We start from the raw sequence: 72,089 nt of genomic DNA on the forward strand, positions 1-72,089 counted from the left end.
CACCATCAGATTTGCTTCAGGAAATTCTTCTCGAAATGGTGGATGAGTGATGGATAGGGGAATTCTACTCAAGTGATCTACTACCAGATTTTCGCATCCCTTTTTATCTTTGATTTTCAAGTTAAATTCCTATAGAAGCATGATCTATCGGATAAGCCTCAATTTTGCCTCATTTTTTCTCGTCAAATATCTTAAATCTGCATGATTAGAAAAAATAGTAATTTTAGTGCCAATCAAATAAGATCTAAAATTTTCTAAAGCAAACAATTATAGCAAACAATTATTTTTCTGTTGTGGAATAATTTTTCTGAGCCGAATCCAAGGTTCGAGATGCATAGGCTATGACATGTGCCTCTTTGTCGATTTTCTGACCGAGAATGACTTCAATGCTTGTATCTGGTGTGTCGCACATCAAATGACTTCTTAATATGGTGGCTGAATAATTGGGCCTGATATAAGCTTCTCCTTAATGAATCAAATGACTCCTTTCATTTTGAATTAAAATGAAACTCTAGATCCTTCTAAAGTAGATTGCATAAAGGTTGTTCTATCTTCAAAAAAAATTTAATAAACATGCGGTAAAATCCTACATGTCCAATAAAAAAACAAACTTCTCTAACAGTTTTGGGGTAAGGAAGTGAGCGTATAACATCCATTTTTGATTTATCAACTGCAATCCCTTTTGAAGAAACAATATGAGCTAGAATTAACCCCTTATTAACCATAAAAGGATATTTTTTTCGTAATTTAAAACAAGCTTAAATTCTAGGCATCGTTTAAGAACATTTGTTAAATTTAATAGACATTCATTAAACGAATTACCGTAAACAGTGAAGTCATCCATGAAGACTTCAATATCTATCTCGATATAGTCAGAGAAAATACTAATCATACACCTCTGGAATATGACAGGTGCATTGCAAAGTCTACAAGGCATATGTCAGTAGGTAAATGTGCCGAAGGGACATGTGAATATCATCTTTTCCTAACCTTCTGGTGCCACTAGAATCTGGAAAAAAAAGTCCTAAAAAGCCATGAAGACAACAATAATGAGATTTACCAGCTAACCTTTCTCTTATTTGGTTTATAAATGGAAGAGGAAGATGGTCTTTTCGGGTTAATGAATTCAACTTCCTATAATTGATACAGACTATCCATCCGTTCTGAACTCTTATCAGAACTAGCTCACCTTTCGAATTTTCAATTATCGTAACTCTGGTTTTCTTTGGGACCACATGGATTGGACTTACCCAATTACTTTATGAGATTGTGTAAATTACATCTGCATCAAGAAGTTTCTAGATCTCATTTTTCACAACTTCCATCTTAAGTGGATTTAATCGGCGCTATCATTCCCTTGATGGTTTTGTTCCTTCTTCAATCTTGATTTTGTGCATGCAAGTTGAGGGGCTATGTCCCTTAATATCGGCAATAGTCCAATAGATTACCTTTTTATGCGCTCGTAACACTGTTACCAGGTCATCATCATCTTCTTTCGATACATTACTTGAGATAATAACCAACAAAGTTTCTTTTTCTCCTAAAAATGCATACTCTAAGTGCTCCAGTATTTTTTTCAAATCTATTTGAGGTGCCTGTAAAATAGAAGATAACAACTTAGGATTTGAAAGAATAAAACATGAATCAGAACTAACCGAAAAAATTTCTTCAAACTCTCTGGTTTCAGAGTCAAGTTCTTCCAATTTCCTGCACATATTATCAACAAAGTTAGATTCTATAAATTTTTCAATGGCAGTCTCAATAACATCAACAAAGTTTATATTAGCAACATTATCAGGATAACACATTGCTTTCTATACATCAAGTTTTATGATCTCGTCGTCAAATTCCATTGTAAGAATTTCACTCCTTAAATCAATTTTTGTATATGTTATGATAAGGAAAGGACAACCCAGAAGTATCTAGGAATAAGTTTTTTTCGGACATTTTCCATGTCAATTACATAGAAATCTACCGGAAAAATAAGCTCATTTACCTAAACTAAGACATCTTCCATGAGTCATTCGGGATATATTATCGATCGATACACCAGCTATATTGTCACTCTTGTATCCTTCAAGGGCTTATTAAAAAAAACTTTGTACATAAATAAAGGAAAAATATTTATAGAAGCTCCTACATCGCACATTTCACGTTTAATTCTAACTTTACTGATTTTGCATGGTATAACAAGCATACCTTGATCTTTTAACTTTAGTGGAAGCTTTCGTTGGAAGATAGTTGAAACATGCTCTCCCAAGTTCACCTTTTCTGTTCCGATAAGCCTTCTTTTTGTGTACAGAGGTCTTTAAGAATCTAGCATACCTTGGTATTTTTCAGATTACATCAAGGAGATGTATGTTGATTTTATCCTTTCGAAATACTTCCAAGATTTTTTTCTCTTTAGCTTGTTTGTCTCTTTTTACCAATCTGGAAGGAAAAGGTGGTGGAGTTTCATAGGGAGATGGTGTCAGATCAAGCTTTGAAACTTTTTTTTTTCTTTCTTTGGGGATTTATTTGAATCTCCTTTTTTCTTAGGGGGTTTGTGCCAACTACTTATTCTATTTGGGATTTTGGATCTTCTTCATTCATTTGTGGGCTTGTGCCTACTACTTTTAGGATTGGTTGTTCCATTATCATACCACTTCGAAGAGTGATGACGTTTCATTCTTTCTCGGATTTGACTCCGTTTGAGAATGTAACTTCCCCTGTGACTCTAACATTTCCACTGTTTGAGCCATTGGCTAATCTACTTGTCCAATTCTTAAAAATATGTCTCATTCCGATTTTGGAATTTTTCCTAGGATAAGGCCAAACATTTAACAATGGATTCCATAGAGGACTTTTACAGTTGATACGTTTGTGGAGGCCTTTGATGATAGGTTTGATTCTACCTTGGGTTTTTTCCATAGCTCGGATTTGGATGGTCTCTTCATCCCGAATTATAAGTATTGGAGTATGGGCTAAATGGTCTCTAGGGAGGTCCCAAAATGTTCCTTACAACATTTGCTTATGCACTAACTTCCTCCTGTAGCATTGGACAACAGTCTGCCAGATGATCTGGCATTGTGCATATTCCACATACTCTTGATAATCCAATTTTCCCTACAACCAAAGAATTAACTACATCATTTAACTTATCGATTTTATTTTCTAAGGAAACGATATTTATCTTGTGAACCCGTCGGCTGGGTTCACTTGAAGTGACAAACTGATGAGAGTTGGAAACCATTATCGAAATTAATTCCCTTGCTACAACTGGTGTTTTGTTCACAAGAGCTCCTCCACTAGCAACATCTATAGTTGTCATCTCCATTTGAAGCATCCCTTTATATAAATTCTGGATGAGTGTTTTCTCGGATAATCGATGTTAAGGACAACTTGCACAAAGTTTCTTAAATTGCTCCCAATAATCGTAAAATGATTCTCTATCTTTTTGTCTTATTCCCATAATAATTCTCCTTAATTCACTTATTTCTGTTGTTGGGAAAAACCAATAAGGAAAAGTTTGAGTGTAATCAGCCCAAGTATTTATAGAATTGTGAGGTAAATAAAATAGTCATTATTTAGCTAAACCAGATAAAGAAAAGGTAAAACTTGTAGTTTTATTTAGTCTTCAGATACTTTCTGAGGTTTCATCCTTGAACAGACCATATGAAACTCTGTGAGATGTTTGTTTCGAATCTCACTGGGAAGCCCATGGAATATAGGAAGAAGATGAATAAGTCCCGTTTTCAGAGTAAACAGAGTTTCGCCTTGAGGAAAAGTGATGTAGAGAGGTTGTTCTATAATATGTGCCACAGCTAACTGGTGAATCGTTTGATCTACCATTGGTTCTGGAGTGTTTTCCGTACCTAGTGTATATTTGGTTATTGGTTATTCGTTTGTATTAAAGGAAGATGATCCTTATAGATTTAATTCTGGATCTGATTGCTCAAATTGTTCCTATTGATGTTTTCTTCTTTTTTCTTGAAGCATTTTTACATGAATTTGTTTGGCTCGAGCTTCGATTTCTAGATCAAATTCTACCAAATCATATGGATTACTTATGGTCATAAATAAAAAAGAAACAACTTTATCAGTTATTTTAGCCAAAGTCCACGGTAATGACACCAATTTGACAAGCGTCGTATTACTGTCAAATAATTCCTTCTTATGAATAAATAAATAAAGAAAAGTGTGACAAAAAGAAGTTGGGTCAGTCCAAAGGGACTTTAGAGTTTCTATGGTTGTGGACTTTTTGATTTAGATTTGGATAAGTATGAGAAAATATAGGGATTCAGATAAATGTGAGAAAATATAGGGATAAGATAAAATTGGGGTTTTAAATTTTTTAAAAATAATAATTTGAGATAAAGATAAGATAAATAAATAAATTGAAAAATAAACTGAGATGAAGAAAATTTATAGTGAAAAATAATCTCAGACTTCAGCTTTTGCCTCAATTTAAATTGATCCTTGGAATAGATTTTCATTTCTGATATCTGTCAATTGCAGTCTACAGGGCCCAACCCCTGTACATTGTTTTTCTCTCTTGTAAACTGAAAATCAAAAAGCTATATTTGAATTTCAGCCCTTATGTGGACTAACTACAACTATCATCGTCAACCCCAACTCAATTTTAAAAGCTTTGGAAAAACCCAACTCGGACAATGTTGTCTCAATGAGAATTGAGCCCGAACTCAATTTACCTTAGCGGACTGCCGCTAAGTGTGTTCACAGAAAGTTGAACTTGCTACCAACCGATTCTTTCTTCTAACTTTAAACCATTACAACATCCAAACCAACATCGTCTTTTTAATTTAAAAGCATTTTGATTTTAAAGAATAGGTCGATTACCTATCCTATTTCTCCAGAAAATTAAGAAAATAACCTGAAGGTATTTTAATTATTTTTTAATCCTCACAATAGGAATTGATTCATCGATTTAACCCTTGGCTTATGGAGAAATTAGTTAAGTATGACAATCATACTTAGCATCTATAAAAATAAAAATAAAAATAAAAGCAAAGAAAACTTTGAAAAAGAAAAGAAACCTTTTATAAAACCCAAAGAAAAGAGATAATTCTTGAAAATATCCAAACTAAAATCCTAAAAACATAAGATAATCTTGAATTCGAATTTCAAAAACGCAAAAGACTCATTCATTCTTCTAGAAGTGTTGACTGTACCTTCTAGAAGGTGTTGACTAAACGCCTCGTCAAATGTGTCATGTCCAGAGTCATGCCCACTATTCCAACCTTGATTCTGAAAATAAAAATACAAAAATTATATCCTTTAAGTGCAAATTCCATAATCTAGTGTCTTGTACATAAGATGAATAAACACAAACAATTCAGCCACAAAAACTAACAATTAAAGAGCAATTTAAAGGAAAAATAATATCTAAACAAACCACCTATCATTCACCAACCTTGGTAAATGGGTATGTTCGTATGGATATTTTTAGAAACCTTCTTTTAAAAAATAAGCTTCGATGCAACTATACCAAGCCCTCGGAGCTTGTTTCAATCCGTACAACATTTTTTTAATTTATACACCTTGTTCTCATTTTCAAGTTTAACATATCCAAGAGGTTGATAATTAAACACTTGTTCTTTCAAATCACCATGTAGAAACACTGATTTCACATCTAATTGGAAAATAGGCCATGATTTTTGGGCAACAAGAGAAATCACCAACCTGATTGTATCATGTCGAGCAATAGGAGCAAAAAAAATTTTGTAGTCAATGCCAAACTTTTGCTTGCAGCCTTTAGCAACTAAATGTGCTTTGTACTTGTCAACCTCATCATTCTCTTCCAGCTTTGTCTTGTACACCCACTTCACACCAATGGTTTTTGTCCTTGTGGAAGACATGTTAATTCCCAGTTGTTTTTTCTTACAATAGAAATGATTTCGTCATCCATGGCCTTCCGTCATTTTGAGTCTTTGACAACATCTTCAAAGACCATAGGATCATAGTCTATAAATAAAGAAAATGAGTGAGAATATTTTCACTTTGATAAAATCCTTGTACATTATAGTCATCCATCCATGCATATCACCTTTTAACTTCTTGAGGTCGATCATCTCCTGTGACAGAGGATGTAAATCATTGAGTGTCTGCTGATTGTTGCACATTTTCTAAAGGTTGTGCATTTTCCAAGGGATGCTTCTCTTGTTCTCCATTTTCACCATTAAAATATGTTAGGATTTGACCTTGCTTATTTGTTTCATTGCCAAACCAAAATTTTTCTTTATTAAAAATCACATCACGACTAATGACAATTTTCTTGGTGATAGGATTGTACAATTTGTACGCTTTTGATTGTTTATTAACACCAAGAAAAACACACTTTTCAGCTTGGTCATCAAGTTTAGTCCTCTTTTGATCTGGAATGTACGTATATGAAACACAACCGAAGATTCTAAAATGCCCAATAGTCGGTTGTTTTCCACTCCATGCTTCTTCAAGCATCATATTTTGAACAGTTATAGTAGGATTTCTGTTCAACACATGAATACTCTAATTGATATCTTCGGTCCAAAAACTTTTTGGAATACTGTTTCTTGTTAAAATGGTTTGTACCATGTTTAAAAATGTACAGTTATTCCTCTATAAACACCATTTTACTGTTGAGTGTACACTGTTGTAAGTTGCTTTTGAATTCAATGCTTCTCATAAAAACTAAAAAATTCTTGTAAGTTGTATTCTCCACCATGATCATTATGGAGAACCTTAATAGGCATTCCTAATTCCTTTTCAACAAGCATCTTAAAGCTTTTTGAAAGCTAAAAAAGCTTCAAACTTGTATTGCAAAAAGTAAACCCAAGTTTTCTGACTATAAACATCAGTAAATGTTATAAAATAACGTTTACCACTATTTGATATCGGATTGATAGGCCCACATATATCAGAATGAACCAACTGCAATACCTTTTTCACTCTCATTGACTTTCCTTTTGGAAAGTGGTCTCGATGATGTTTGCCAATAATACGTTCTTTACAAACTTGAGAATGACTTTCAATTTTAAGAAGACCATTTACCATATTTTTCTGCTGTAGCATTTTTAAACCACCAAAATTTTGTTCATGCTTTGTCTTTAATTCTTATTGAAAACCATAATTGACTGGCATTGTTGAGATATAATGGGAACATCTGGTTTGTTTTCATGTTTTCTTGAACAATTAAGCCCAAATTTTCAGCTTGAATGTGACAAATTCCATATTTGATAAAAATTTCATATCCCTTCTCTTGAAGTTGGCCAACACTAAGCAGATTAGTTTTCCAATTAGGAACAAAGAAAACATTGGAAATAACCTGAGTAGTATTCTCCTTGGTGTGAATCGTCATAGCACTTTTACCCAAGATAGAAGCTTTAGAATTGTCTACAAATGAAACAGTACTTCAGAATATTTCATCTAATTCAGAAAACATCATCTTATCTCCACACATATGATTGTTGCAACTTGTGTCTAAATACCACATATTCTGTTGAATTTCTTCCTTCACATGACATGCCATCAAGAGAGAAATTTCTTTTCCTTTTCTTTTTCTATAAAATTTGATTTCGCACCCCAATTTTTGTTAAGATTAGTTCTACACTCTGATTTGTAATGACCATACCTGTTACATCTGTAACATTTAATATTTGACTTGTCTACGAACTTTTACTTGTAACCATTTGAATAGTTATTGTCATGGCCTTATGTTTTTCCTCTGGAATTAGTAGAATAATTCTCATATGCATTGCAGTGCTTCTTCTTATGCTTCCATCTTGGTTTCCCACATTTAAGACCTTTTGGATTGGCTGCTACTTTAAACGCTTGTTCCTCTTTATCTTGTTGGACAATTTTTTTGTTCATAAACCAACAAAGAACTTTGTAATTCATCAAGTGTAAGAGAATCAATATCTCTTGATTCTTTTATAGAACAGACAACAAAACTAAAATTTTGGTGTCATTAATCTAAGGATCTTCTTAATAATGACTATATCCTCCATTTGTTCTCCATGAATTCTCATCTTGTTGGTGATCACCATCGTTCTTGATAAGAAATCAGTAACCGTCTCATTGGGTTTTATTCTTAAATTTTCGAATTCAATTCAAAGGCCTTATAGCTGCACACACCTTGCCTTGGCATTCCCTTGATGTTTTTTTTCATTGAATCCCAGATTTGTTTGGAGTTATATTTGAAAAGAATAATCTCCAAAGTTGCTCGATCATTGGCTTGAAAGAGGTAGTTTTTGGCTTTAAGATCCTTCAATTTCTATGCTTCCAATTCTGCCTTCTGTGTAAGTGTCGTTGTAACTCCTTCCTCTGGTTCTTCTACTCCAGATTAAACAACATGTCAATACTCCTTAGACCTCAAGAAGTTTTCCATTAGCATACTCCAATAGTTATAGTAACCATCAAAACGAGGAATTGCAGGTTGGACAAACTTTTTTGTTGATATTAACCTGGATTTGATACCATTGATACAAGAATAAATAGAATGTATAAACACTTTTATAACAGAACACAATGAAGAAAAATATTTATTTATTTATTCATCATGTTCATCCATTTATAGGAAAACTTTGAGACTAAAAATATCTCAAACAATTAGAAAAATATGAACTAAATAATTTCCTAAATCTGAACTAACAAATATTACATAATCTTCTAAAACAAAAAAAAAACACGAATAACAAAAAATAAAAGTTCAGTTGATAACTTGGAGAGCTATATGGATGACCATATGTGGCAAGTGGAGATAAAGTTGTGTGGCAACACAACATGAAAACTTAATCACGTCATCAATACAAAGATGCTTAATAATTAAAAGAGTGAAATGGTAGAAACTAAGCTTAAACTGTATATGTAAACAACATTTGGCAACTAAAGAATTTTTTCATTATTAAGAAGAATTAAGTGGCAACAGATTAAAAGATACTTAATTGTTAAGAGAAACAAAAGCTGCAAAATGGTAAATGATATAGCCATAACCGCATAGAATAATTACATTAAGAAAAGTAATATGGGTTGGTTAATTACTTCTATGTAAGAGTGTTTTTAGCTTAGTTTGTGAAATGTAATGTGAGCGAGCTAGAAAATAAGAGAGATAGAAAAAGAGCTTAGAAAAGCTTTGTTAGTGTTGCTTGTAAAACTAGTCACATCTAGTGTTTTGTTCATGTTGTATCATAATTATATTTTGGTTCGTATCAATAATATCGTGTGAGTTATAAATCATCGAGTGCCCATTAACGCTTCTAATAAGTGGTATCTAGAGTTTGGTTCCAATTTACGTAACGGAGAAAATAACCAACATGATTCAACCAAAAATCCTGAGGTTGACAAAGTCAAATTATGGCAATTGGAGTATCCAAATGAAAGTGTTACTTGGTTCCCAATATTGTTGATATATTATTAAAGAAGGTTATGTCTAACCCAGAAATGCAACAACAAAAACAACTTTGACCAATGAAGGGAAAATGACACTGAAGGAATCCCGCAAAAAAGACAAGAAGGTGTTGTTCTTTATTTTTCAAGGTGTAGATGAATCTACCTTTGAAAAAATCTCAGATGCGAAGACCGCAAAAAAACGTGGTCGTGGCAATCGAATAAGTTTGAAATGTTGAAAATGAAAAATACAGAAAGTGTCGATGATTATGTTAGTTGTGTTAAAACAATGGTAAACGAAATGAAAAGAAATGGTGAATCACTCGATAATGTTAGAGTGATTGAAAATATTTTGTGATCGTTGACACAAAAAATTAATTATGTGGTCGTGGTAATCGAATAATCAAAAGATTTATCTCAAATATCGATCGATGAACTTGTTGGTTCATTCCAAGCCCATGAGCAAAATATGAAACAAAATGAAGATTTTAAAACTTTAGAGCAAGCGTTGCAAAGAAAAATGAACATCCCCGAAGGAGAAGCTAGAAGCATCAATACACGAGGTCGAGAAAATAGTGGTAGTTATTATGGAAGATATAGAGGTGGATGAGGAGCACGAGGACATGGTAGTCGATCATATGACACCACTTAAATGAGTGAACCTACCAAACATCATGTTGTCGACGAGGATTTAGATGTCGAGATAGAGGTAGATATCAACAAAGAAATAAATCTCAGCTATAATGTTATAATTGCAACAAGTGTGATCACTTTAGATGAAATAATCCATGGCCGAGTAACTTTCAGAGACGACTTGCACGCAGAATTCAAAGACAAATGAGAAATTATGATCACTTAAAAGAATGGTGAAAAGAAGTACATCTCAGATGTTTATTATATACCAACTTTGGAAAGGGTCGACTCTTGGAAAATGGATATGAAGTGTAGATGAAAAATCTCTCGCTTGCCATTAAAAATAAAGATAGAGAATTGATTTCCCAAGTTGATATGACACGAAATCATCTTTTTTACCTTTGACATTGAGTTGGGAGAAGTAAGGTGCATGAAGACTATAATCAATGATGATTCGTGGCCTTGACACCTAAGATATGACATATTTGAAGCTGTTATCGAAGGAAAATATGGTGAATGGATTGTCAGATATCAACCTCCAAACCAATTATGTGATGCTTGCATTAAGGAAAGCAACACATACAAAGCTCCAAAATTATCTGATCCTGGAAAAGAGATATGGAGATTGCGCACACCGACATAGGTGGCCCTTTTGGCATCCCATCACTTGGAGATAATAGGTACTACCTAACTTTTATTGATAATTTTAGCAGAAAAATTGAGTTTATATCTTGAAAGTAAAATCAGAAGCACTAGAGAAATTGAAAGAATTTAAAGCAATGGGAGAAAAGCAAAGCGACTAATATTTAAATATACTTAGATCAAACAGTGGAGGTAAGTACACATTAAATTTATTTGAAGACTTTTGTAGAAAGAATGAAATTTTTTATCAACTAACAGTCATATACGCCTTAACAAAATGGAGTTGTAGAAATAAAAAATTGCACAATCCTTGAAATGGCAAAAAAACATGAAAAAAGGAAAGCTCATACCAAGAAATTTATGAGCTGAAGATGTTCATTGTGCAATTTACCTTTAAAATTGATTTCCAACCAAAAGTGTGAAGTATATGACGCCAAATGAAGCATGGAATGGTAAGAAATTGAGAGTTAGACACCTTAAGATTTTTTAGTGCATCACATATGACCATGTTCCTAAGCAGAGAAGAAAGAAGCTTGATGACAGAGGAGAAAAATGTATTTTCATTGGCTATGATGAAAAGAGTGAAGTCTACAGGCTATATAATCCTCTTAACAAGATGATAATCATTTCAAGAGATGCCGAGTTCGATAAAGCATAATAATAGAGATGAAGCATAAAAGAAAAGAAAGTTGAAGGACTATTTTTTATGAAGATAAAGATGACGACAATCTTTTCGATCAAGATGAACAAGATGATGATCAAGGTCCTCAACAAAATCTTATTGAATCACCCTCACCAAGGAACAACAATAGTAGTAGCAACAGAACATAAAGTTCTGACGTACCTCGAGCTTGTTCGACAAGGGAGAGAATAATACTAGAAAGGTACAATGATTATGAATTATAAAATGTCTCACTTTTCTGTCTACTTGTAAAGGATGATCTCATAACATATGAAGTAGTCGAAAATGATAATCATAAAAAGATTATAATGGAAAAACAAGTTTGAAGGGGAGTGTTAGAATATTAAGCTTGCTTTTCCATTAATGTCAGCAAAGCTTGGATTACAATGGTGGACTTGGAAATATTCACTTCGAGAGCTATATGGATAACCATAAGTGGCTAGTGGAGATGAAGTTGTGTGGCATCACAACATGAAAACTTAATCACATTATTAAGACAAAGATGCTTAACAATTAAGAGAATGAAGTGGTAGCAATTAAACTTAAATGGCAGCCGTAAACAACATTTGGCAACCAATTTTTTTTTCATTATTAAGAAGAATTAAGTGGCAGTAAATTAAAAGATCTTAATTGTTAAGAGAAGCAAAAGCTGCAAAATAGTAAATGATATGGGTATTTACGGTCAGTTTGGATCAGTTTTTGGCTAAAAATTCATCTGATCTGAAAGTATAAATGTTTGCGTTTGGATTGGTTTGGATGTTTCTAAAAAAAATTCAATCTGGTCCAATCCAATTAAGTGCGGCTTGATTCGGTTTGGATATGTGCAGTTTTTGGATTCTAATTTTTCAAAATAATTCTTGATTTTTTTTCATAAAAAACAACATATGTAAAACAAAAGCAAATAGAATATATATTTTAACAAATGTAAGCTTGTGAAGCTTACAAAGAGAATATATATTTTAACAAATGCAAGCTTGTGAAGTTTGCTCACATTAATAGTTCAACAACAGTTTGTAGATGGAACCAAGATTTTTCATCTTTGGGCATAGATGAGTCCATTTCTTTCCCTTTTGTAAATTCAATATTGCCAAGATGCAAAATTGCAACAACCACTCGAAATATTGCTTCCTGGACAGTGGTGGGGAACAAAATATCAAAGCATTGAAGCACAATATGCCTTCCATTTGATCTGTCAATATGTCATTCTTTGTCAACCAAATACACAAAAGACACATGCCATTTGTTTAAAATAATAATAATAATAATAATAATAATAATCTACATATTACCATCAAATAGTGGACGAGGATAGGTATCATAGAGTCATTTATCCCCGTTCAATCTATTTATCCATTTATAATATACTAGCTAAAATGTTAAATATTGACAACCTTGAACTGTCTCCAATGCTTTTATGACCAAAAAACACACGCCACTCTTCTGTTCTCATACTCCAGCATCAGTTTTGTGTATAAAACAAACTATTATAATCATGTATCTATTATTATAAGTGGGCAGTATCTACAAGAAGAGAGAGAAAAGTGGACTAGAAACAGTAAAATATTAATTTCTGAGCATTTAAATCTACAGTACGGGAATATCAATTGATTTTGCAAACAACATCGATTCACTTCCGGTGGCCCCTAAAATACATATCCAAACCCCTCAAAAGTTAAAACTAAAGACTCTAATATCACTATATTACTCGAGCTATAGATCTATGCAAAATCAATAGGCACAAACACGGAACATAATAGAGGAATCCTGATTGCATAAAATTCATTGAAGCTTCGAGCACAAAAACAACAAATCCACCAATTTAAAGTTTCAACGAAACATAAAAACTAAATTTTCAGTATCAAGAGCAAGTAATCATCAAAGTACTCATCACGGTTAACGAAGATAATGGCATAGAGAGCATAAATGATGCCAGGAATATAACCTATAATAGTGAGGACCAAGTATATGAAGAACTCAACCTGCATAAACGAAACCACAATCTCAGATCTCGCATCGTAGAGAAATTATTAATACATAAAGTCCAAAGAGAGAGAAGAAAGAGTGACATACACTGCAACAACCATGGTGAAATCAGACTCCGAGTGGAGGGAGCAAAATCGTGATGGAGTGAGGGGTGCAAAATCGCGACTGGGCTGTGAGCCAAGGATGATGCGGAGGCAGAGTCATTTGGGTTGTGAGTGAGGGGTTGTGCTCGAGGAGGATGAGAAGAGGCAGAGTAAATTGGGAATGAACGAAAGTGGGCTAGGGTTTCAATTTTTGGCCAGTGAGTGAGCACAAGCCAAGAAAAGGGTTTCATTTTTTATTGAACTTGAAATGGTGTCGTTTTGCGCAGGGAGATAGCCATTCATTGTAAGAGACTATTGGTTCGGTTCGGTTTGGATCGATTCCGGATTTCCAAACCGAAACAGAACCGAACCGATTGGTTTTTTAAAAAAACCCAAACACACTAAATCAGTTTCAATTTTTTCGGTTATCGGTTTTTTGGATCGGTTTTCGGTTTTTTTTTTATCAGATTGAATCTAAACACCCCTAGTAAAGGATAAGGCCATAATCGCATGGAAGAATTACATTACGAAAAGAAATTTGGGTCAATTAATTACTTTTATATAAGAGTGTTTGTAGCTTAGTTTGTGAAATGTAAAAAGAGTGAGCTAAAAAATAAGAGAGATAGAAAGAGAACTTAGAAAAACTTTGTTAGTGGTGCTTGTAAAACTATCTGCAATCAGTATTGTGATCGTGTTGTATCGTATTTATATTTTGGTTTGTATCAATAATATTGTATGAGTTAAAAGTTATCGAGTGCCAATTACATCTTCGAATATGCCACTCACGGTCCATAAATTCCATTGAATACGTATAAACCTTCAATAAACTTGGAGTTGCTTGACTTTTCTGAATGAGATTATTATAGTACTTGTTTTCTGTGTAATCAATATTAACCTTTTATATTCTCTTTCTTGGACTTTCCTAGAAAGAACAGATAAGAATAAGATAAATCAGAAGATGAAAACCTTATTAGAAACTGGTACCTAATTCAAGCAAGGTATGAAAATTCTTCGTCTCTGTTTTATTATTATTATTATTATTATTATTATTATTATTATTATTATTATTATTATTATTATTATTATTATTATTATTATTATTATTATTATTATTATTATTATTGTTATTACAGACAAGTTTATTAAATCTCTGCAAACACAGGTAATCCTCCCTTCATTTTATTTTTTATATATAATTATAAACCTTAATTATAATTCTAAATATTTTTCCTTTTTAATAAAATTAATGAATTCTATATATTCTTAAAATTCATTCAAAATATCTAGCTATTTCTATTATTTTTTTCTATCCTAGTTTTTTCTTATTGATAAGCCGTTCATCCTTTTTTCTTTTTATCTTTGTGGATCAATGACGACACTAACTTTAATGTTGATAGTCAACAGTCAGTATTCTTTATCGACATTATATTTTCTTATATTACATCTTTATTTTCTTTTGTCTTTTTATTTTTAGAAAGTCTGCTTGTGTAGTATGTTTTTATCTACCTTTATGTCACATTTTCTTCTACCTTTTGACACGTTTTTCGATCGTTTGACCGTCTTTTTCATTTATCTTTTTCTAAGGCTTAACATCGTCATGACTGATCAAGATGGTGCTTATGTGTTATATTGTTGATCTTCCATTCTTTGAACCCTTGGATTGGATTTGGATACTCGTTATGCGTTTGTGGATAGCTTTTCACGTCGCTCGAGTCTGATTTGCGGTTTATCGGTAGTCTTTCAGTAGCTTGATTTCCTTTTGTGGTTCATTTGCCAATGCGATCAGATCTATTTATATATATATATATATATATATATTCGAGTTTTCTTTGTTAGATTTTAATCTTTCTATATGCGATCTTAAGTTGCTAGTTTTATTTCAATAATTATAAGAAACTTTCATGTGCTTCATTTATGATTATGATTATAAATCTTTATTGTATTTTATGATATTTTATATTTTGATTAAAATTGGTGATTTTTATTAAAAAAATAATTCAAAATACGTATAATGCCGCGTGCAATGTGCACTGCATAGAAGGCTAAAAATTTATAATTTGGAACGTGACACGTGACGGATGCTCATTAAATTTCCAATTTAACAAATTACAGTTATTCTTATTCCACATCAAACGGGCAACGTCTATCTTTGAATTCTACGTTCATTGCTCTGAGCTATCTGACTTTTTCCGGCACTGGCGAAGATAGGAAAAAAGAAATGGACCAAACGCCAAGGTCTCGTCGGACCCGTAAACCTCAAGCCACAGTGGTTTACAAAGAAGTTAACGAAGAAGGTGAAGATGTCTCTTCCATCCATCATCCCTTCAAATGTGTGTCGAAACGCTTTGCCGTTGGTCCTTCCGACGATGACGACGGAGATGGAGATTTTGGAACCATGATCGTTAAGACGGATCGTGATCGTATCTCTCTCGGTGAAAAGCCGTCTTCGTTTAGGACACCGCAGACAGGAGCAGGAGATGGAATGGACGTTGATGATGAGGAGGAGGAGAAGGAGGATGAAGACTGTAATGGGGAAAGTTTTGGGACGTTCGTTGTGAGATCAACGGTGAGGAGCGAGATGGAAGGGAGTGGAACGGTGGTGGTGAACAAAGCAGTGGCGAGTATGGGAGAGTTAGGTTTTGCTAAACAAAAGAAATCTACTAGTACTTCAACAATGTCTCTTCAAGGGGAAGATAATAGGTTCTTGCAAAATAATAAGGTTCCGGTGAGTTCAGTTACCGACTACGTTATTAGAGAAGATCCATCCACAAAATATGAGTTACTCAATGAACTCGGTGAGTTTTAATTGCAGTGATGATCATCATTATTTTCTGGTGGTAGATTTAAGTTCCTTTAAAACCAAAAGAAAGTTTTTAACTAATATTGGATTGCTACAGGAAAAGGATCTTATGGGGCAGTTTATAAGGCTAGAGATATAAGAACTTCAAAGCTTGTTGCCGTTAAGGTTATATCTTTAACAGAAGGGGTGCGCATGATTTTCTTGTTTGTATTTGATATAATTGATGACATTGGCTGGATCAATCACTAGGCATGATCTACTAAATTTCTTTGTTTTTTTAGGAAGAAGAGTATGAAGAAATTCGTGGTGAAATTGAAATGTTGCAGCAATGTAGTCATTCAAATGTTGTTCGATACTTTGGGAGCTATCCCGGGGAAGAATATCTTTGGGTTGATTCTATAAGCACTTTTCTCCTTCAAAATTTTGTTTCATGATACTTTGACTTAATTTCAGTTTCTATGTAACACTGGTTTGTAAGTTCTGTTGTGTTTGGAGCATTTGCCTTTCCCTGATATTTGGTTTCTGGGGTAACTTATTTCCATGTTTGGGCAGATAGTAATGGAATACTGTGGAGGTGGAAGTGTAGCTGATTTGATGAATGATACACAGGAGCCTTTAGAGGAGAATCAGATAGCATATATCTGTCGTGAAGCTTTAAAGGTATTACTCATTCCATTTAGTTTGGAAGTATCAAAACAGGTTAGAGGTAACCTTTATAGTATGTAGATAACCTAAGTGACATTCATCCTTGTAATCATTGTCATATTTAATCTACAATGGTAGTGGAATATTTATGTTCTTAATTTCTTCTTATGTAGGGTCTTTCTTATTTGCACTCAATTTTTAAAGTCCACAGAGATATTAAGGGTGGTAATATCTTGTTAACAGAACAAGGAGAGGTGAAGTTGGGTGAGTACAATTTTTCTGATAAGACTAAAATAACATTTTTCTGATCATTTTGCCTCACTTTAGTTGCATTCTCTAAAACTACAAAACCAGATAAGACTAAAACATGTGTTTTTTTTTTCACAATTAATGCTTATATTTGTTTGTTATTTTTATTATTGGACAGGTGATTTTGGAGTAGCAGCACAACTTACAAGGACCATGTCAAAGCGCAACACAGTATGTAGTATTCCAACTACTTCGCTATTTTTGGAACCGATTCGCTTCTTTCAAGCATAAGATATAGATACTTCGATTAATCTCAAGTCATTCCACAAATCTAAGCTAGAATACCTCAAGATGAATTTTGAATGACTTAATAGAAATCAATATTATCCTACACTTTTTTACCAATGTCGAAGTGATGAGTTGAAAATTATATACAAGTTCAATGGTTTAGATATCATTGAACATAATCAAACATGGAAACTCTGCATCTAGTTTACTCATCGGCTAATATTTCAAGTGCAATAAGTTATACATAACAACCATGCACAAATCCACCCTTTTCTTTTGTTTTAGAATTGTGAGTACCCATTTGCAACCAATAATCTTTTTACTTAAGTGTAAATCCACCAAGTGCCAAATGATTCTCATCTTATGCTTGTATTTTCTCCATCATTCCATCACATCAACTAAGAGCAAGTTGAAGGAGACAGATGTTATAAGAAACAAAATTAGAGAAATGATAGGTACTTTGATGTTTACCTTTGCTTAGGACAATGGAAAGGTCAAGATCAGTTGGGGTTAAATACGATGAAGAAGATTGTTATTGTTAGGAATATGTAAAAGGAAAATTAATAGATGCGAGATCAACATGAAGAAAAGTAATAAATATATAGGTTTTGTGTGGAAAACTCTTTTGAGAAAACTACAAACAAAGAAGAGAAAATTCTCTATCGGCGATAAAATACAAGAGAAATTACAAGAGGTTTACAACAAAAACCTAAACATGCCACAATACCACACAAAACACACCCATATAAACCTATAAATCATAGGTAGATTTTTTATAGTTGTACTAACATAAAACTCTAGATAATAAGCTTGTGTCGGCTACACCACAAATTCTCATTTTTTTGTCTGATTTATTTCTATACCAACTTGGTCACACTGTGAAAATTTTGGGTCAGACGTAAAATAAAATTCGAATAACAATCACTAACAGTCTTCACCTGTATACAAATTTTGGAAGCACAAGGTAAGATGAAAAGATTTCAATCTTGACAAGAAATAAATTCTTCATATCTTCCACAAAACCTTTAAAAGTTTTCTTCAACAATGAACACCAGCCAAGTTCAAGTAAAGCTTGACCTTGAACTTAGTCGATATATCAACAACATTCTTATCTCCAGCCACAAATAAGATGTAAAAAATCAAATTGACCTCACTAAACCTTAATAGAGATCAAATATCTAAACACTTAGCATTATGAATTTATACGATAAATTTAACTATCTTTTACTTTCAAAAACTGTACTCCGATTTATTAGTTCCTTGTTTAACATGAAGTCCTCTTTTAATCATTATGTTTTCATTAATATGTACGAGACGCATATGTCAAAATTTAGTAATGTTTTCATATGACACGAAAGAGGTAACATCATTTGTATCAACAAAAATTATTAAACACTACAGAATAGAAAACTTGACAGCCTTTTTTTTCTTTCATCACCACGAGTAAATTTCTATTGATTTTCACAATTTCACCTTAATCAATGAACTTGTAACATTTGGATCCAGCATACTTAACGAAATCAAAATTCTCTTCAAATATGGTGCTTACTTTATATTTTTCTAGTGTTCTGACAATTCTTTCAAATATTTTAATTTGGAATGTGTCAATACCAATGATTCCACTAGAGATATTATTTTCGATCATAATTGTACCTTTGACACCGATTTGTATGTAACTTGTTTGTTAGGGTTTTTATCAAGCACAATTGCTCAAACTCCAACCACAAAAGCATCCACAATATTCTTCTTTAACACATTTTGTAGTGTCTGATTTGATATGTGCAGATGGATTTATCATAGGACTTTCTTATAGTTGAATATAAATATAAAGCACACAAATATATGAAATTAAATCTCATAACCTAATTTATACCCCAAAACTCTTCCAATGCCACTATAAAACTCATGTCTACAATAAAGACCTCAAATATTGCAAATCTCATACAAAAGTTACATCTCTCCAAAATAGTTTTCTCTATATTTATAGATAAAATAAACTTAATAAAAAATATTATTTCATAAGAATTATTATCTAAATAAACTTAATTATCAAATAATCTTTAACCACTATAAATAAAGTCTAACTTAATTACCAATTAAAATTTGTATATTTATATAACACATTAAAAATATTTAAATTCTACTTTAGATATATTGGATCCCTCCTTAATTGGAGATATTATAGAAAATTCTATAGCTTTATGGAGAAGTGTAGAATTTTCTATAACATTCTGGAGAAGAGAAGTGTAGAACTCTCTAGAAGCTTGTGAAAGAGTGTGTAATCCTCTGGAATATTCTGGAGATGTGTGGAACCTTATGGAAGAGTATGGAAGAGCATGGAAGAATATGGAAGGGAGAGGAAGAGTGTAGAGCTTCTTAGAGTGTGTGGAGCATTATAGATAATTAATCTCCACTCTTGGATGTAAGTGATCTCTATCATTCATTATGGAGGTGGAGTAGTATAAATAGGGGTGAGAGGCTTCATTCCTAACCATCCAAAAAATCCATAAATACTAAGAGAGTCCACTTCTTAGAGAGAGAAACTAGAGAGTTAGAGAGCCTCTTTGAGAGAGAAGAGAGATAACTTGTGAAGTCTTTATCCTCAAGCTTGAGTGAGCCACCAAGTGTGAGTTAAATTTTGTGAACACATCATTGTAATCCTATTATTATTTTGTATAGTGGAAGAATCTTCAAATTATAGAATTATACTCTTGTGCTCTCTTTATTATCTTTAATCTCTAAGTGTCTAACTTAACTTCACGAAGCGGGAAAGACCATTATTCCCAACAGTGGTATCAGAGCCAAGTTCATCCGTAGCTGTAATTAGCTCGTATAGTTTAAGATTGAGAATAACTTTGATCATGATGAAGATATGTAGAAGGTAAGAGTGATGCTCAATGGGAGCTACTAAATCGGAAGGATGTTGCTATAATCCGTAAGTACATTGATAAAACCCTCATTGAACATGTTTCTAATTATACAAATGCTTATTAATTATGGACAAAGCTTGAGTTCATGATTCAAAAGAAAACAGCTCGTAACAAAGCCAATTTAGTTCGATAGTTGGTGAAATTGGAGTATAAGAATGGTCAAAGTATGATTGAACACTTAAATAATTTCAAGGGGCTCGTAAATCAATTAACAAAAATTGAGATGAAAATTGATGATGAATTGCAAGCTCTTATGCACCTTAGTTCTTTACTGAAAAGTTGGGATACACTCGTTGTTACACTTAGCAATTCAGCTCCGGAAGGAAAGCCCACCATGGATACCGTCAATGATAGCCTTCTCGATGAAGAAGCAAGGAGAATGGAACAAGGTGAGTCTATTCATCTCGAAGCTAATATTATTGAGAATTGGGGTAGGAATAAAACTCGTGGACGTAGAAAAAATCGAGATCTACATCAATACCGAGGTAGATCTAAGTCACGCTTGAAGATTACATGCTACTACTGTGGAAGGATGTGCTACAAGAAAATGGAATGTCAATCTTTTAATAGAGACCAGAAGGTCGGTAATGTTAAGTTAAACCAAATCAGCCCAATGAAGAAGCAAGAAAATAATAGTACTACTGTCGTAGTATCAAAAGAAGATTTGATATATCTCGTTGATAAAGGTAATATCCTAAACATTGCTTATGATGATAGTTTTTGGATTGTCAATTTTTGTGTTTCCTTCCATGTTAATCCACATGGAAGTTTTTTCTCATCCTACCGAAGTGGTGACTTTGGTACGGTGCAAATAGGAAATCAAGACAAGAGCAAGATCATCGGGATAATAGACATCATCCTGACGACAAGTATCGGATGTAAGCTTATCTTAAAATATGTAAGGCATGTTCCGGCCATGTGCCTCAATCTTATCTCTGTTGGGAAGCTAGATGATGATGGTTTGATTAATTACTTTGGTGAAGGAAAGTGTAAACTCACCAAAGGAAGCCTAATAATGGCTCGAGGTAAAAAGAAAGGGCCATTGTACATGATGCAAGTTAAGCTCTGCAAAGGAAAGGTAAACATCACCACTGAAGATGTGGAGATATGGCATAAACGACTTGGGAACATCAGTGAGAAGGGTCTTACATGCTCACTCAGAAACAACTCCTTCCTGACCTGAAAGATAAACCACTTGATCCTTGTGCTCACTGTTTAGCTGGAAAACAACACAGAGTTTCTTTCCAAAGATCTTCTCCGCCCACAAGGAGAAAAAAACATCCTAAACCTCATACACATCGACGTGTGTTCGATGTTTAAGAGATCAATTTGTGGTCCATTTTACTTTGTCACCTTCATTGATTACCATGCAAGGAAGGTGTGGGTGCACCTGTTAAAATCAAAGGATCAAGTGCGTGACGTTTTCAAAGAATTTTATGCCCTAGTGGAGCGTGAGACTGAAAATGTAGGTGAGTATAGAGGTTCTTTTGAAGCATATTGCAAAACAATATGGCATTAGACTAGAGAGGACTCCACCGAATACACCACAATTGAATGGACTAGTTGAGAGAATGAATAGAACTATTAAAAAAAGAGTTCGATGTGTGCTCTCTCATGCTAAGTTACCTAAATCATTTTGGGGAGAAGCTATAATGGTAGTGGTTGACATTGTCAACCTCACACCATCAGTTTCCTTAAACGGGGTATCCCAAAAGAAGTCTGGACGGGAAAAGGGGCTTTATACAATCATCTCAAGGTATTCGGGTGCAAGGCATTTATTACATACCCAACGATAATAGAGCCAAGCTTGATGTAAAGATGAAGGAATACATCTACCTTCGTTCACCTAAGGATGAATTCGATTATCGACTTTGGGATCCAGTTAATAAGAAGGATGTCCGCAGCAGAGATGTTGTATTCTTCGAAGACCAAATAATCGAAGATATCAAAAATTTAGGGAGGCCAAAATTGAGAAGCGACAAGAACACCAAACCTACTCCAGTTTGACTTGAGGATAATAATAAAAAGAAAACAATGATGTTGAAGATCATGAACCAATGTTAGATCAAAGCAACTATGAGACTCATGATGAACCAGCTCAAGAAGAGCCTCAATCTAGCTCTCCAACAGCACCAGAGCTGAGACGATCATAAAGAAATAGAAGACCATCCACTCGGTATAATACAAATGAGTATGCTATGCTCACTGATGAGAGTGAGTCTCAAATCTATAAAGAAGTAATTAGTGATAGTCATAAAGAAGAGTGGAAAAGAGTCATGCAAGAAGAGATGCAATCCTTGCATGAGAATCATACTTATGAACTTGTGGAGCTACCAAAAGGGAAAAGAGACATAAGAATTAGTGGGTGTATCGGATTAAGATCGAATATAACAGTTCAAAGTCTCGCTATAAATCTCGATTGGTCGTCAAAGGATTCAGACAAGAAAAAGGTATAGACTTTGAAGAAATATTCTCTCCCGTGGTAAAGATGTCATCCATCCGAATGGTCCTTGGCTTAGCAGCCGTGCAAGATCTGGAGATTGAATAACTCGATGTCAAGACGTCGTTCCTACATGGCGATCTAGAGGAAGAAATCTACATGGAGCAGCCTGAGGGATTCAAAGTTCCATTCAAAGAAAATCTAGTGTGTCATTTGACTAAGAGTCTATACGGGCTTAAGTGAGCACCAAGGAAATGGTACAAAAAGTTTGACTCTTTCATTGAATAACATGATTTCAAAAAGATGGAAAACGATCAATGTGTCTTCACAAAAAGGTATGAAAATGGAGACTTTCTCATACTTATACTCTATGTTGACAATATGTTAATTATTGGACAATATCGCATGAAGATGGATGCTTTAAAGAAAGAACTAAGCAAGAGTTTCACCATGAAATATTTGGGATTGGCTAAACAAATCCTTGGGATACGAATAACTCGTGATAGATCAAAGAGACTATTATGGTTATCCCAAGAGAGATACATTGAGAAGGTGTTAGTAAGATTCAACATGAACAAATCAAAGTCGGTTAACACACCACTTGTTGGATACTTCAAGTTGAGTTCGAAGCAGAGACCCACAAGTGAGAACGAAATGGAGGAAATGAAGAAAATTTCATACTCATCTATAGTAGACAGTCTTATGTATGCAAATATATACATAAGACCAGATATCACCTATGTAGTTAGAGTCGTGAGTCGCTTCTTGTTCAAGCCAGGGAATGAACATTGGGTTACAGTCAAATGGATCCTCCGATATCTACATGGAACTTCCAAAAAGAGTTTATGCTTTGGAAAAGGAAAACCTGTGTTGGAAGGATACATAGATGCAGACTTGGCAAGTGATATTGATTCAAGAAAATCAACATCAGGATACCTAACTACTTTTGCAAGGGGGTTGTCTCATGGCAATCAAAGCTCCAAAAGTGTGTTGCAGTGTCCACTACTAAGGCAGAGCACATTGCAACTACTGAAGTTTGCAAAGAGATATTGTAGATGAATAATTTATTGTTGGAGCTGGGAATCAATCAAGAAATGTGTGTCTTAAAGTACGACAATCAAAGTGCAATTTATCTGGCAAAGAATTAACATTATATTCCCACACAAAGCACATAGACACTAGATATCATTGGATCCGAGAATTTCTCAAAGAAAAGCAAATACATCTTGACAATGTTCACACAGATGAGAACTAGTCAGACATGATAACCAAGGTAATACCGACAAAGAAGTTCGATGATTACTGTCAAGGTGTCAGCTTGCTACTACCTCCCAATTAAGTCGATTGGGAGATTTTTTGGATCCCTCCTTAATTGGAGAGGTTCTAGAAAATTCTAGAGCTTTTTTGGAGAAGTGTAGAATTTTCTAGAACATTCTGGAGAACTCTAGAGAAGTGTAGAACTCTCTAGAAGCTTATGGAAGAGTGTGAAATCTTCTGGAATATTCTGGATATGTGTGGAACCTTATTGAAAAGTATGGAAGAATATGTAAGATAATGGAAGAGTGTAGAACTTCTTAGAGTGTGTGGAGCATTCTAGATAATTAATCTCTACCCTTAGATGTAAGTGATCTCCACCATTCATTGTGGAGGTGGAGTAGTATAAATAGGGGTGAGAGACTTTATTCCTAATCATCCAAAAAATCCAAAAATACTAAAAGAGTCCACTCCTTAGACTGAGAAACTAGAAAGTTAGAGAGCCTCTTTGAGAAAGAAGAGAGATATCTTGGGAAGTCTTTATCCTCAAGCTTGAGTGAGCCACCAAGTGTTAGTCAAATTTTGTGAACACGTCCTTGTAATCATACTATTCTTTTGTATAGTGGAAGAATCTCTAAATTGAAGAATTATACTCTTGTGCTCTCTTTACTATCATTAATCTCTAAGTGCCTATCTTAACTTCACGAAGCGGGAAACATCGTTATTCCCAACAATATATTACTAGACACGACTCCCAAATATTTGAATGTACAAGCTCAAAGCATATTGAATGCTGAGCAGAAGAAATAATCACCGCCAATACAGTTCTTTTATTGTAACAAAAAAAAAGATTGAATGTACCAAATTAAAAACAAAACTAGTTTGTTTACTCTAGGTCTTATGTAGCTACGATGATGCTTAACAAAGTAACGTACTTCACAATTTAGACAAGAATAAGTTTACTGAAAATATTAAGTTAAACAACAATTTAGACCAACATAGTGCTATAAATAAGGTTATAGACAGAGTTAAGTTGATATTTCTAGAACCAACAATATTTATAGGTAGATCTATTGCCCTAGATGAAAGTGATGTATGTGACTGAAAGAAGACATGCAATAGATTTACTTGAATCTGCTACAGCAATAAAATATCCCTAACATTTAAGATTACTCCCATAAATTAACCTAATTTCAGAATCTATGTAGTATGTTACAGTCTTTAAACATATGTTATTGTTATCCTATTTTCAGTTTATTGGCACTCCGCATTGGATGGCTCCAGAAGTTATTCAGGAAAGTCGGTATGATGGGAAGGTACCATATTTGCTAATCTGCATTGATTTTTTACTTTCTTTTATGCCTTTTTTTTTAACGATTGAGCCATTTCTTCCTGCAAAGAAACTGGGAATGGATAATTTGCTTGTTTTTTGTCTAACCTCTTGCATTTTAATTCTTTACTTACAGGTTGATGTGTGGGCACTTGGTATATCTGCAATTGAAATGGCCGAGGTATTACTATTACTCTTAAGCTCCCAACAAAAGTTGGAAATTTGTAATGCATCTTTTCTGTCTTTATTTTCAACTTAAAGAAGAAGATATCCAACCTTGTTGTGTTTGTTACTTGAATTGAACATATGATACCACGACAAAATATTGAATGCACATGAAAATCGTAACGAAGCTTGACATCCTGTCAATATCTTCAAATTTTTCAGGGGCTTCCTCCAAGATCAGGAGTGCATCCAATGAGGGTAAGTGCTTGGTTCTTTTAAAGGACACCCCTACCATTTTTGGCGATGCAGGTGCATGATAAAATATGAAAACTTAGGCTCTGTCTGTTGTTATAAGAATGGGACTTGAAAATGAGTATTTGGGCACATATAAGGGATGCATATACCCATTTGTCAATATTTATGTGATTAACTCTTGTAGCTTTTCTATAACATGTCATGTTTCCTGTTTCTGGATCTCAATTCATTATCAATAATTTTGTTTTTCCACACCATTGTTAATCGGCCTTTGGACATAACATACTTGTTGTCTGCAATAGGTTTTATTTATGATATCGATTGAGCCAGCCCCGATGCTTGAGGACAAGGAGAAATGGTTTGCTTTTCTATTTCCTTTTTATAGGCAATATTTGTTCTAGCTCTGATAGATGATAGAACTTGTTTATTTTCTGAGTTTTTGTTTTCATAATTGATTTCATTGAAAGAGGGCGATTGGTTGATTGTTTGTAGATTACAGTACATCCAGAAATGATTATTCATTCACCAAATTGTCTGTATAGAGATCCTTTTCGAAGAAGAATCATAACAGCTCGTGCTTTCTCTATACATGCAACTTATTTTTTTTTAAAACCCCATCATAGATCTATGTTCTCACTTAGGTTTTTTTGGGCATGCAGGTCTCTTGTCTTCCATGATTTCGTTGCTAAGAGCCTCACAAAAGATGCAAGCTTACGCCCTAGTGCATCTGAGATGCTGAAAGTATAGTAACATTTCTCTACCCGAATTCGAATAACATTATCTCGTTTACTTTCACAATATTAACTGATGAAAATAATAAAAGATTAATAATAGAAATCATAATTGTCTTGTAATGGGGTCTCTCATATTCACTAATAATGTCCCTGAATATTTTTTAGAAAGTCATTCTTACTGCTACATGTCTAATAAATAAAATTTCTAATAAATCAGTTCAGGAAGCACTAAACATTCCAATATGAAAAAAAATTGTTGTTGAAGAAGAAATTAAGGCATTAAAAAATAATGACACATGAATTCTCAGAAAACAACATAATGGAAGAAAACAGTGGGATGCAAGTGGATAGTCACAATCAAATACAAGGCAGACTAAAATGTTGAAAGTTTCAAAGCTAGACTAGTGGCAAATGAGTTCACTAAATCATTTGAGATTAATTATCAGGAGATATTTGCTCCTGTTTCCAAACTAAACATAATTCGAGTACTATTGTTATTGGTAGTAAATTAAGAGTGGCTTTTATATCAACTAGACATCAAGAATGAATTTTTAGATGAGGATTTTGAAGAAAAGTTTATATGAAGATACCTTCGGGCCTAGAAAGTCATGTCAACGGCTACAAAATGTACAAACTGAAGAAATCACTATATGGTTAAAAACAATCTCTTTGTGCACGATTTGATAGGTATAACGAAGCAGTGCTCACTTATGTATACAGTCGGTGTCTAGCAAATAACATATTGTAATGAAATGCACAGAGTTGAAATGAGGACTCATTTTTTGTTTTTAATAGCTAAGGGGGGGGATATTTATTTCTTTTCAATATACTTGATCCCTTGTTACTTCACTTGCCATTTCATTGGTTCTAGTTTATACTTTTGACATGAAATCATCATCTCTGTTTGAACTTAGCACAAATTTATTGAGAAATGCAAATGTGGAGCTTCTGTAATGTTACCGAAGATTGAGAATGCAAAGCAAATAAGGGCTGCAATGGAACATGCACAAACTCTTGCTCCTGCAGATTCAGGACTTAATGTATGTATTTTATTGTTTCTGAATGCAGTTACTCAATTGCTGTTGTATGCATGCATATTTACTTTACCTGGTACTGTCTAACTCCCAATTTGGAGCAGACACTGGAAAGTTCAAACTTGAAAGAGGGTTATGGATATACTGTTCCATCAAAACCTCAGAATATGGGTCTTCAAGTTGCAAATCAGACTCCTGCAACAGGCACTTTGAAGAAGTCTCACATATTAAATGGCATGGACATGACAGGTGAAGGTATGGATTTTTTTTTCTGAATGTCACATCTAATAATTTAGCAAGATTTCAGTGATGTAGCAAGTTATTTGTTTGTGAAATTGTTTTCTATTTCTCTGATTTTATGTTTACTAGGGGACTTCGGCACTGTAGTAGTTCATTCTGGGGATGAGTTGCGAGAGTCATTTTCTCAAAGTCAACCTCATTGTGGTAAACAAGCACCAACCGTTCTTGAAAATACTGAAAACACAGTGCTTAATGGCACGAGGCGCCAGTTAAATGAATCACAGTATATTCCTCCCTACTTTTCAAAGTCAACCTTATAATTGTCTAGTTGCCAAGTTTAACATTCAATTCATTGATCATGTTTTCTGGTGTTGATAACAGAAGAGGAAAAGTTCGTATGGAAGAACTAAATTTAAAGGTTCAGGGACCTTCTTCTTCAATACTTTTCCATCCTGAGCAAAACCTGAGGGCAGACAGTGTTCCACAGGCAACGGAGAAAAGCGGCAGCCAAGTCGGTAGTGGCACGTTGAAGAACGAAACTATCGGCAAGAAAAATGGTTTCGCTTTGCAAGATAAGGTTATTTTCTTTCTGTAATCCATGTTTGCGTATCTCAAAAGGTAAGTGGTACTTTAGTTTCTGTGAGAAAACAAGGTTAAACCTTGACTTGTGTTCTACCTAATTGGTTTTGCAGCTCTTTTCAATATATGCAGCTGGTAATACAGTACCTATTCCATTCTTGAGGGCCACAGATATATCCCCAATTGCCCTTTTGTCAGATAATTTTCTTAGAGCCGTGCAGCAGGATTTTAATGGAACTGTGGCATTAGGACCACTCCAAGAACTTTTTGCTGGTGATGGACAATCAAAAAAAGGCCGAAGAGCTCATAATGAGGTCAATTCATCCTCTTCTCACCCTTTTCTTTTCCCTGTACATCTCTCTCTGTCAGAGTTTTGTCAATTATTTTCCAGTTTAAAATTCTACAGATGCAACTTCCTCCGAGTGTTTACAAAAGACTAACTTCAAGTTCTACACTGATGAATCTGGCACAGGCTCTAGCTTATCACAAAATGTAACTATTGCCAACTGTCACAATTACCTGCTATTGCTTGTTTGTGTATTTGTTTGAACTACTTTTCTCTTCTATTCACTGCAGGTGCTATGATGAGATGCCTCTTCAAGAGTTGCAGGCGGATCAGGAGCAACAGACCACTCAAAACTTATGCGACACGTTACGAACCATTCTCCGGTTATAGACGGTTATCTGCATCATTTGTTGTTCTATGCTTCTGCTATTATCCTATGGAATTAAGAATTTTGCAGGGTTATGCTGTATAGGTTAAATTGCATGATGGCAAAAAGGAAATACAATCAAATTGTCTTGGTCGTATGTTTCCCACACCATCTGTGATAAGAAATAAATGCTGTTTATGTATGTTTTTCCCATTTCCTCCCTTGTTAAAGTTGTCAGTTGCCTGTGCAAAGATCTGAAAACGATAAATCAAAGCTGTATTTATATCTTGATTCTTAGGTTTTGTTTGAAGATATCTGCATTGTAAACCTATATAAATAGCATAGTATTCATCTAGTTTTAGGTGTTCCATATTGTGCTATCAAAGGCTTTCATTTTTTTCTAGTATTCATATTTAGATTTAGATTTTAGGTTTTCTTCTCTTTTCATCTTCAATTTGCAGGAGTTCTTGTTTAAAGACTTCTTTGTGATTCAATCAACTCTTACTTTGATATTGGATGAGACTTGTTTTAAGCCATTGTATACAGGGATAGATTGAGAAAGACAGTCTTCTCTTAAAAATTTTAAAGTGACCAAAACGGGATTATAAAAATAAGTGAGTGACTAAATATATAGTTTATCTTATATATCAGACATAAAGTCAGACATAGTGAAAAAATAGTCCCTAGCTAAGATAATGATAATGTACAGATTAAATACTATACAATGCAAAAGCTCCCCAAGCATGTATTAAGGCTTCCTTTTTGTAGAAACTTTCTTTTATGAGAAAAAAAAGGCAAGAGAGTACTTAATTATTATATATTTTTCAAGGCATAATGTTAAAATTAGTCCACAGCATTTATCAAATGGTTATTTTGGCCTTTGACTAAATAGTCACTTTAACTCTTTTTTAGAGCATTTTAACCCCCAACGTTTTATTTTAAGGTAAAATTACATTTATTTTGGAGCATTAATCGTTTGTTAACTAACAGTTTTCATCCACGGATGACCCTTTTCATCCCAAAATAAAATATTACGGACCAAAATATTTCAAAAAGATAAAGGTTAAAATGATTATTTTAATAAATATTTGGGTCTAATTTTGATATTATGTCATTTTTAATCATCTCGTCGTTTTTACTATACAAAGTTTTAATAGTTTGAAGTAATGTCCCAGACACTGGACAAGATAATATTGATTAGACTCCATTAATCAACTTAGCTTAGCTTTCCAAAGGTCATTGTCCCCACTCATATATTTGAATATGTTCTGCCTTACCATTATATATATTTAATGGGATTTACTTATTTCCAACAATTTCTAGAGTATATAATTAAAAGTTTTCGGTTGATATATTTTCAAAAACGGAGTTAGAAAATTTATTTTCAGGCGTTAAGTTTAAAGAAAATTTATTTTAGAGTGTCAAATTTAAAAATTGTATGAAAAATTGTTTTTGAGTGAATGAAAATGAATAATAGATGTCAAGTTATGTTTAAGGGTGTCAATATTTTTTAAAAATATATTAAGTTTATTTATTTATAAATATTTTTTATATTAAATTTATAAATATTTTTTAAAAAAAATTCGGGGTGTCATATGTCACCTCTCATAATAAGCTAGCTCCTCAGTGCACATTCTCTCTCCCTTAGGTTGTGAGTTCAATAACTATTAGCAGCAAAATTCTCTTTCCTCATTCCTTGTAGAAATTGTTAAAAAAATAATTATTACAAACTATTAGGTTGTTATAAAATTATTCCGATATTATATTTGATCATATCTCAATTAACATGTTAATATCCATCTCAGACAACCGTCAATTTTTTAATAGAAAATGATGAGTTTAGATCATATGAATAGTCGGATGACCAGTTTATAACTTTTAAAAAACGAAGAATTTAACAGAGTAGCGTCATATAATTAAGACACCAATTTGTAACTTTTAATAATTAAAGAATTTAACAAAGTAACCTTCTCTAGTCAAATAACATGTATACTTTACCTTAATATTATTTGATTATTAAATAAGTAAAAGTTTTGGCAGCAAGTTGTTGGCTTCATTAAGCAGCCTCGGAGAAACTAAGGTAGCTTAAATCCATAGGCTACAAATTTTTAAGTCAAAATATTAAAAGAATAATGTTTTGTATTGCAACCCAATAAATGAATTCTGTATGTTATAAACCAAAGAAAATTATTTAAATGTCAAAAGTACATATTTCGATTGTTTACTCACTCAATAAATAAAACTATAACCCATTCATATGTATGTTCAAATATTTAACACATTTTTTGCATATTGAATCAATGATTTTGCTCTCTAGATAAATGAAATATATTAGTAATAAATAAAAGAGTAAACTATTAAAATTTTCATTTTTTCACTTTTTATTATTGATTTAAAAATAATAATATTTTTAGTTTTTATATTATAAATTTCCATTAAATATCGTTGGTTAATTTGGTAACATGATATATTAGTAAAATGAGTTCATTTTGCTTCTCAATCTTTCTTTTTATTTTTCAAATTATTTTTAAAAAAATAATATTACATTAGATATACAAACAGTAAAATTATTTTAGGGTAAACTACGTTTAATACATAAACTATTACTATTATTCTGTTTTGGTATCTAAATATTTATTTCAAAATCATAACTAAAGTTTGATTTATATTTTATTTTGGCACCCCGCTGTTAAAAAATTAACGGTAATTTTCTTCAATTCATAAAAATGAAAAAACTCACTTTAACAATTTTATTAATTTTTTAACGATAATATATCAAATTGAAACATAAACTACATGTTATATATGATTTTAAAAAAAAGTTTATATACGTTTAGTTTAGGTTCCATTAAGAGAACTTTTTTCAAAATTATATTCATACTTTTTGATTCAGTTTGGTTTTTAAAGGGTAATAATTTTTTTATTAACAATAATGTTTTTTTATAATTTTTTAGATATTATATAATTCTAACTTTTAAAATTATATTATAACTGAAATAAGGGGTTGTATTTGTACAAATCTTTTGTTGTATTTTGAATCAGATAATTGATTTTTTAAGATATAAATTTATTAAATATTAAATAATATTTTTAGGTGTACAGTAGATTATTTGTTGTTTGAGAGTTAATATTATAACAAGTACATATTTTTATAAAATTTAAATAGTATAATATAAATAATTTTATGAAATTTTATATAAATATTTTTTTGTCCTCCCGGTTCCAAGGATTTGTCCTAATTAATCTTGATTGACCCTCATCTAATAGCTAGCTTTGATGAGCGAGTCTTCTGATAGGGATTTTTTGCATACATAAAATCGAACTTGAAGCATGCTTAAACAATACCTAGCTGCTTACCACTCGAACCAACCCTTATTGATAAACTATGTGAATAGTTCCCTTTATTTTCGGTCTGACCGACTTTAATCAAAAATTTAAAAATAAAGGTATATGGTTAAATAATTTTATGAAATTTTATATAAATATTTTTTTGTCCTCCCGGTTCCAAGGATTTGTCCTAATTAATCTTGATTGACCCTCATCTAATAGCTAGCTTTGATGAGCGAGTCTTCTGATAGGGATTTTTTGCATACATAAAATCTCGAACTTGAAGCATGCTTAAACAATACCTAGCTGCTTACCACTCGAACCAACCCTTATTGATAAACTATGTGAATAGTTCCCTTTATTTTCGGTCTGACCGACTTTAATCAAAAATTTAAAAATTAAAGGTATATGGTTCATAACATTATTGGTCAGTTTAATTTTAGTTTCTCTACCGTTAATGTCCATTAACCCATTAACAAAAAATCTTACGTGACACTTAAAAAAAATCACGTTTCTTCTTGTTCTTCTTCCAAAATTTGTTAGTTATCTAGAAAAAGAATCCGTATGAAATTGTAGTGGTTGAGATTTCTCCTTGCTTCCTATAGTTCTCACCAAAAGAAACAAGCCTCCTTTCACTTCTTGTTTGCTTTGCTTTCTTTGAGCCATCTTCACCCAAAATAGAAAGACTATTTTTTTTCAAATTTTGCTTTCCGATCTTGTCGATGTCGGAAGCTACGAGGTCTTCGACGAGTTCCCGGTGAACCTAATTTTCATGCGTGATCGTTGCTTCTAGTGTTCTTTTCCTCCATGGCTATATCTCAAGGGGTGAAGTGCATTCGAATATCGATGAAGAAAACTTTGATGTTCTACAAAGGAAGGCCTCCGATAGGGATAAAAACAAATTGAATCATGCATGAGTATCGACTTTCACAGAGCCTAACTTCAAGTCTCCAACTACAACAGTAGACCATTGAGGTCTGAAGATTGTTCCATGTGGGTAAGAGTCTCCTCTTAAACACTGCAAATCATTGCATTTTACATAGTGACATTGACTCCTCAATTCTCTATATTTTCTGTGGATTTTAATTGGATTATTGGGTTCTTTGCCGTATCTACAAGAAATCCCATGCTTTATCTTCGACATTTAACAGCAGTAGCAAATGATCGAGTTCAAGAGGAAGATGAAGCGGAACAGTTCATTCAAGATGCCCTTTTACCAACCTTGGAAAGCCCTTGAACTGACAACAATAATACTATTAGTCTTCATCCCCAGAAATCATGTTCTTTCTCCAATCTGTTAGATGCCACCGACCACTCGATGCTCAGTAGTTTCCTTACAGATAACCATTGCAACATAACCGGATATGAATCTTCCCCATTTAGCTTTCAGAACATTGAACAGACCCCGGCCGTCGGTGACAGCAGGTTGCTGTAAATGGTATATGCTAGGGTGTTTGGGAATTTGAAAAGTTTATACGCTAACTCAAACTCATATCAGCTTACGGGAACTGAAAGCTCCAGGTTGAGAAGGTAGGAGACGCAGGCAGATTGGACGCTAAATAGAATCTCAATTTTCCTCCTCTTGTTTCCTTTTGTGCCTTATCGTATTTTGAGGGGCTTTTTTTTTTTTTTTTTGTATTATGTAAAGAAGCATAACCAAGATGTAAAATTTGAGAAGGAAGAAGAAGACACGTGAGTTTTGAATTTTTTGTAAAGAAGTAGAAGACACGAGTTTTGATTTTTTTTTCATTGTCACATTAGCCTTAACATGTTAATGAAAGTTAATTGTGGAGGGACTTAAATCGGATAAATCGATAATATTTAGAATTATTTACCTCAATTTTAAAATTAGTGATCAAAGTAGATCAAACTAAAAATAAAAAGAACTATTTCCATATATTAACTATGCAAATAATTTTAGGATATATATTTGACTAAGAGAACAGATAAAATTATCCCTAGAAAATTATTAATAGATTTATTTTGATAGGTATAAAAATGTGTGACATCAATAGTAAAAAAATATATATAAATGTTATTTGTTGACTTTTCTAATATGACTTTTGAATGATATAATTTTAAAAATCAAATGAGACACATTTAATGGACGGAGAGAGTATCGAAAGTTTAATTTATTAAAAATATATTAAAACAACACATTATACTTCTATAAAATTATATGAGAATTTCATATGTAGAGATTTTTACTTTTAGCTTTTAATTGTGTTTTCGTTTACCTGTTTTCGTGTTAGTATTATATAAATAAATTATTTCATATATTCTTAATTTAATTAACTCATCTTCCATTTTTCACCTATTTCTTGCTTCTTTGCTACCCGTCTCCTTCGTAGGCATTTCCCAATTTTTTTTTTCTTCACTCTTGTTTGCTGCAAATAAAAAGTTGTAGACTTTTCTTTGATCAAAGCTTCCGTTTTTAAGTTCTGGGTATAACTGATTTTCTTGTTAAATTCATCTACATGGGACTTATCGAATTAGTTAAACTTTTGGTTTTATTTTATCTCTGAATTGAGATGATCATATCATGTTGTTCCACTTGTGTTCAATTCAAAGTTTTACTCTAAGCAAAAAGTGATGGGTTTTTGGCTATTATGACCTTTTTTGGGTTTAGTTTGATGAATCTTGAACTGTATTATTGAATTTTTCTTACCTTTTAGGATTCAGTCAACTTTTTTTTTTTTCACGATCTAAATTTTTTAATGTTTTGATCAATTTTAACTCAATGCTGTGAGCTGCAGAAGTTAATGGCTTTATTGCTGCTGCTACTACTTTTTCATTGTCGATGTTTTAATTCCTTTTTGCTCTTCTAACCGGAGATTTATGTTTTTGACAATAGGGTTGGTAAAATACTGAAAACCATGGCTGTTTCTGAGGTTTATAATGATAGAGGAGAATTGAGGATTCTTGAAGATTTGGATGAACTAAGGACAGATTTGGCTGATTATATTGCTGACCTATCAGATGCAGCAGTGAAGGAGAGAGGTGTCTTTGCCACTGCATTGTCTGGTGGTTCTCTCATTCACTTAATGGGGTATCAATTCATTCCTTTACCATCTTTGGGTCTTTTTTCTTTTTTGTTTCCTGTGATTTGGGTGTTCTTTAAAAGTTCCTTTTTTGGGTGGGAAAACAGCAAACTTTGTGAAGCTCCTTACAACAAGACTGTAGACTGGGCTAAATGATATATATTTTGGGCGGCTGAACGTGTTGTGGCCGAAAACCATTCTGATAGCAATTATAAACTTGCAAAGGATGGCCTTCTTTCAAAGGTTTGCAGCTCAATTCTGGCACTTTTTTTATTATCAGAAGATGATGTTTCTTGTTCTGATATCTTATTTAGATGTATTCTTTCTTACCTTGTTCTTTAGTTAATGCATAAAGTACATATTAGCTCATTTATGTTCTTGTGTTATATGCCTTGTATTTTGTAGATGCCGATTGTTCCCAGCCATGTTCATTCTATCAATGATTCAGTTTCAGCAGAGGAAGCTGCCGATGACTACATGTTTGTTATCAGGCAGCTGGTGAAAACACGAATGGTTAGTGTTCCAGACATTAATGACTGCGCCAAGTTTGACCTTATCCTTCTTGGCATGGGACCTGACGGTCACATTGCCTCACTATTCCCTAATCATTCGGCACTCGACGAAACCGACAAATGGGTAACGTTCATCATTGGATCCCCCAAAACTCCACCCGAGAGGATACATTCACTTTGCCTGTCATCAATTCAACATCAAACGTAGCAATGGTTGTGACCGGTGAGAGCAAAGCAGAGGCTGTGCATTTGGCAATCGATAATATTGGACCCGACTGTTGGAAAATAAACCAAGTAACGAGTAATTTCCCTATAACCAGATTAGTGAGAATGTGAAATAAAAGCGGAAAAATAATACCCGAAATTGATAACGGAGTTCAACTAATTGTGCTTACGTCTCCGGACTGCTACAGATCTTTTACTAAGTGAGAAAATTTACAGGTGTTTACAAAACACTCACTACTCACAAGAAACTCTCTAGTATTGGGAGAAAGAAATGATTTGGGATGATTTTGAAGTTAAATGAGCTAGGGTATTTATAGTTGAAGCTTAGAGACTAATCTTTGAAAATACCATAAAGTGCAATGACTAAAATGTAATTTAGCCATCTCAAAATTTCAACACACGTTAATTGCACCGAATTCGGTGCATTAATATAGCAGCAAAAGATGACTTCTTGATGATTTTGGTGGCCCCTTCTGCTCCCCTTCTTGGACTTTCAACAATCTCCCACTTGAAGACTAATTCTAATCTGTCTTCACACCTCAATCAATGCATCAGCATTTATGGTCTTGTTACTCTAGCATGCTAACAGAAGTTGAACACAACTTCAGTTTGTCCGTTGTCACCATCTTTGTTAACATGTCTGTCGGATTTTGAACTCCACTAATCTTTTCAAGTTTCAAAATCTCATTTTTCAGAAGAGACCGGATAAAATGATACTGTAATTGTATGTGCTTCGTCCTGGAATGAAAAGACGGATTCTTTGCTAGATGGATAGCACTTTGACTGTCCCAATACAAGACATTGTTTTCTTGTTTCTTTCCTAACTCTTCCAAGAAACTTTGGAGCCAAACCATCTCCTTGCTGGCTTCCGTAACAGCGACATATTCTGCTTCAGTTGTGGAGAGAGCAACTATCTTCTGTAGTTAAGAAACCCAACTTACTGCAGTACCTCCTAGAGTATAGACATACCCTGTAGTGCTTTTTCTGATGTCAACATTTCCGGCTAAGTCAGCATCTACATAGTCTGTCAGTATCGTATTTCCACCTTTGAAACAAAGTGTTTTGTTTGTAGTACCCCGCAGATATATGAGGATCCATTTGACAGCTTCCCAATTTACCTTGCCTGGATTATTTATGTACCTCCTAACAGCTCCCACTGCATGAGCAATATTTGGTCTGGTACAAACCATGACATACATCAGACTTCCAATTACTGAGGCATACGATACCTTCACTATGCGTGCACGTTCTTCCTCCATCTTTGGTGATTATTCTTTGGAGAGTCTAAAATGAACACCTAAAGGTGTACTTACTTGTTTAGCATCTTGCATGTTGAACTTGGAGAGTACTTTGTTGATGTACTCAGCCTGTGATAACATCAAAGTCCCCAACTTTGTGTCTCTCTTGATCATCATCCCAAGAATCTGCTTTGCAGCGCCCAGATCTTTCATAGCAAACTCCATCGATAATTTTTGCTTCAAGTTTATAATCTCTTGCATGTCTGAGCCTGCAACGAGCATGTCATCAACATACAACAATAAAATAATGAAGTTGTTGAACCTCTTGACGTAGCAACAATGATCTGTTTGGCATCTGGTAAAACCACTGCTACTCATGAAGCTATCAAACTTCTTGTACCACTGTCTAAGAGCTTGTTTTAAACCATACAAGCTCTTTTTCAACCTGCATACCAGGTTTTTCTTGCTTGCCTCTATGAAGCCTTCTGGCTGCCTCATATAGATTTCTTCCTCCAAATAACCATGAAGGAAAGCTGTCTTTACATCTAACTGCTCAATATGTAAATTCTCTACAGCTACAATTTTCAACACCAATCTGATTGTAGACAGTTTTACGACTGGAGAGAAAATTTCATTGTAGTCAATACCTTCTTTTTGCTGAAAGCCTTTGACAACCAATCTTTCTTTGTAGCGTTTGCTCCCATCGTGCACTTCTTTGATCTTGTAAATCCACTTGTTATGAAGCGCTTTCTTGCCTTGTGGTAATTCAGCTAATTCCCATGTCTGATTTGACATAAACGAGTCCATCTCATCTTTCATGGAAGACTTCTACTTGACTGAATCCTCCACTTGCATTGCTTCCTCATAGCACTCTGGTTCACCATTGTCAGTCAGCAACAAGTAGTGCCAAAGGTTCTTGAACTGCTTCAGGACTGATTTGACCATCATTTCCAGAAATCTCCTCGAACTCAGCAAATTCCTTTGTTTCAGCTTCGGTATTGGAGCTGCTTGATTCTACAGTTGACCTATCTTTGTACATCACATTCTCATTGAAAATGACATCTCTGCTTCTGATGATCTTCCGATTTTCATATTCCCAAAACCGGTAACCGAACTCATCACCTCCATAACCAACAAAGGTACATTTGTTGGACTTAGCATCAAGTTTACTTCTTTCAGCATAGTATATGTGTACATAACAAATACAACCAAACACTCTTAAGTGTAAAAGGTTTATTTCTTTCTTGCTCCAAACTTCCTCTGGTATTCTGTCATCCAAAGGAACTGAGGGCCCACGGTTGATCAGGTAAGCTGTAGTGTTGATAGCTTCAGCCCATTCTTCTGGCACATTCATTCAGAGTTCTGTTCATGCGCTCTGCTATGCCATTCTGTTGCGGTGTCTTGGGAACTGTTGTCTCCATCTTGATCCCATTGTGTAACCCCCTAGACCCGGCCTATGCGTTTCGACTAAGTCTAGTGGATCACATTATAATTATTAAAGACATTTTTCCGAAACCGTTATTCAATCAATATAAAATCACATTATAAATAACATGAAATTATAAACAAATTATACTATCAAAATCCAACTCATAAATATAGTACCAATAAGTAATAAATTAATTTAAAACATGTCTTCAAATTCAAAATCACGATAAACCGAACAGTAATAGCAAAAGTGTCATCATTATAAAAATCCGATATTTTAAAATAAGGTCTATGTCACCAAAATAAAGTCAACTTGCAAGATAAAACATTACAATCAGATATACTTCAAGAGATATGTTGATCCTCCAAGTGCTCGAACCGAGGTATCTAACCAACAGTATCTGAAAGAGGAAAAACATTTTCGAAAGGTGAGCTAGGCTCAGTGTGTCCCAACATTATCATAAAATCACAATAGGTACATTAAACAAATCATAGTCCAGTAAATCTCACAAATTCGTAAAAGAGTTTAACTTTTGAAAATCATAGTTTAAACCCTTTTCTGGTACACCATCAGTAGTTCCCAAAATTATTTTCCATATAGCTTACTTTATGCACATAGCAAAAAGAAAGCTGACTTAAGGATAGGCTATGAAGCTTGTATCCTTAAGCCCAAGTCAATAAGTCCATATAGCTTACCCTAAGCATACAGCAAAGGAAAGCCGACCTAATGAAACATCTTGGGGCCCTCAAGAGTCACATTAGGCCTGTTTATTAGCTTGATCAGAGCTATACAATTGTAGTTCAATCCATTCCAAAATCAATATCCATATACCAGTCATCAAAGTCCATAAATCATCAACAATAAATCGGTGTACCAACAATAATAAACCATAGATTTCAATGTACCACATTTCAAAAACATATAAAACCATTATGTAGTAAACATGAACACACCTCGATAATGGGTTCAGATAGTAGATCTACTGATTGCTGGTTTCACCACGCTCTGTTACAGTTTTCGAACGGGTGAATACTAGTATACGTGGTTTAACTGATCTAGAAGAGCTGGGTCGAGCTGTCGAACGATCCGGAGAGTCTCTTGTACCTTCATACAATAATAATTAATCAGCCCCAAATCTTACTTAATTGTTCAAAGCTAGAATTATTAAGTATATAAGCATTTTTTGGGTTTGACTATCATTTTGTGGTATTTCGAGTCAGAATTTGGCCAAACGGATTGTGGAATCGGAATCAGGACGTCGAAAAACATAAAGTATGACTTTTTGAAAATTCAGATTCTTGGTCAAAGTCAAAGTCAACCACTTTGACCGTCGATTTGGAGGCCTTCGGGTTTGAATTTGGCAAAACGGGCTGCGGAAATGGATTCAGCACGTCGAAAACTATCAGGATAGGTATACTCGAAAAATATTTACGGTCGTTTAAGGGTCGGTCAATGCCATTTTAAGTTTTGGTCAAAGAAAGTCAACGGTCAACGGTCACGATCAACGGTCAGCGGTCGGGTCGGTCGAGTCGGGTCAGACCGGTCAAACCGGTTCGAACTGGTCAAAACCGGTTGAAAACCGATCAGACCGGTTTTCTAGCCCTCCACTCTCCCTACGACGGCACGTGTGGCGCGTGGGACGTCCTTCGGGGCCCTAAAAATTACGGAAAATTTTCTAAAAATTATTTTGAGTGATTTTGAGATACTTACAACAATCGGTTCAAATTTTTGAATGGCGGAGGGCTTGATTTTTAACTCGGCCGAATCTATGACTACTCCACCTCCTCACGCGCCGCTGTCGACGGCGAACAAGGTTGACACCGACGGACTCGAAACGGCACAAGGAACACGATGGTGTAGGAGGTGTCGTAAACAGAGCAACGATCGGCGGTGAATTTGAGATTTTCCTGGCGATAGAGCTAAAAAAAACGTCGATGCTTTGACTTGAAATTCTCGACGTTTGGCAGCGTTTCACTTCAATTAATTTAAGGGGATTGTTCCTGACTCAATAACGAACACGATGGTGATTTCAAAACGACAATCGGAATTCGGACGGCGTCGGGATCTAAGTCAGAAACTGGCGTAGGGGGAAGGGGATTTGCGGAGTGGTTTTCTGTTTTGAAACAGAAAACCACCCCACGTATATATCATCTAAAACTAAACTTACCTAATTTTTTGGGTAAATTAAGGGCTTAGTCACTGAATTTCCTTTAACTCTAAAATAAGCTCCAAATTTTAAAATCTTTCAATTTAGTCCCTAATTTTCACCAATTTTCACAATTAACCTCCAATTTCAATTAAATATTATTTTGTAAATATTCGGGTTGTTACAATTCTCCCCCTCTACAAGAAATTTCGTCCTCGAAATTTACCTTATGAGAATAGTTGAGTAAACTGAGCCTCCATTGACTCCAATATCTCCCAAGTAGCTTCTGAGGGACCTCGATTACTCCATTGAACTTTGACCATTGGAATACGCCTATTCTGAAGAACTCACTCATCTCTTTCTAAGATCTGGATGGGCTCCTCCTCATATGACAAATCAGGTCTCAGCTCTACCTCATCAACTTGAATGATGTGATCTGGATCTGGACGGTATCGCCTTAACATAGATACATGAAAAACATCATGAATACGACTAAGATGGGAGGCAACTCAAGCTGATAAGCAACAGGTCCAACTTTCTTCAGAATACGATACGACCCAATAAATTGCGGACTCAGTTTACCCTTACGTCCAAATCTCAATACTTTCTTCCATGGAGATACCTTGAGAAAAACCTGATCTTGAACGTCAAACTGTATATCCTTCCTCCTTTGATCTGCATAAGATTTCTGCCTATCAAATGCCTCTTTCAGACGGTCACGGATCAATCTGACTGTATCCTCTGTCTCCCGCACTAACTCAGGTCTCAAAGTCTTCCTATCACGCAACTCAGTCCAACAAATCGGGGTGCGACACCTACGCCTATAGAGTGCTTCATAGGGTGCCATACGAATACTGGTCTGGTAACTATTATTATAAGCGAATTCAGCCAAAGGCAAAAAGTTCTTCCAGCTACCATGAAAATCAATTACACAACCCCGTAACATATCCTCCAGAATCTGAATTACTCTCTCAGATTGACCATCAGTTTATGGGTAGAAGGAGGTACTATAATCCAATCTCGTACCCAAAGCCGTATGTAGCGCCTTCCAAAATCTCGAAGTAAATCTCGGATCTCGATCTGAAATGATAGATAATGGAACACCATGCAATCTAACAATCTCTGAAATATACAACCTCGCCAACTTGTCCAACGTATAATTTACCCGTACAGGAATGAAGTGAGCTGACTTTGTAAGTCTGTCAACAATCACCCAAATTGAGTCCTTTTTCGAAGGAGTCATAGGTAAACTAGTAACAAAATCCATAGTAATATGCTCTCATTTCCATTCAGGAATCTTGATAGGTTGTAACAAACCTGATGGATGTTGATGTTCCGCCTTAACTTGTTGACAAGTCAAACACCTCGCCACAAAATTCAAGATGTCCTTCTTCATGCCGACCCAATGATATCTCTCTCTCAAATTCCGATACATCTTATCTCCACCGGGGTGCATAGCATATGGACTACTATGAGCCTCCGTAAGGATAGTCTGCCTCAACTCAGTATCATCCGGCACACAATACCGACCTTTGAAAGCATAAAACTTCATCCTGATCAAGGGCGTAATCTGAGCTTGTCCCTTGCTCTACTTGCTCAAAGATGGAAATCAAGGAGCTATCAAGGGGCTTCTTAGCTTTGATCTCATCAACCAAGGTCGGCTTAACTTGTAATTCTTTCGACTCAAAGCATCCGCTGCAATATTAGCTTTATCAGGGTGATAATCAATCACGCAATCATAATCCTTTAGAAGCTCTAGCCAGCGTCGCTGTCTCAAATTAAGCTCCTTCTGGGTCAGAAGATACTTTAAACTATTATGATCCGTGAAAATGTAACACTTCTCTCCATAAAGATAGTGTCTCCAAATCTTCAAGGCAAAAATCACTGCTGCTAACTCCAAATCATGAGTAGGATAATTACCCTTATGCGGTCGCAGCTGACGGGATGTATAAGCTACTACCTTACCTTCCTGTATTAGAACACAGCCGAGTCCTGAGTGTGACGCATCACTATACACTGTAAATCCTTCCGGACTCTGGTTGAATCAACACTGGTGCTTGAGTCAATACCGCCTTTAATTTCTCAAAGCTCTCCTGTTGTGCCTCACCCCAGTCAAACGACACATTCTTCCGTAACAACTTTGTCAAATGAGAAGCAATGACCGAGAAGCCCATAACAAAACGTCGATAATAACCAGCCAAGCCCAAGAAACCGCGGATTTCAGAGATATTCTTGGGTCGTTTCCATTCACAATAGCCTCGATCTTGCTTGGATCGACCTGAATACCTAGCGCATAATAATATGCCCCAGAAACGACTTTGAAGCCAAAATTCACACTTGCTTAGTTTGGCATATAGACGATGCTCTCTCAAAGTTCGCAGAACGATCTTCAAATGCTCGTCATGCTCTGCCTCAGTACGAGAATAGATCAGAAATCATCAATAAAGACCACCACAAATTGATCCAAATATGGTCGGAACACCGATTCATCAAATCCTGAAAGCTGCAGGAGCATTCATCAAACCAAAGGCATCAGAAAGAATTCATAATGACCATATCTAGTGCGAATGGCCGTCTTGCAACATCAGATCCTTTAACTTTCAATTGAATACCCGAACGAAGATCAATCTTAGCGAATCAGTAGCTCCTCGCAACTGATCAAATAAGTCATCAATCTTGGGTAGTGGATATTTATTCTTGACTGTCATCTGATTCAACTTCCGATAGTCAATACATAATCTTAACGACCCATCCTTGTTTTTCACGAATAGAACTGGAGCTCCCCATGGTGAAGTACTATGTCGATAATCCTCGATCGAATAATTCTTGCAATGGACCTTCAACTCCTTAAGTTCTTTTGGAGCCATGCGATAAGGTGCCATAGAAATAGGTGCAGATCCCAGATAAGTCTCTATCTCGAACTCTACCTCTCTATCAGAAATCAGGAAACTCGCTAACTGTACGGATCTCTTCGATCGTGGACAATAAACCTTTAGTGTTCAAAATACAAGCAATGAAAGTCTCATACCCCTTCCGTATAATACGATCAATTTCCATCGCTGAAACTATATTAGAGAGATATCCACGTCGTTCACCAATTAACACAACGGTCTGACCATCTGAAGTCTTTAGAGTAGCCCGCTTGTATTTGCAATCCAGATTTACCTTGTGTTTATTCAACCAATCCATCCCAAGAATTAGATCGAACTCCTCTAAAGGAAGTTCCATAAGATCAGCGAGAAAAATTTCTCCCTGAACCTCGAGAGGACAACGCCGAAATACTTTATTCACTAATACCGCTTGTCCTACTGGACTCGTAACTGTAATAGTATTTTCAGTGTTCTCGATCGGAATCTGAAGGTTTCGAGATACCGAGCTCGATACATAGGAGTGAGTGGAGCTATTGTCCAGTAATGCAAAGTATGGGATAGAATAAATAGTAAATGTAGCAATAACCTCAGGCTCATCTCTGTTATCCCACGTCTAGTGGCATAAACCAAAGCTGGTTGTCTAGCCTCAGAAACTGTTGGCCCTCTATTTTGCTGAGGTCGGGCTCTACTGTCAGTCCTGGACGCTGAACCACGAGCCTTTACTTGGCTACGATCTCTAATTGGATTATGTACTATAGTCTGAGAACGCACATGAGTCTAAGTAGCAGTATGCTCAAATGAAGCTAGCTGAGGACAATCCCTCCGAAAATGACCACTAGATCCACACTAATAGCAAAGACCCATTTTCTTACGACACTCTCCTGTGTGTTGTTTACCACAAAACTCACAGAGGAACCCATGATAATACGACGAGGAACCGTCTCAACTGCCAACTAACGGTGAGGATGCTGCAGGCTTGAAACGTGTATTGCTTCTCTGAGGGACTGAAGTACGAGTCCTTTTCCAGGACTGTGCTGATGACTCCATCGGGCCTGAAAATTTCTTAGATCGTTCCTGTTCAACACGCTCTCTACCAGAAGCTAAAACCTCTACCTCTTCAGCATCTTTGGCTCTGCCCACCAGCACATCAAATATCTCATCCTGATGGGTTACAACTTGCCTACGCAGCTCGTATCTGAGTCCAAGGGCAAATTTACGAAATCGATCTCTCTCAGTAGGTACCATACTGAATCCATACTTCAGCAACTTCAAGAACTCGATCTCATACTCAGAAACAATCATGTATCCCTGAACTAGGTCTTGAAACTGCTGACGTCTCTGAGCTAAGTAGCGCTCTCCCAGAAAACGACTCCGAAAGCGATCCTTAAAGAAATTACAGGTCAAACGATCGGTAGGAACATTACTGGTCACTGACTCCCACCAATTGTAGGCATTGCCATCTAACATCGCCACGGCCCCCTGATATCTCTTAGTTGAGTCTAAACCCAACTGATCCATGCGTCTCTCTGTATCCTGGAGCCAATCCTCAGCTTCAGTAGGAGCTCCACCAATCTGTCCCCCAAAAGTTCTAACTCCATTGGCAATCAAAGTCTGCGAAATAGGAACCTCTGATACAACACCAGTAGCTCTGACTGCTCCCTGTATCAACTGCAGAAATTGTCTACCAAAATTCTCATCCAAAGCAACTCCGGTAGACTCTGACTCAATATTGGTCGCTCCTATGATCGGTGTAGTCATGCCAATACCAGCGGCATGAGGCAGATTCGTTGGGGTCGTAAGAGCAGGATCACCTATCGGAGGTAGGGGATCTACCCGTATCTCATCAATCGAATCTGCAAATCTAGCCACTTGACCTCATCCACGGCTAGTTCGACGACTACGTCTAGCACTCATTTTGATGGATCTCAAGTTTACTACAGAAGATAAAACTTAGGGTTAGATAAGCACTTGGAGTCTCGAACACAGTTAAAATCTTAATAACTTTGTGGCATGGCCTTAGTAACTTGTTTTGTAAAATATTTCAAAATTGTATTTTCAATGTGGACTCATACACAGTCCGAGGTTTAAAAACCAAAAGTTCTGATACCAATAAATGTAACCCCCTAAACCCTTCCTATGCGTTTCGACTAAGTCTAGTGGATCACATTATAATTATTAAAGACATTTTTCCGAAACCGTTATTCAATCAATATAAAATCACATTTTAAATAACATGAAATTATAAACAAATTATACTATCAAAATCCAACTCATAAATATAGTACCAATAAGTAATAAATTAATTTAAAACATGTCTTCAAATTCAAAATCACGATAAACCGAACAGTAATAGCAAAAGTGTCATCATTATAAAAATCCGATATTTTAAAATAAGGTTTATGTCACCAAAATAAAGTCAACTTGCAAGATAAAACATTACAATCAGATATACTTCAAGAGTTATGTCGATCCTCCAAGTGCTCGAACCGAGGTATCTAACCAACAGTATCTGAAAGAGGAAAAACATTTTCGAAAGGTGAGCTAGGCTCAGTGTGTCCCAACATTACCATAAAATCACAATAGGTACATTAAACAAATCATAGTCCAGTAAATCTCACAAATTCGTAAAAGAGTTTAACTTTTGAAAATCATAGTTTAAACCCTTTTCTGGTACACCATCAGTAGTTCCCAAAATTATTTTCCATATAGCTTACTTTATGCACATAGCAAAAAGAAGGCCGACTTAAGGATAGGCTATGAAGCTTGTATCCTTAAGCCCAAGTCAATAAGTCCATATAGCTTACCCTAAGCACACAGCAAAGGAAAGCCGACCTAATGAAACATCTTGGGGCCCTCAAGAGTCACATTAGGCCCGTTTATTAGCTTGATCAGAGCTATACAATTGTAGTTCAATCCATCCCAAAATCAATATCCATATACCAGTCATCAAAGTCTATAATTCATCAACAATAAATCGGTGTACCAACAATAATAAACCATAGATTTCAATGTACCACATTTCAAAACATATAAAACCATTATGTAGTAAACAGGAACACACCTCGATAATGGGTTCAGATAGTAGATCTACTGATTGCTGGTTTCACCACGCTCTGTTACAGTTTTCGAACGGGTGAATACTGGTATACGTGGTTTAAGTGATCTAGAAGAGCTGGGTCGAGCTGTCGAACGATCCGGAGAGTCTCTTGTACCTTCAAACAATAATAATTAATCAACCCCAAATCTTACTTAATTGTTCAAAGCTAGAATTCTTAAGTATATAAGCATTTTTCGGGTTTGACTATCATTTTGGGGTATTTCGAGTCTGAATTTGGCCAAACGGATTGTGGAATCGGAATCAAGATGTCGAAAAACATAAAGTATGACTTTTTGAAAATTCAGATTCTTGGTCAAAGTCAAAGTCAACCACTTTGACCGTCGATTTAGAGGCCTTCGGGTTCGAATTTGGCGAAACGGAATGGATTCGGCACGTCAAAAACTATCAGGATATGAATACTCGAAAAATATTTACGGTCGTTTAAGGGTCGGTCAATGCCATTTTAAGTTTTGGTCAAAGAAAGTCAACGGTCACAGTCAACGGTCAACGGTCGGGTCGGGTCAAACCGGTTCAGACCGGTCAAACCGGTTCGAACCGGTCAAAACTGGTTGAAAACCGGTCAGACCGGTTTTCCAGCCCTCCACTCTCCCTACGGCGGCGCGTGTGGCGCGTGGGACGTCCTCCGGGGCCCTAAAAATTACGAAAAATTTTCTAAAAATTATTTTGAGCGATTTCGAGATACTTACAACAATCGGTTCAAATTTTTGAATGATGGAGAGCTCGATTTTAACTCGACCGAATCTATGACTGCTCCACCTCCTCACGCGCCACCGTCGACGGTGAACAAGGTTGACACCGGCGGACTCGAAACGGCACAAGGAACACGATGGTGCAGGAGGTGTCGTAAACAGAGCAACGATCGGCGGTGAATTTGAGATTTTCCCGGCGATAGAGCTAAAAAAACGTCGATGCTTTGACTTGAAATTCCCGACGTTTGGCAACGTTTCACTTCAATTAATTTAAGGGGATTGTTCCTGACTCAATAACGAACACGATGGTGATTTCAAAACGACGATCAGAATTCGAACGGCGTCGGGATCTAAGTCGGAAACCGGCGTAGGGGGAAGGAGATTTGGGGAGTGGTTTTCTGTTTTGAAACAGAAAACCACCCCACGTATATATCATCTAAAACTAAACCTCCAATTTCAATTAAATATTATTTTGTAAATATTCGGGTTGTTACACATTGTTTGCGCAGAAATCTCTGAATCTCCTATTTCTGTACTCTCCTCCATTGTCAAACCTCAACCGCTTGACTTTCAGATCAGTCTCATTTTCCACCATGGCCTTCCATTTTCTGAAGGTATCAAAGGCTTCTGATTTCTTCTTCAGAAAATAAACCCACATCTTCCTTGTAGAATCATCGATGAAGGTGACATAATATAATGAGCCTGCAAGAGATGGAACTGGAGATGGTCCCCATACATCAGTATGAACCAACTCTAACTTTTCAGCCTTAGGTGTCTTACCAATATTTGCAAATATGACTTTCTTTTGTTTGCCAAAGATGCAATCCTCGCATAGTCTGACATCTACATTCTTTAGATCCGGCAGCTTCCCTTTTGACAAAAGTGTCTTCATCCCTTTCTTGCTCATATGACCAAGCCTTTGGTGCCATAGGTTTGATTTTCCACCAGTATCTGCTGCAGTAATGATATTTTTTAAGTTTGAAGTTACATAGAGAGTACCATTCTTACCACGAGCAATTACGAGTGGTCCTTTGGTAATCTTCCATTCACAGCCTGAAAATGTTGTACTATAACCTTCTCCATCAAGCTGTCATACAGAAATCAGATTTCTTTTGAGACCAGGAATATGTCTCACTCTTGTCAGCTTTCAGGTGGTCTGGTTTGGCAGCTTTAGTCGGATGTCTCATTTTCCGACGATCTTCAAGGTTTCATCATCAGCTAGATGAACCTTCCCAAAATCACCACTGACATAGTTCTTTATGATTTCTCGGCAGGGGATGGAAAGATGCCCCTAAATCCAAGATCCATGATTCAATCGGACTGTTGACGCTTAGAATCATGGCATCACATGTCTCCTCTGTCACGTTGGTAGATTCCTGTGCACCGATATTTTTCTTCGGTGCTCGACAATCTTTTTTAAAGTGACCCTTCTTACCGCAGTTATAACAGGTAAAATTTTTCTTTCATGTTCTTGATTTTCCCCTTCTGGATTTGGATCTGCCACGATTTGAATTTCTTTATGAAGTTCTCCCTCTGGACTCCGTGTGCAAAACTGAGGAGGCTGATGCTTTACTCGATTCTGTCCGTCGAATTTCTTCGCTTAGTACTAGATCCCGAACATCGTCGAATTTCAATTTACTATTTCCCGACGAGCTGTTAACTGTTGTAACAGTAGCATTCCAACTATCTGGTAGAGATGATAATAGAATTAAAGCTCAAATTTTATCATCGAATTCAATTTCCACGGAACTCAACTGGATTGTGATTGTGTTGAGTTCATTTAGGTGTTGAGCCACTGATACCCCTTCCACCATCCGCAAATTGAACAATCGCCTCATCAAATGAACTTTGTTTGAGGTCGATGACTTCTCATACATACTGGAGAGAGCCTCCATAAGACCCGCCATGGTCTTTTCCGTTGCTATGTTGAAAACAACATTGCGGGATAACGTTAATCGGATAACTCCGAGGGTTTGTCTATCGAGAAGAGTTCGGTCTTCATTCTTCATGCCCTCTGATTGCTTTCCTGAGAGAAGTTGATATAGATTTTTCTGGTACAGAAAATCTTCAATCTGCATCTTCCAAAAGTCAAAGTTCGCACCATCGAACTTTTCAATTTTCACATTCCCTTCGTCTGCAGCCATCGCTCCCACTCGAATTTGGCTTCTTTAGATCGTTCTGACAATTTTCGCGAACCGCCGTGTATTAGAACACCTCTATTGACAAATTCGTATCGCCGACAAAATTTCACTATTCACGAAATTTACTATTCATGTGAATAGTAATGAATAGTAATCTCGTAAAAATTGACAAAATTCACAACCAAAAGCTCTGAATACCAGTTGTTGGAAAATAAACCGAGTAACGAGTAATTTCCCTATAACCAGATTAGTGAAAAAGCGAAATAAAAGCGGAAAAATAATACCCGAAATTGATGACGGAGTTCAACCAATTGTGCTTACGTCTCCAGACTACTGCAGATCTTTTACTAAGAGAGAAAATTTACAGGTGTTTACAAAACACTCACTACTCACAAGAAACTCTCTAATATTGGAAGAAATAAATGATTTGGGATGATTTTGATGCTAAATGAGCTAGGGTATTTATAGTTGAAGCTTAGGGACTAATCTTTGAAAATACCCTAAAATACAACGACTAAAATATAATTTAGCCATCTCAAAATTTTAAAACACATTAATTGCATCGAATTCGATGCATTAATATAGCAACAAAAGATCACTTCTTGATGATTTTGGTGGCCCCTTCTGCTCTCATTCTTGGACTTTCAACACCGAATGCCCGTCACTCCCTGCAAAGTTAGTCCAACCAACAAAAGGAAAGTTGGTATTGTTTTTGGACAAGCCAGCTGCATCAAAACTGGATGTTCTTCAATTTTATGAGTAGGAGGGTTTCGCAACCTGTTGATCCTCGTCCTCGATTTGATCTTGTTTCTTTTATATTTTATTATGGTGTTTCTTCTCTTTTATATTTGATGTGGGAAGTTTGGAATCCATTTTGTAAAGAAAGGAAAAAGGAATCAAAGTTGGGGTCTTGATGCAAAAGCTTCAGACATGGAAAATCAAAATATGACAATTTCCATTGTTGAAAGGATCAAAGTTCCATATATCTGTTCTATAGTAGGATGGCAAATAAAAATAAACACTTTAAATGAAAAGTGTTCTCCGATTACATTTATTAGATATGACAAGCAAAAGCTGTAGTTCCTATTGCTGGAGAAAAGGAAAGTATATATTCAGTGGAAGATCTCTTCAGTTAAAGAAGTGTAGTTCAATAAACTGTTCATAACAAAAGAATTATTGTACTGCTTCCAAAAAATAGCATATTCTAAGAAGATAAGATTTTAAACTACTTTTAAGCTTTATAAGAAAAATCCAACATTGAGTTGGATGTTTAACAAAAATCCAATCAATTATGTTCCAAAGATCAAAATGAATCTTTTTCCCCTCCCCCTTGCTATATTCTAGGATGGTACAGTCTGTTGTGTTTGCTAGAAGTTGAAGGAATTAATACTGAGAAAATCCTAAGTCAACAAGATTCAATTGATGCATTGGGTTTTAAGTCTAGATTTTAAAGGGGTAGATTAAACTAAGTTCACACTAAATAACCTCGAGTTCGCCTGTGACTTCCCTTTTGATGCCAACTAGTCAAAACCAAAAGAGGAAATGAAATAGTATTTTATTATTCAGGGTCATATACTCACAAAAATCACCATTGCTATATCTCCTCAAGCTCATTTAACTGATTCCAAAACTTAAAAGAGACCAAAATGACAATATATCCTTCCCCTTGTACTAATACAAGTATTTTCCCTGTTTTTCAATCCTATCATGCATGTATTCTGACGAAGGAAGGTAATGAATGAAGAAGCGCTACCTTCATATTTTAAAATTACCAATGGCTAAATGTTCTAAATCATTATCCATCTAATTATTCAGAATTTGGGGAAGTATTCCCTTTCAGCAGCCAATAGGGAAAAAATCAAATTCATTTACTTTCTTCGCAGGAATACGAGACCAGCCACCATGGAGAAACCGATGATTGCCACAGAAACAACCCAATATTGCTTTGTTAAATCCATGAGATTATCCGAGTAACTGTTAGTTTCCTTCTTGGAGGAAATTTCAAGCTCTGGGATGACTGGGATAGATGTGTCAAGCTCGCCGATGCAAAAGTTCTGCATGAGCTCTTTTGCACCTTTGCTGTGTCCAGCATCTTCAAACTCGTCCGTTGCATCTTTCCCTTCAAGGAAAATTATAGGAAGCATGTCATTAGAGGATTCATTGTTTCATAATCCAGACACTCTTGGAAGGAAAGCTTAATAATAAAAAATTATCAGTCAGGATGCATAAGAGTATCACCTGTTGCTGCAAGCACTACATCATCCCCTCCTGGATGATCATCCAAATAATCAGTAACATCATATACCTGTAAAGGGAAAAGTCACTTCATTTTCGATCAAGATAATAATTAATGGGAAGGATTTCATTTTACTATCATAATACAAGAGGATTAAACACTTTCTTGTCCTTAAAGGAAAATCAAGCATAAGTAATTGTCCATACAAGGTGTTAGGTCATGGATCTCATCACGTGCAACCAAAATTTTCTATAGACACAACAAGATTGATCCACACCTTTAGAATCATTACAATTATCCACATAATGTTCAAACACTAATGAGTCCGTCAGCAGCAGATGTCAAATTATAATGCAACTCCTAGGCTATTAAAACTAGTACATAAGAACTTCAAACTAGAGAAGCATTAATCAACCAAGAGACCAAATTCAACCAAGGGGAACAACTCTGACCCTGTGTCTAACTTCCTTAGTACTATTTGCAGGACAAAAACTGTGCCATTAGATGGCTACCATAGATGGGCATATGAGGCCACCTAAAATATTGTTGCAAGAATTTCTATTCCAAGTAAAACTAAGCACTATCAACAAAAATGAGTATAGTGAACAAGGAAGAATCCATCAAGAGATGACAAAATACAACACACTCGTTCTTCGTGAAAATGAATATCAAGCAACCGACTCAACATAAAATGGGGCATTATTATTTTTCCACTAAAATAAAAGTAGTGAATATAACAAAGCATATCATAACTTCGCACAAATATAATCACCATCGCTTCAAGCATAACTCTGAGCATCATGCAAATTCAAAAGTTTGAAAGGTTAGACAAAAAGGCCTAAAGTTGGCATAGTGTTAGCCAAGGACGAACCCGTTATTGGAATATCTAAAATATATGCGAATTTGAAATTTTCAGCCAGACCCCCTCGGTCCGTCCCTGGTGTTAGCCCAGATTGTGTTTTGTGTTCGACATTAATCTAGAAACAATTCCAGGCAATGTAAGATAAGGTATTCAAATACAAAGCACTAAAACGTAATAATGGGTATCAAAATGCAGTTTTGAACTAGCTGTAAACATAATCCATGAAAGGGGGATCTAATACAAGAAGCAAAACCATAATCTAAGGAGAGAGTTCATGACAAAAAAACAGATCTAATTGTAAACATAAAACCCAAACCAATAATTAAAAAGAAAAAGGAAAGACCTTGCCGTCAATAACGACCCAGCAATCCTCTTTGGTATTGTGCTGGTAGGCTTCTTCCATTGAATAAAGTTTCGTCAGAGTCGGCATGCTTTGAAATTGTTTCGCTGCTCTCTTTCAGATTCTTTTGGCGGCTGTCTCGGGACCGAAAACTGCTTATCTATAGACAAATTTGGAGCGTGTCGGGCACTCCTTGATTTGTTGACTAATGAAATTTGAAAGAAATGAGCAACCTAACAATGGCAGCGCACCACCATCAGCCCTATTGAGATGGCCGCTTGGGCCTTGGCAAACTGGTCCGACTACATTCAATGTTGCCTGTGGGCCTAATGGAATCGGTAAGGGGCATGAAAATATGCAGGGTATTTATATTGATTCATTTTGTTAGGTAGATCAAATTAAAAAATAGTTTGCGATAATAACGGATATTATTGTAATCAGTGTGAGTATCGTGATTATACAATAACGATTTCGTACGACCTTTTATTGTTATATAATGATCGCTATTTTAATAATGGATTACTATTTAAATCCTTAGTGGACAGTGTAGGTAAAATTTTATCCAGGTAAAACTGAGATACTGAAAGTTGGGTAAAAGGGAACTGAAAGAAGCTGTGAGTTTTTATCGTTTTAGACCTGGGAAAATATAAAGGAAAGTGCCAGGGACAATACAAAATGGGCTATGTTCAAATTTGTTACTTAGTATAGAAAGACAGTAAATATGACAGTACACAGTTTCCAATTTCGTCAATTACGAGATGGAACTATATAAATATTGTTCCATTTTCATTGCATTTTACACCCCCATGTCCATATCTGATGGTACAATCTTCCCTGGCTTTCCTTCTTTATCATTTAGCAATCCGTCCATTCCCATTTTCTCTATAGATTTTGCTCTTATTTGATTACTTCCCAAACACACCATTTATCCCCTTTATCGTATACAAATTCATCTCCAACACCCCCAAATTTCATTCTTCTTTTTTCCCAATGGAACATCCAAGAAATATGCCATTAATCTTATTTGCAGTGTTTCTGACCAGTTCTGCTGTTATGCCAGCTACTTCTGCTTGCTCTAATGGTCAATGCAAGGTTCCTACTTCTGCCATTTCATAATAGTTCTGCATTTGTTTTTAATTTTATATCTTAATGGTGTTCTTTTTAGCTGTAGCTTGGAGATGAATGTTCATCTGATGCAGACTGCCAATCCGGGCTGTCTTGCTTATCTTGTTCCGAAGCATTCAAAGGCAAGAGATGTATCCGATCAAAAGCTACCGATCAATTCGAGATTACGGTAACATTTCAGAAACAGATACCAAGTAATCTAAATGAATTCCATGTTTCACTAACATAGATTATCATGTCTTTGCGAGAAGAATTCTTTGCCATTCAACAGATATGCTTTTTTGACGACTCATAATTCGTTTGCCAACGAAGAAGAGCCGCATCATACTGGAATTCGACTTACCTTCGTAAACCAAGAAGACAGTGTAATGAAACAGTTAAATGTAAGAGCTTTTGCTTTTTTGTGGGAATCAATCATTTTCCCTGTAGTTCAGAATTCGCATTCTTGTTGATTGATTTCTTTTAAAACTTACAGAATGGAGTTCGAGCATTGATGCTTGATACATACGATTTCAAGGGAGACGTATGGTTGTGCCATTCTTTTGGGGGAAAGTGCCATGACTTCACTGCATTTGTATGTAATTCCCCGTTTGTTTTCATTTCATTTTTGCATCTTCATGGAGAAAGAAACTGATACCCCTTGAATATCTCTCTTTGTAGTGGCTTGCTATTGACACTCTAAAGCAAGTAGAGGCATACTTATCTGCAAATCCATCAGAGATTGTGACACTTTTCCTAGAAGACTATGTTGAGACCCCAAATGCGTTATCAAAACTTTTCCAAGATGCAGGTTTAATGAAGTACTGGTTTCCGGTCTCGAGTATGCCGCGGAATGGTGAAGATTGGCCATTAGTGAAGGATATGGTTGCCAATAACCAAAGACTAGTTGTCTTCACTTCAAAGGAGTCCAAGCAAGAAAGTGAAGGAATAGCATATCAATGGAACTACGTGGTTGAGAATCAATGTAATACCACTTCCTCAATTATTAAGTGAAATCTGTCTAAAATTATGGCATTCAAATACTTTTGTCCTAAAATTTCAGATGGGGATGATGGGGAGCATCTAGGAGAATGCAGCAAACGCGGAGAGTCGGCACCTCTTGATGACAAAACGAAATCTCTGGTTCTGATAAACCACTTCCATTCAATTCCAATCAAAGAACTGGTTTGTGAAGACAATTCAGCAAGACTTTTGAGTATGCTTGATACATGCCATGGAACAGCAGGCAACAGGTGGGCAAACTTTGTTGCGGTTAACTATTACAAGGTACACATTTCACCGGTCAATATATCGGTCTTCGATGAGTGGTTTCATAATCATACATCTGTGGTTTCTTCTCAAGTGAAATGACCTCTTTTTTTTTTTTTTGCTTGGGGTTCATTGTTGCAGAGAAGCGAGGGAGGAGGAGTGTTCCAAGCTGTTGACAAATTGAATGGCCAGTTGTTATGCGGCTGTGATGATGTCCATTTATGCAAGGTAAAATCACCAGAAGTTGCTGTAATTTATTGTCTGATTGAATGTATATATAGGATGAAAGCATATTCAAGTGTATCCATACTTCTTGATTGCAGCCTGGATCATCATCTGCAACATGTTCTGCAATTAAGGGCCAGTGAATTTCGTTTTCATCTCTTAATAACTTACATGGGAATCCAGAGGTTTGAGGTTCACATACATAATGTTTACATAATTCAAAACTACAAAACTTGAATACAATTGAATTATACTAATTACTTGAATACATAATTCAAAACTAACAAGTTTAAAGCTAGTGTATTCCTGAATTTCATGTATTTCCATATCACCAATTCAAAACAGAAAAAATTCACTTTTAGCAGACTCAATTGCAGACCAGAAAAACCATGAAATTGCTGCAACATTCACTTAATCCCCACAACTGACTCCAACTCTCCCATTGTTAAGATTTTTAAATCATCAACAAAACTCAGATGGGGTAAAATATGAAAAATCCTACTTATCCTCCATTTAAAGAGTCTGAAAATTTTGAGCTTGAGATGCAACCTCTAATCCATTTGACAAATAAATCTGAAAATCCACTTGCTTCAAGGACTGAAAACAAAATGCCAATTTTGATAACCAAAAGTGTTTTTGTAAGTCTATCTTCAATGCACATCTTGGGGAAAGAGTGGTCCTAACATAGCCTTTAACAAGTTCATGTGCAGGTAAAATATTTTCACTTATGCTTCTGCCTACGAAGAAAGCAATCTGATTTTTGGAGATGATTTCAGGAAGAAAATCACTCAATCTTGGCACCAAAATCCTTGTGACGCACATAGGCCTAAAATCCTTTGTATGACTCGGACTGGGCTTTTTAGGGACCAAAACTAATGTTGTAGCATTAAAACCTACTAACAATTTACTGGTTTTAAAAAGATGCAGCACTGCTTCTGTTGTATCATCCCCAACTATGTTCCATGCTACTTGAAAAATAATAATGGCATTTGTCCCCATTTTGGGCAAACATTGCAGGTTTTATCAAAGATTCATGCACCGGAAACGTGTTTTCATAGAAATCATGTTTTCATAGAGCAATCTGGACATAATTTTCAAAGATTCATGTATTGGAAATTATTTAAAGTTGATGTACGTTACCTTAGTAAGTGCACACACATAATATTCTTCACAATTTCAAAAGATATAACATAAAATGATATAGCACCAAAGATAAGATACACACCTATTTCAGTGTTAAGCGGCTCTTGAATCACATAATGTGAGCCTTTTCTCTAATATTAGTCGAACTAGGTTCAGCATGGTCTAATCTTACATTGAAAGAATATGATTTCTAGTCACTATGAACCTAAATCATTAATCTCAAACAACTTAACCAACAAAATTTTATTACTACTTAAACACTCCTGAATTTTCTCAAATACAACTTATGCAATTTGATTCATTATCAATTATTAACGATAAAAAAAATCAATGTTCAATGATCAACGAGTCTTTGATCAAGTTACGAGTTAAACCAAATTGAGTTATGAGCCTCGGATCAGTACAGGGTCTAGTTTAGAAGAAGTGAGCATCGTTTCTAATCTAGGCATTGGGCCCAAATAGAGGTGATACAGAATGGGAACATGCTTTAGTGTGGGCCTACTGCTAAAGGCCTTTAGGGCCGGGTGATGATTGTTTGGGCATTGGCTCAGGGCGAGGGTTTGCAATGAGACAACAACTAGGGTTACTGAATGGGGCTCAAGCGGTGGTGCAATGGCTAATATGATAGAGCCTCAATTTGCGCAACGGTGGGTTGCAATCTACATTGAATCAGGGGGAAATTAGGTAAAAACTTATCAAATAAAAAATGTGAGTGACCAAACCTAGGGCAATGCCACCATGTGAACTAGAAAATGATGCAAGGTGGAGGTACGATGAATAGAGATGTAAAACGTGTTGCGTTCTTGACGAAGAAGGCTAAAGGTGAATCGATTTTCGACGTTTGAGATCTTGATCAGAGTAGAAGAGATGAGCGACGACAGAACTTAGAAGGGTGATGGGCAGTACAAAGGACGACGTTCATGACTTTGATGGCGACAAACTAGAAAAGACGATAATAAAAAGTTGGTTAGGAACAGAGAGAAAATTATAGGGTAAACTCCCAATTATTTAGGATCTCTAAACATACTACATAATTTTGCGTGCTTCAATTTATCTTTAAAACTGTAATCATCAATTTTCAAAATGAAAAGTCAAAAGCAGACTATACCTGCTACCATCATCCTTGTTTCCTGCAGAAATTTACACATGATCAATTTATAATTTTTTTATGTTGAAATTATGTAAAGTTTAGCTATAAAAAAGCCAAACAAAAATGTATGAGGGGGGACGATTTTAGTAAAAAAACAGTGGGCTTCTTATCCCATATTCGAAGAGAAAAAAATGTGTAAATTAGGGTTTTTTCCTCCCACGCTAAGATGAATACAAACGCATGTTTCTCTTTTTCATCGAACAAAAGCAATCCACAGAATCAAAAGGGATGTTATTTTTAGTTTTCATTCTCCATTGCTTTCATAATTTCCTTGTGTGTGCATGTGTGTTTCGAAATAAATAGGAAATAAAAAAAATAGAGAGGGATTGGGGAATTACCTGGTTTGTGCTAGCGTTGATGGAGTCTCCTTAACTCCATTTCCTCGCCGTTCAGTTTCCTTTGTCAAAGAATAGGGGTGAGGTTTGAACCATAAACCATAAAGAAAAGAAAACCCAAAAAGAGAGAAAAGAGGGAGAGGGAAAGAAATATTCACGAATAAATGAGGCTGGGAGGGGAAAAGTAAAGTTATTTTGGGTTTTGAGTTAACTACACACTGGGTCCCCAGATTATAGGTGCTTTCTGTTTTGATCTTAATGGGTAAATCGCATCTCAGGTCCTCCCAGCTTCAACGTGTTCTACACTTTAGTCACTATTAGAGTAAAATCATTTTTAAGCTCCTCGTATTTCAGCTTCTTTTGCGCAATGGTCAATTACTTTGTTATTTATTTCGAATACATATATTGATTTTAATAATTTTTGAATTTAGTCACTGTTTATTTTTTATTTAGTTACTAACTTTTATTTTTTTTTCATTTTAATCACCGTTATTTTGTATTTATGTAATTAAGTCTTTATTTTATGTTTATTTTATTTTTTATTTTTAATGTTTCTTATTATCTCTTGTTTTAATTATTTTTAATTGTTTTGTTTCATAGTTTTAATTCTAAATTTAGTTTTAAATTAGATTAATATTCGAATCAAATTTAGAAATTAGGACGACACTGTAGTTTTAATTAGGGAGCAATTTGAGTCGAGTTTTCGCATAAAATGCCCGATTACTCGAATCGATTGCTCGAATTTTAAAATTTATTAATAATTAATATTTACTAAAAAATCTAAGTTTAATAACTTAGATTAATTAGATTTCTAATTAGTCCCCTAACTTTAGAAGTTGTCGCTTAAGGTCTTTAAGCTTTTAATTCTTTTAGAACTCGATATTTTAGATCTTGACTCTTTAGTCCCCAAATTTTGATTAGAATTTTATTTTTAATATAATTAATTAGGATTAATATTAGAGCCTACGTTTTTTAGATTTAAGCGCCTAGGTTCCTTAATTTTCATAATTTGACACCTTAAGTTAGAAAAAACCTTAATTTACTTTTAGTTTAATTAGAATGAATAAAATTTTGTCTGATTGCATTTTATTTTAACTTTAAGGCACTGTTCACTTATTAAGGAGTTAATAGTATATCCTCCGCGATCGTGCTCAGTGGGTGACTACTGGTAATTCCCTAAATAAGTTGACATCCTTTTCAAAACCACATCATGTTTTCTAAAAACGAGGCAATGTTCGGTTATTAGACACAATAGTTGATCTCCCGCATTTACGCTCGGGAGCGAATATTATCGGTCTCAATAAGAGAATATCCTTTTCAAACTCTACATCCTTAATTATTTGTAAATTAAATAAAGATCGAACTCAGAATTTCTGATTTTAAATATAGGGTTACCAACTAGGTACCAATTTTTGGGCGCTTGTGGGGGTGTTAATCCTTCCTCACGCGTAACTGACTCCCGAACCTGATTTCTAGATTTTTACAGACCCCGAAACTAGGTATTTTATTAAAATAAGATGTTTTATTAAAATCACCCGGTTTTTGCGGTATTCCAATCGCACCTTAAATGATTGGTGGCGACTCCTCACATTTCGAAACGATTTTCAAAGAGAAAACCCCCGAGTCGGTATCGATCTTTCCCCGCCCAAGTGAAAAACGGTATCAACAGCTTGGCAACTCCACTTGGGACTTTTTGTTTTTAAAAACAAATTGAGAGTCGAGCCACGAGTTGGTTACCCTATATTTATTATTTTGGAAATTACGAGTTCGATCTTATTTAATTTATGGTTCATTATGTTATTTCAAAAAAGAAAAAACAGATTTCTTTCTGGTTAATGCTTACACTTCTGTGAATATTTATGATTGTTGCATATCATAGCTTTAAACCCGAGCTCTAACCCGGTTTACTTAAGTAGAGAGAAACGTCACACCTCACGAGAGCATTGGGCTTCCTTGTTTGGGTCTGATAAAGTATCTCTGGAAAGCACCCTAAGTTGCCTATCTGGATATCAGATCCGAGGAACGCTTTTAGTGGTGTGATCCCCTGAGCTGAACCTGATTCGCAAGTCTGTAATGGGCCAGAATCAGGAGCAACCTTAGTAGGTTGTAAAGATGGCTCGGAAACCTTTCCTAGAACCCAGCCTCATATAGAGAATTTAGTAAGCTTACCCCGCTAGAGTCATGTGGGTAGCCTAGGAGAACTAGAACGCATGCGGTTAGGATTATTAATTTTCTTTGTATGCCTTTTTTAGTCTCAACTTAGAGTCATATTTATTTATTTTTGCTAAGATTACATTTTTGGACTAATCATTTCAACTAACTTGATTATTTTTGTTTTGTTTCTACTAACATTGGTTTCCTTTTGTCTGCTCTTATTGTATTTTTGCTTGAACATGACATATCATTCAAAGGTATTAATCCTTAAATAACTGATCATTTAGAAGGCTCTTGAAAAACAATGCCACATCAATGCCTTTCTCTAGGATTGGTAGGATTTCGATGATGCTCCACGTAGATCGAATATCGTCAAAAGGGAGTCTACCTACCAAGGAGACAAACCAGACATCTGCCTACTGTGGTAACAAGTTGAACTCGAGACGATTCGATGCTGAAGCCAACAGTTAAAGATCACGAACCAGCTCAAAGGATTCCTGGAAGTAGGAGAATAAGTAGGAGCTAGAGGGAGTATATCTACCAATGAGGCGATCCATACATTTGCATGCTGGGGTAACAAGTTGGACTCGATACGGTTCGACAGTAAAGCCAACAGCTGAAGATCACAAACCAGCTTGAAATATTTCTGGAAGCATGAGACGAAGTATAAGCTTTGAAGATGATGCAGTACCTAGATGCTCGCAGGAGCTGGACAATTTACAGATGGACCAGATCTTCACTTCCCCAGTGTACCGAGACATTGTCAGTTTTTCGAGAATTGTTCTAGGAACAGTTATTTTGGGATCAATTCCTTGTTGCATTTGCATCTCGCATTTTGTACCCCTATTTTTGCATCTTTACATTTGCATGTATATTTTTGCATCTTTTGCATTAGTATATATACATTGTGCATTACATGGTATATATTGCATCTCAATATTTGCATTAATCACGGATCCCGGGAGTAATTCGCGGAGAATATTGTGATAAGGGTTTTGAGGTGAGATGAAGTCACCCCATTCGTTCCTATAAAATAATTGAAAGTTATGGACATGACGCTATCACCATATGAAGATCAAAGCACCTCATTGAGAACAATGGGGAATTGAAGTGCAGGGTTCAAAGTTTAATCGATTCAGGGGCATGGACATTAGAAGGATGATAGGGCATTCTGATGCAAACCGAGAAAAATCATTGCAACCACTATGAACTTTTGATGCACTCGTATATTGTCTTGTTTGAATTTCTTTTCTTTCTCTTTTCGTTAAAAAGTTTGTAAGTCACTTGACAATCGAACATTTTAAGTAAAATGCTACCTTCTGAGGTTATGAACAAAGAATAATTTTCAGACTCGAAATTCTTTAAATATCTGCTTGATTAAAAGCTCTTTTAAGAATCAGAGTTATAGATACTTGACAAAATGACAAGACTGAAAACTGATAAGATTGAAAACTGATAAAACAAGAACCTTTGACCTTTCCACAGATGATACATTCGAACCCCATACCCTTCTCTTGCAGGGATCACTTTATCCTTCTTCTCTAATGAGGAAATAATCAAAAGGTTTGGCATTCAGGTATGAATATGAGCAGACAACATGGGGCATCTCTTATGTATGACATTGCAAAACTGCCTAGATTATACTTCTGTTGAAGACATTCAGTGATGATCCTAATCTTCACAAATGGAATAGTGGAATAGATTAATTTAATTTAGGTCAGCTGTTTGGGAATTAAACTCTAAATGTGAGATTTTCTGACAATCAAGGACACCTAGACTATAACAGGTTCTTCTCGATGAGCTTAAGAAATTCTAAATCTGAATGCTCGAAAGGCTAATAAATTATTACTATATATTATACAATAAAGCTGAGCTATTCTGCTAAAGCAATTGGTTATAGAGGCAACTCAAAAGCCATGGATTTATGAATAGATTGCATTCGAACCATGACATTATTCGGATACTCGACAGTTCGGTGTTTACTCTACTGTAATTATCAAGTCAAAGATCTTGTGATGAGATGATCCCTTCAGCTAGCCCAATGAAGGCGATTATAAGGTATATACAATAAAGTTGAATTCAGCTAGCCAATAATGGCAAATTAAATCAAATTGATCTAATAATGAGTTTCGATGAAAATGGACTAAGGGAATCGAGGAAAACTTGTTATAGTCAACCTCACACAAGCACGCATGCAATTTTTTGTTTAGATTGATGTCCCTGCACTACCTTTGTTAAATGAACTCTATGAAGCTTGAACAAATGAAAGATTTCAGAGAATCGAAACAAAATTGTTCTAGAAAGCCTAGTAATTGATTGTGCTAGTTGCGTCATTTTGTCCGCATCTGATTAAAATGCCAAGCCAAATAAGAGGGGCATATTGTAAAGTTCACAGAGACCGAAAAAGAAATAAAATTTTAATGACTGAAACCTTAGAAACTTTAAAGAGCTAACCTGAAACCAACCCATCAATTTTGACACTTGTCAAAGAGGTATAACTTTGAAAGATTAAAAGAGGTGTTGATTCTCTTGATATTTATCGAACTCATGTTCTGATATTTGCTTCAATTGTGAGCCTAAAAGAATGACGTTTTCTTAAACGAACTTTCTATGTTTTCAAAAATAAAAAGAAAGAAAATATTTTCAAACAGGACAATCTCTCTGGAGAGTTTAGCCTGGAAATTGACAGAGGTCACTCATACCTAGAAGCTCAGAATCATAAATTGGGGCAAATAATTTGAATGTTAAGGAGTTAGAAAAGTATATGTTTGCAAAGAAATGTGATGGTATACCTTGGTGTAAGAAAAGAATGAAGACGAACAGATCAAAAAGTGAACCAAGATTGCTTGAGCACCGTTTTACTAAAGAACATGCATCACACTTACATGAATTTGCATCTTTGCATCAAGCATCCATCATGAGGATAGTTACATCCAGGTACATTTTACAAATCTTTCAGGAGAAGATGAGATTAAAAGACAACAAGATATCCTCAACAAGAGGGAACAATCATCTTCAGATTCAATATTTCCAATATAAATTTTGTCTCGCTTGAGATAGGCTCATTTAATACAGAGGATTTATCTCACTTGAGATTGTTTTTCTTAAAACAGACTTTGTCTCACATGAGACAGTTTTTACTCAAAACAAGAATATTTATTTCACTCAAGATTTTTTTTTTTAAAACAAGATATGTCTCGTTTGAGACGATTTTTACTCGAAACAAGAAAATTTATTTCACTCAAGATTGTTTTTCTTAAAAGAAGATTTTGTCTAGCTTGAGATAGTTTCCCTCGAAACAGAAGATTTTATCTTGCTCGAGATAGTTTCCCTCGAAACAAAAGATTTTATCTCACTTGAGATAGTTTCCCTCGAAACAGAAGATTTTATCTTGCTCGAGATAGTTTCCCTCGAAACAGAAGATTTATCTCGCTTGAGATAGTTTCGCTCGAAACAAAAGATTTTATAAAACTAAGCATGATTTTCAGGGGTTTCTTGATGATGATTTTTAATGATTTTTTAAAAGGAAGATAAGCCTAATTTTTAGGGGTTCCTTGACAACTAAGAAACTAAGCTTTATTTTTAAGGGTTTCTTAACGAGTAAGTCCTTCGGGCCATCAGTAAGTCTTTTGAGCGTGATGCGTATTCGTAAGTCCTTCGAGCCATCTATAGTCTTTCGAGCAAGATGATAAGTCCTTCGGGCCATCCATAAGACCCTCAGGTATGATGTTTTCAAATGAGTTTCTTGATGATTATTTCCAAAGATTTTTTCAAAAAAAGTAAGCTAAGCCTAATTTTTAGGGGTTCCTTGATAACTAAGAAACTAAGCTTGATTTGCAAGAGTTTCTTGATGAGTAAATCCTTCGGGCCATCAGTAAGTCTTTCGAGCGTGATGCATAAGTCCTTCGGACCATCTATAATTCTTTCGAGCAAGATGATAAGTCCTTCGGGCCATCCATAAGACCTTCGTGCAGGGTGTTTTCAACATTTCCTTTTGCGCGATGCACAACATTTAGAATCAAATGCCTCACTTGTAGGACGAACATTTCTTGTAGACAGATCATAAGATAGTTTTCCTCATAACAAATTTTGTCTCGCCGGAGACGATTTTCTTTAAAATAAAATTAATCTCACTTGAGATTGTTTTCTCTAAAAAATGAATTTTGCCTCACTTGAGACAATTTTTATTCAAAACAAGTTGTCTCTTTTGAGACAATTTCTCTCAAAACAAAAGCCTGAGTCCGTTTCTTTTGAAACAATGTTTGTCTCTCTTGAGACAGTATCTCTTGAAATGAATTTTGTCTCTCTAGAGACATTTTCTCTTAAAACGAATTTTGTCTCTCTTGAGACAGTTTCCCTTGAAACAAATTTTGTCTTGCTTGAGACAGTTTCTCTTGAAACACAAAATCTTTGAATATGTTTCTCTTGAAACAAATTTTGTCTCCCTTGAGACAGTTTCCCTTGAAACAAGTTTTGTCTCCCTTGAGACAGTTTCTCTTGAAACAAGTTTTGTGTCCCTTGAGATAGTTTCTCTTGAAACAAATTTTGTCTCTCTTGAGACGGTTTCTCTTGAAACACAAAATATTTGAATCTGTTTCCCTTGAAACAATATTCATCTCCCTTGAGATAGTTTCTCTTGAAACAAAGTTTTGTCTCTCTATAGACAATTTCCCTCTAAACAAATTTTATCTTACTTGGGATAGTGAAGAAAAAGATTTCAAAAAAAGAATTAGTCCACTTTTCAATCTTTGGAAATATGGATCTCAGCGATAATTCGAGGACCTTTAGGGGTCAATACCTTCTGGTACTTCAAACACAATAATTACGGACACATGATAATCTTTTGTAGGTTTGAAAATCTTCAAAGAGAAAATAAATTGATCAACATTTCAAATGGAGAATTCATAATGAGAAGAACTCATCCAACGAGGGAGAAGAAGTTCATAATAAGAAGAACTTGTTCAACCTTGGATCAATATTTTCCAGTGGAGAGTTCATAATGAGAAGAACTCATTCGATGAGGGAGAAGAAGTTCATAATGAGAAGAACTTGTTCAACCTTGGTTCGATTGGAGGCGGATCAACATTTTCCAGTGGGGAGTTCATAATGAGAAGAACTCATCCGACGAGGGAGAATAAGTTCATAATGAGAAGAACTTGTTCATCCTTGCATCACCATTTTCAGCGGGGAGCTCATAATGAGAAGAACTCATCCGACGAGGGAGAAGAAGTTTATAATGAGAATAACTTGTTCAACCTTGCATCAACATTTCCAGTGGAGAGTTCATAATGAGAAGAACTCATCCAACAGAGGGAGAAATAGTTCACAATGAGGAGAACTTGTTCAATCTTGGTTCGATTCCATCACAGAATGAGGTGGATCAACATTTTTCAGTGGAGAGTTCATAATGAGAAGAACTCATCCGATGAGGAAGAAGAAGTTCATAGTAAGAAGAACTAGTTCAACATTGGTTCAATTCTATCACAGAAAGAGGTAGATCAGCACCAACATCTTGTTCGATTCCATCACAGAATGAGGTGGATCGACATTTTGATTTCACTCAAATCTATAAGAGAAGGAGTTGGATCATTATCAACTTTTTGCTCGATTTTATCACAAAAGGAGGTAGATCGACACCAACATCTCGTTTGATTCCATCACAGAAGAAGGTGGATCGATATTTTTATTTTCGCTCAAATCCATCGCAGAATGAGTTGGATCAGCGTCAACTTTTAGCTCGATTCTATCACAGAAGAAGGTAGATCAGCACCGATATCTCGCTCGATTCCATCATAGAAGGGGGTGGATCAACATTTCAATAGAATGGTTCATAATGAGAAGAACTCATCCAAACAAAAGAGTGAAAAGTTCACAATGAGAAGAACTTGGAACTCAAAATTTTAATGATGGACCAAACAGATGAAATTTGATGTTTTACGTCTTTGCTCTATTCATGTTTCACAACAATAAGCAAAGAGAGGCATCTGTAATCACCAATTTTCAAAATGAAAAGTCAAAAGCAGCTCACCCACTATACATGCTCCCATCATCCTTGTTTCCTGTAGAAATTTGCACATGATCAATTTATAATTTTTTTTTATGTTGAAATTATGTGAAGTTTGGCTATAAAAAGCCAAACAAAAAAGTATGAGGGGGGACAATTTTAGTTAAAAAAAACAGTGGGCTTCTTATCCCATATTCGGAGAGAGAAAATAGTGTGTAAATTAGGGTTTTTTCCTCCCACGCAAAGATGAATACAAACACCGGTTTCTCTTTTTCATCGAACAAAAGCAATCCATAGAATCAAAAAGGTTTTTATTTTTAGTTTTCATTCTCCATTGCTTTCATAATTTCATTGTGTGTGCATGTGTGTTTCGAAATAAATAAGAAATAGAAAAAATAAAGAGGGATTGGGGAATTACCTGGTTTGTGCGCACGTTGATGGAGTCTCCTTAACTCCATTTCCTCGCCGTTCAGTTTCCTTTGTCAAAGAATAGGGGTGAGGTTTGAACCATAAACCATAAAGAAAAGAAAACATAAAAATAGAGAAAAGAGGGAGAGGGAAAGAAATATTCACGAATAAATGAGTCTGGGAGGGGAAAAGTAAAGTTATTTTGGGTTTTGGGATAACTACACACCAGGTCCCCAGATTATAGATGCTTTCTGTTTTGATCTTAATGGGTAAATCGCAGTTCAGGTCCTCCCAGCTTTAACGTGTTCTACACTTTAGTCGCTATAAGGGTAAAATCATTTTTAAGCTCCTCGTATTTCAGTTTCTTTTACACAATGGTCAATTACTTTGTTATTTATTTCAAATACATATATTGATTTTTAATAATTTTCGAATTTAGTCACTGTTTATTTTTTATTTAGTTACTAACTTTTATTTTTTTTCATTTTAATCACCGTTATTTTGTATTTATGTAATTAAGTCTTTATTTTATGTTTATGTTTATTTTTTATTTTTAATGTTTTTATTATCTTTTGTTTTAATTGTTTTTAATTGTTTTGTTTCATAGTTTTAATTCTAAATTTAGTTTTAAATTAGATTAATATTCGAATCAAATTTAGAAATTAGGACGGCACTGTAGTTTTAATTAGGGAGCAATTTGAGTCGAGTTTTCGCATAAAATATCCGATTACTCGAATCGATTGCTCGAATTTTAAAATTTATTAATAATTAATATTTACTAAAAATTCTAAGTTTAATAACTTAGATTAATTAGATTTCTAATTAGTCCCCTAACTTTCGAAGTTGTCGCTTTAGGTCTTTAAGCTTTTAATTCTTTTAGAACTCGATATTTTAGATCTTGACTCTTTAGTCCCCAAATTTTGATTAGAATTTTATTTTTGACATAATTAATTAGGATTAATATTAGAGCCTACGTTTTTGGATTTGAGCGCCTAGGCTCCTTAATTTTCATAATTTGACACCTTAAGTTAGAAAAAGCCTTAATTTACTTTTAGTTTAATTAGGATGAATAAAATTTTGTCTGATTACATTTTATTTTAACTTTAAGGCATTGTTCACTTATTAAGGAGTTAATAATATATCCTCCGTGATCGTGCTCAGGGGGTGACTACTGGTAATTCCCTATATAAGTCGACATCCTTTTAAAAACCATATCATGTTTTCTAAAAACGAGGTAACATTCGGTTATTAGACACAATATCTGATCTCTCACATTTACGCTCGGGGGCGAATGCTATCGGTCTCAATAAGCGAATATCCTTTTCAAACTCTGCATCCTTAATTATTTTTGTTAAGTTAATCGATCGATGGAATTGGCCAAGAAGGGGGTGAATTGGCAATTAAAATTTTGGTGGAAGCTTTTGCAGAAAATTGAAAAGATTTACACATCGATTTAGAGTGGTTCGACTTTCTCAACCAAAGTCAACGTCCATTACCTTAGCTATCCACACTAAGGATTTTCCAACCAATTCACTAATTTGTTCTTTCTTTTGAGGCCAAAGAGATAACCTTACAACTCTCTCAAGAACATACACCAATTCTTGAGAACACTCTTTCTCAAAGAGAATATTACAAATTTGCAAACTTACAAGGAAATCCTCACAAGGTAGATTGTTTGCACGATTCTAGAACAAAGAAAAGAATGCTAAACAATTAATACAATTGAGTACAAGTAGTGTTCTTGAAAGAAAAATGAATATTGAATGAAAAATAGGCTTGAAATGCTCAAACTTGAGGTTTGATGTTTTCTCTTTGATTCTCTCTTGATTCTTGTTTCTTGTGTTTTCTTGTTTTTTGATCAATGACTTCTAAGCTTGTTTAAATACTCCTTCAAATGATTCTAAACGTTGGGGATGATTAGTGGAGTCAATAGAGCCGTTTAAGTGTGAAAACAATTAATTAAATTAGTTAGGAGCATCAGTGCATCGATGCATACCCAAGGTGCATTGGTGCATCAAGTGTAAAATTCAAATATTTTGACCGTTGGACCCTTAGTGCATCGGTGCACTAAGAGTGCACCGATGCATAAAATGCATTCGATGTTTCAAAATATCCTGAGTGCATCGATGCATGGCTGGTGCATCGATGCATCAAATGCATTCGATGTTTTCATAAAACTCTGAGTGCATCGATGCATAGTATGTGCATCGATACTATGCATCGATGCATGAAATGCATTCGATGTTCAATTTATTCCATAATGCATCGATGCATGGATTGGTGCATCGGTGCATCACTTTGAAAAATTGATTTTAGGCTTGATTTTGGTTCAAAATACTTTGTGGAAATTGTTTCAAAAATATATTAAGTATAAAACACAATTTTATACATTTAGTAAGGTTTGAAATTGATCTTTGAAGACTTGGAGTAATAATTTGATATTCGAGTAATTAAATCGAATATACTTATAAAATCATTTGTAAAATCTTAAAATTCATTTATACTTAATTTGTTATATCGAAACATCAAAATGTTTTCAACAATCTCCCCCTTTTTGATATAACAAAACATGTGTGTAATTTTAAGATTTTCTTTGAAAATAAATTTTGAAAATTACTCCCCCTTACTCTAACACTTGTCCCCCTTTTTGTTAAATCAAAAAGACTTTAAAAAATTTTAAACAAGGTTTTGAAAAACATATCCAATTGATTAAATATATATATATAACTTAAGCTTCTAAGATCAAAAGAGAGATTAGCCATTAGCTTTCATAAACAATATTCATAATCAAATGTGAAATGGCATAATTGGTCATATATGTCTAATGATGCAAAAATAAGAAAATTCAACCAAACTAAATATATATATTAAGTTGAAACTTCCAAACATCCAAATTATACCTCCAAACAAATTCAAACAATCCAAAGAAAACAATAATCCCAAAGCATTCAAAATGTTTTAACAAGAAAAGTTCAAATATGATCCAAAACAAAACAATGTCTACTCGTCCATAGAAGGATTGGGAGGAGGAGGAAATCGTGCTTGCATCTCAAGAGTAAGAGCATCCATACGTGCAAGCATCTCCCTTTGAAACTCCATCTGTCGAGCTTCCAAAGTGTCTAAGCGATGATTTACCGCTTCGAGAGTAGCAGTCAAGTGAGATTCAATGGAAGCATACCGTAGATCAAATGTCTCCAAAAACGAACGAAAATATGGAGGCACTTGATCCTTTTGTGGAGCTGGTTCTGGTGCAGGCTCATAATCTGGTATGTGATCATCGATATCTTGCATAAGCTGTTGAAGTTCGGGATCATTGTCAACAGCCGGAGCCGGAGGAGGAGAAGGAGCACGAGAGGAGCTAGGAGCAGCTCGTGAAGAACTCGATACCGGAGTTTGCTTATCGGGTCGAAAGACCCAAAGACTGGTTTCCTTGTCTTGTTTCCAATCCGCTTTCTTCAACAAAGTGAGATTGATTTGATTTTGGAGAGTGATGGGATTGTTTAGAGAGACGTTTAGACCGAGTTTGATAAAAAGGTTACTAAGAAGACATCTATAAACTAATGTTTCGACATGTTTTGAAGGAACAATGTTTATGATATCTACTAGCTGACTAAATATAATGTGGGGCAGATTTATTTTGTTCTTATTCTTAAGACAATGCATCCACCACAAATCCCTCATACGAAGAGTGGAGTACCTATCTCTGGATGGTCTAAACCACCAAGAGATCATCAAATGAAGAAAACGATCGTGATGAGATCGTAGAGTACTAACACTAGTGTTTGGAACATAGAGATAATCCACATTTTCATTCTCATTATAAATACCATCGTCGTCTAACCCAAAATGGAAAGCTATAGTCTTGGGGTCAATATTAATATATTGTCCTAAAAGGTAGGATATGATTGCTATAGTTCCACACTGAGTCTGGTTTTGAATGCATACCGCATTGGAGTAGAAAATATGGACTAACTGATGATAGACGATAAGTTTGAGGTGAAACATTTTATCAAACTTCCAAGTTTTAAGAATTAGAAGGTATTCGAAGTCAATATCTATCATGGCTTGAAGAGAAGGAATACGCTATTCCCAGATTCTATAGGATTGAAAAGAATTTATGTACCTAGAGTACAAGTCATCTCTACGACGTTCAGGCATATTAAAACAGGATCCTATAAGACTATTAGGTGGAGGAGGAACAGGATTAGGAGGTCGGGTTGAACGACTCGATGAAGTCCTAGGACGTTTAGGATTGGACATGGTTAAGGTATCGGAATAAGGAATGAAACCTGTAATTTGAAACACATGTATGCACAATAATTAATCTCAAAACTCAATTGAGTCCTCCATAATTCAAGGTTCTCTAAACTGAATCCTAATGGGCAAGGTTTTGAAAACTATTTGAAAATAATTTTTTGAAAAATCATAATATGTATAGTTTTCATGAAAACAACATAATTAAATCAAAAACATCAAATTTAAAAATTAAATTCAGATTTTTGATTTTTTTTAATTTCGAAAATTCAAAAATTCTTTGAAAATTTGTGAGTTTTTGATGAAATTGGTTGTAAAATCTAGTTTGAAATTATCAAACAATCGATGCTCGATATAATGTTCATCCTATAACTAATTAAAACTAGTCCTAAAATTAAAATATATTAAACTAGAAGTTTTTTTAGAAATATACCTTGAAAATTACGGATTGATGAGAATGAGATGTTGTGTTGCATGATTTAATGATAATAGCAAGATATAGAGATGAAAAGCTCAAAGATTTCGATTAAAAACGTTGATTTTGGAGCAAGAGGAGAATTTAGAGATGAAGAGAGGCGTACGACTGAGAGGGTTTAGTTTTTAGGGTTTAAAACAAATAAGAAAATAAGCCTTTTAAACCCAAAAACCTGATCGATGCATGACCTTGTGCATCGATGCACATTCAAGGCGTGTATTGGTGCACCTTCATGGTGTATCGATGCACATTCAAGGATGCATCGATCCACTGTTAGGTGTATCGATGCATTAAGCACAAAAATATCAAAAATCTATTTTAAACACACAAAATGCTAAATTAATTAGTTCTAGTGGTGTTGGCAACACATATAATGAAAATTAATCATGTTCAATCAATCAAATTAATCCTT

General features: G+C 35.0%; 3 protein-coding genes and 1 pseudogene across 3 annotated transcripts; 3 read left to right on the forward strand and 1 right to left on the reverse strand.

The window, feature by feature from the left end:
* Window positions 1–15,537: 15,537 nt before the first annotated feature.
* On the forward strand, window positions 15,538–29,173 carry LOC120168088 (serine/threonine-protein kinase 4-like). The gene is made up of 18 exons (XM_039176921.1): window positions 15,538–16,181; window positions 16,284–16,372; window positions 16,468–16,575; window positions 16,739–16,846; window positions 17,005–17,095; window positions 17,259–17,311; window positions 25,246–25,308; window positions 25,459–25,503; window positions 25,710–25,745; window positions 26,045–26,100; window positions 26,402–26,483; window positions 27,391–27,516; window positions 27,615–27,765; window positions 27,880–28,033; window positions 28,132–28,327; window positions 28,443–28,643; window positions 28,736–28,821; window positions 28,906–29,173. Exons 1-18 carry the CDS (start codon window positions 15,605–15,607, stop codon window positions 29,003–29,005), a joined length of 2,322 nt encoding a protein of 773 aa, XP_039032852.1. The 5' UTR covers window positions 15,538–15,604; the 3' UTR covers window positions 29,006–29,173.
* Window positions 29,174–35,185: 6,012 nt separating this feature from the next.
* Window positions 35,186–37,251, forward strand: LOC120168096 (annotated as a pseudogene).
* Window positions 37,252–51,361: 14,110 nt separating this feature from the next.
* Window positions 51,362–53,365, reverse strand: LOC120166812 (cytochrome b5-like). The gene is made up of 3 exons (XM_039176010.1): window positions 53,160–53,365; window positions 51,957–52,023; window positions 51,362–51,837 (listed from the first exon to the last, which is right to left on the reverse strand). The coding sequence occupies exons 1-3, from the start codon at window positions 53,244–53,246 to the stop codon at window positions 51,587–51,589; spliced, it is 405 nt and encodes a 134-aa protein (XP_039031941.1). The 5' UTR covers window positions 53,247–53,365; the 3' UTR covers window positions 51,362–51,586.
* A 599-nt stretch (window positions 53,366–53,964) lies between these two features.
* Window positions 53,965–55,938, forward strand: LOC120166819 (PI-PLC X domain-containing protein At5g67130). Its single transcript, XM_039176016.1, has 8 exons — window positions 53,965–54,248; window positions 54,328–54,450; window positions 54,533–54,664; window positions 54,757–54,855; window positions 54,942–55,245; window positions 55,324–55,547; window positions 55,671–55,757; window positions 55,853–55,938. The coding sequence occupies exons 1-8, from the start codon at window positions 54,147–54,149 to the stop codon at window positions 55,895–55,897; spliced, it is 1,116 nt and encodes a 371-aa protein (XP_039031947.1). The 5' UTR covers window positions 53,965–54,146; the 3' UTR covers window positions 55,898–55,938.
* The last annotated feature ends 16,151 nt before the right edge of the window (window positions 55,939–72,089 follow it).

This window comes from Hibiscus syriacus, unplaced genomic scaffold (assembly GCF_006381635.1).
Source record: "Hibiscus syriacus cultivar Baekdansim isolate YM2019G1 unplaced genomic scaffold, ASM638163v2 tig00003041_pilon, whole genome shotgun sequence".
Lineage (NCBI taxonomy): Eukaryota > Viridiplantae > Streptophyta > Magnoliopsida > Malvales > Malvaceae > Hibiscus > Hibiscus syriacus.

Bases quoted from the DNA above. Each gene is read 5' to 3' on its own strand.
- LOC120166812 (XM_039176010.1), bottom strand. From the start codon at position 53,246: ATGCCGACTCTGACGAAACTTTATTCAATGGAAGAAGCCTACCAGCAC. The intron at 52,024-53,159 runs GTCTTTCCTTTT...TTCCCTTTACAG, and splicing joins GGGTCGTTATTGACGGCAAG to GTATATGATGTTACTGATTA. The intron at 51,838-51,956 runs GTGATACTCTTA...TTTTCCTTGAAG, and splicing joins TGTAGTGCTTGCAGCAACAG to GGAAAGATGCAACGGACGAG.
- LOC120166819 (XM_039176016.1), top strand. From the start codon at position 54,147: ATGGAACATCCAAGAAATATGCCATTAATCTTATTTGCAGTGTTTCTG. The intron at 54,451-54,532 runs GTAACATTTCAG...CTTTGCGAGAAG, and splicing joins CCGATCAATTCGAGATTACG to AATTCTTTGCCATTCAACAG. The intron at 55,548-55,670 runs GTACACATTTCA...TCATTGTTGCAG, and splicing joins TTGCGGTTAACTATTACAAG to AGAAGCGAGGGAGGAGGAGT.
- LOC120168088 (XM_039176921.1), top strand. From the start codon at position 15,605: ATGGACCAAACGCCAAGGTCTCGTCGGACCCGTAAACCTCAAGCCACA. The intron at 16,182-16,283 runs GTGAGTTTTAAT...GGATTGCTACAG, and splicing joins TGAGTTACTCAATGAACTCG to GAAAAGGATCTTATGGGGCA. The intron at 27,766-27,879 runs GTATGGATTTTT...TATGTTTACTAG, and splicing joins CATGGACATGACAGGTGAAG to GGGACTTCGGCACTGTAGTA.